This window comes from Engystomops pustulosus, chromosome 2 (genome assembly GCF_040894005.1).
Source record: "Engystomops pustulosus chromosome 2, aEngPut4.maternal, whole genome shotgun sequence".
Lineage (NCBI taxonomy): Eukaryota > Metazoa > Chordata > Amphibia > Anura > Leptodactylidae > Engystomops > Engystomops pustulosus.
Window position 1 is genome coordinate 162,205,782 of NC_092412.1, and position 72,089 is coordinate 162,277,870.

Sequence of the window (72,089 nt, forward strand, 5' to 3'; positions counted from 1 at the left end):
TCAACAATTTTTAAGCCAGCAGATAAAGGGGGGAATTTGGTTATTCTCAATAGAGACACATATGTTGAAATGTGTTATAAATTACTAAAAAACAAACAATGCTACAGAATTCTTAAGGAGAATCCAACAACAAGAGCCTATGAGGACCTGCAAAGAATTTTGGTAAAAGGGATGAAAAACAAGCTATTCAGTAAAGAAGAGTATGATGATATGCTATCATCATGTCCAGAAATAGCAACTTTCTATGCCACACCAAAGGTCCACACGGGCATGGAGAATCTGAGGGGGAGACCAATAGTGTCTGGCATTGACAGTTTGTCGTAGAACACAAGTCAAAAAATTGGTAGGATTCTCAGCCCCTTTGTGATATCCCTATCATCATATATAAGAGATACTATGGACGTCTTAAAGAGACTAGATCAACTTGTAGTTCCAGAAGGGATATTCTTTGCAAGTCTTAATGTTGAAGCCTTGTACACCTGGGCTGGTGGGAGAATAAGATTGTATTTCAGGAAAGCATGGAGAAATGGACCTCGGCCATATTGTTATGGCTAAGGTTCATAGATGATGTCCTGATACTTTGGAGTGACACCAGGGAGGCTTTCAAGCTGTTTGTCGAAGAGCTAAATAGTAATGCTAAATACAGGCGGTCCCCTACTTAAGGACACCCGACTTACAGACAACCCATAGTTACAGACAGACCCCTCTGACTTCTGATGAAGCTTTCTGAATGCTTTACTATAGTCCCAGACTGCAATGATCAGCTGTAAGGTGTCTGTAATGCAGCTTTATTGATAATCCTTGGTCCCATTACAGCAAAAAATGTTTAAACTCCAATTGTCACAGGGGCCAAAAATTTTTTTGTCTGGATCTACAATTATAAAATATACAGTTTCGACTTACATACAAATTCAACTTAAGAACAAACCTCCAGACCCTATCTTGTACGTAACCCGGGGACTGCCTGTAGTAATACCTTCGTTTACAACCCTTATTCATGACCTATGACTGTCCTAGAAAGAATAGGAAATTAAGTCCATCCACCCATTTCCATGCCAAGAGGTCTACAAACTAAGCAGTAGAGGTCTATGAAAGTGCATGAGTCTGGAATATTGGAGTAAAAAGTCTCAACTTCAATGTTGTTGTAAAAAGTGAAAAAAAGAAGAGAAAAAAAGTACAAAGGATGCACTGTAGAAATTTGGGAAGTAGTTTTGGATCAATGAGATACAAGTCAACAGACTTTGCGTTGATGGTTTCAAACAGATCTGTAGCAATCAAGGAAAAGAGGGCTAATGGATTCAGAAATTGAACCAACTGTTAAATTTACTGGAGGAAGTAATAAGTTGTTCCTTAATAGGTAATGAAATAACCCAATTCTAATCTGCTGCCTTCATTTTTTATTATGATTAAGCTTAATGTAATAACTTTGAACATTTGTTGAATTAATGATATATAAAATTTTTAACTGAAAGGCAAGCTTGAGAAATACCTTTGACCAAAACTCAACACAACACATATACACGCATACATGTATAAGCAAACACTTTACTTGGTTTATTGAATCTTTAGATTTTCAAGCTAGACCTAAATTTTGCACAGCAGATTTCATGTAGTAGGCATATTGAAGAACACCACGGGGTGTTCCTTGGCATCTCAAATAGCTAATACAGAATGGAGAACAATAATTTGTACTGAGCTATGTAAGAATTTGAAAAGAAAAATCCCAAGTCATCTCTAGGTATGGGAACACTGCAGGTTTTTTTCTTAAGTAGCCAGAGTAGCTCACAGCAGAGAAGGATTCTTACTGCTTAGTCTGATTAAATATGAAAGCAAAACGTACTGTAAGTATACAGATAAAAATCAATAATATAATAACAAATTTTGGTCCAAAAAGCTAATACTAAAGAGAAAAAGAGCTATGACTTGGTTAAACCTGTGACATAACATATTCTGGCTGTAGGTGAATAAACTTTAAAAGGCAGGGGTTTGCAAACAGTAAGAAATATTGGGGCACATTTACGCTTTCCCTGATCCGGAGTGTTTGACGAGAAGGAACTAAGCCGGGATTCACTTACATTGTGCGCCTAATATTGTGTCGCTCCCCACTCAGGTCCGCCGGAGTTCACCATCTTCCTCCCGGCGTATATAAGTGCATGGATTTCTGTTGCATGAAAGCCAGCACCGATGCGCCAAAATATGACCGCGTGTGACACAATCCCCTTCTAGATCCATGTCTCGGCAGCGCAATCCCCAAAAGTCGGAAAACCCGACGGAAATGCGGCCATTGGTCCCTCAGTAAATAAGCCCCATTGTATGTGTATGTATTATACTCAAATTTCACACCAATCAACAATAGAAGTGAGTGACTAATGAGGCCACTAATTGGATATTTCAAGTTATTTCCTGAAATGTAAAGTGACAAGGACACAGGCAATATTGCAGAGGATCAGGGAAGATTAGAACAAAATATGTTTATTTTGTTGTTTTCTATTTTTAATCTTAGGACCGCTGTCCTAATTTTATTTATAACTACCTTCCTTTGGCTGCCATGTACATAAAGTATCTATATTGTAAAGTAACAACCCCCTGCGTCCAAGATCATTACGTCCCTGATACATGAAGTGGAAGGGGCGCCTGTCGCTGTTACTGTTCTGGATAACAACATATGCCCCATTCGCTGTGTTGATAACTGAAGAGCAGTGCATGGGGCACGGTGGCTCGTGGGCACCGCTATCTTGGTTGCCAAGGCTTTCTGGTTTCTGCAGATTCCTTACTATGAGCCAATGGCTCATTGTAATGAATACTGTGCAAAAATGGCATATACTGCAATACAGTAGTATTGCAGTATATGGTAGGAACAATCAGACCATCTAGGGTTCATGTACCCTAGAGGGTCTAAGAAATAGCAAAAAAAAAAGTTTTAAAAAATAATTAAAAAAAACAAATTTAAATTTAAAATTTTTTAAAAAAACCTAAGAAGAAAGAACCTAAGTTCAAATCACCTTACTTTTCCTAGAACTGATATAAAGCGTAATAAACAGTAAGAATCACGGACACATTCAGTTCTAGTAATTTTCTTTTCCTAGAACTGATATAAAACGTAATAATCAGTAAGAATCACGGACACGTTCGGTATCGCCATGTCTCAAAATGCCTGATCTATCAAAATATCAAAAAAACTGTTATTGGCGGTAGTGAACCCCATCGTGGAAAATAGCACCCAAATATCTAAAACGCTACTTTCATACCATTTTACATAAAAGATGTAATAAAAATTGATTAATGTCACACAGTCCTCAAAATGGTAGCAATGAAAATGTCAGCTCATTTCGAAAATTTCACCATAGGATTGGTTTTTTTTCCAGCTTCATAAACATAATCTAATATATAAAGCTGAGTGTATGTGTGTGTATATGTATGTATGTATGTCCACTAAAGGAATCTGTACTGTCGCATTAACAATCACCACATTTTGCACAGCCACTCTCTGTGACTTATGGGAACGTCAAAGACTTGTTTTTGAGCCGAAATTTTCACCCCACGCTTTCCAAAATCCACTTATTAACCACCATATACAGGAGCCATTTTGTGGCAGTTGGGAGCTGAGCCTTTATTGGTTGCTGTTCTGCCACAGGTCATTACTATGAGCTTTGAGCTGTGATTGGTTACTATAGGCAATGAATAGAAGATGCTCATGTGTAAGGTAAGATGGAGAAGGGATACAAAGATAGGGGGAGACTTTTCAGAAATGTCTGAGGTGAAAATCAGCTATAATTTTATAAACAGCTGTGCAAAAAGGAAACAAGCTTAGATTGGTTTCCATGGGCAACTAGAGAAGTTCTGCTCTCAGACACCTCTGGTAAATCCCCCCACAGACAGGCGCTGAAAAGAGACTGCCAGCAACAGTCTCTGGAATGAGACTGGTGGCGACAGTCACTGGAATTATACTGGCGGCGACAGTCACTGATATGAGATTGGTGACGACAGACAGTCACTGAAATGAGGCTGCCATCAGCAGTCAGTCATTGGAATGAGACTGCCGTCAGCAGTCAGTCACTGGAATGAAACTGACAGCAACAGACAGTCACTGAAAGGGACTGCCGGTGACAGACAGTCACTGAAAGTGATTGTCGGCAACAGACAGTCACTGAAATTAGACTGCCGGCGACAGACAGTCACTAAAAAAAGAGACTGCCGGTGACAGACAGTCACTAAAAGAGACTGCTGGCGACAGACAGTCACTGAAAGAGACAGTCTGAGACAGTCTATAGATACATATAAAATATTTTTTGTTAACCCATTCTATTTTGTTGTAGCTAACAGCAGTTATTTACTATCCCGGGCAACACTGGGAGCTACAGCTAGTCTAATATATAAAGCTAAGTGTATGTAATAATAATAATAATTCTTTTATTTGTATCGCGCACACAGATTACGCAGCGCTGCACAAAGCATGTCAAATCGTTCCCTGTCCCCAATGGGGCTCACAATCTAAACAAACTAACAGTATGTTTTGGATTGTGGGTGGAAACTGGAGTACCTGGAGGAAACCTACGCAAACACGGAGAGAACATACAAACTCTTTGCAGATGTTGACCTGGGTGGGATTCGAACCCAGGAATCCAGTGCTGCAAGGCAGAAGTGCTACTCACTCAGCCACCGTGCCGCCCTCACTCAGCCACCGTGCCGCCCTCACTCAGCCACCGTGCCGCCGTACGTATGTCCACGAAAGAAATCTGCACTGTTGCATTTACAATCACCAAATTTTCACTGACGCTCTTTGTGACCCAAGGAACGTCATAAACTAGGGTTTGAGACGAAATTTTAATCCCACGATTTCCAAAATACACTTATTAATCAATGTATAAGGAAGTCATTGTCTGCTGCTGCCTGCTGTGGCATGTAGAAGCTGAGTCGTGATTTGTTGCTATTCTGCCATAGCTCATTAATTTGAGCTCTCAGCTGTGATTGGTAACTATACGCTATTAGTATAAGACAGCTTACGTGTGAGGTAAGATGGATAGAGATAGAGAGATAGGGGAGATTTATCGGTTTTAGGAGGAGATTTATATATTTAGTTTGCTGAGGTAAAACTGTTCCAGTTGCCCATGGAAAACAATCAGAGATCAGCTGTAATTTTATAAACCGCTGTGGGAAAATGAAAATTGAGCATTGATTGGTTGCCATGGGCAACTAGAATAGTTCTGCTCTAAGACACTGCTGATAAACTTCAGAGAAACTCGGACACAGAGACACTCAGAGACAGTGACAGAAATGTTTCAGTAGGTCAGAGAGAGAAAGAGAGAGAGATAGAAATAAAATATTTTTTGTTAACCCATTCTATTTTGTTATAGCTAAGAGCTAAAGTTTTTATTTCACACCATCCTCCATTATTTGCACCTATGTTATAATGTTCTCACGGAGGGTTCTGTTATTGTGTGGCTAATACATTGGCACACATCTAAAAGTGACTTTGTTTGGTGTCCCCTGTGAATTTAATGTTCCCTTTGCTGAATATTTTGGTGAATATACACATGTGGGATATGTATGAACTCCGCACATCTTGCTCTTTTAGGAAAGTATGTTTTCTTTATATAAGTATTCTGGATTTGTATATATTTTAGAGGAATTTTTGAATTTTCATGTAATTTTGGATTTTATTGCTGTTTGCTGCAAAGTTGCATGAAGGTGGTGTTGTGTATGAATTTAAAAGTTATTCTTGTTTACATAGTGATTTCTGGAAAAAAAAATGATTTTGACAGAATAGGAGCTTTATATTTTGTGTGTTATATATTTTTAAACACTTTTGTGGATAGCAAACAAGTATGTCTCAGTTTTTGTTTTAGCAGTTTTGGAAGTGTAAACTCTTGCTGTTGTGTATTGTGGTATATATGAATTTGCATACGTACGTTATCAAGGCATTTTCAATACACTTTTTGTGTATTGGTGCCTTTACTTTTTAATATGCTTTATTGATATATTTTGCAGGTTGTGACTGTCTTATAATTTGTAGCTGAAAAGCAGATGTTAAGTTATTTCAGTTTTAGTGATATTATGATGATTTATTTGTGTGAACATTTCAATATGAGGCATTTGTGAACTCTACACATGTCCATCTATTACATTTAGGATATGTTGAGGTAAATATTTACTGTTTGGAACACATCAAAGTCAAATTTTAAGGATTTTTTAAATAAAATGTTTGAATCAAAATTGCATGAAGGTGCCTATGTCTAGAAACTGTTTAATGCAATTCTGAAAATGGGGCATGTGTCTGCTTTCGGAAAATATGTGGTTAGCTGCAGTTTACTTTAATAATTTTTCAAAATTGTAAAAATTGTTTTGGCCAATAACTTGACAAAATATACAGAAATGCCTGGCAGTGTATCGAGCGCACAATCTTAGTGAATTGCGTCGTAGTCCATGATCGTCGGACAACGCACAGCGGGGATGGCGACAAGACCGGGTAGGTAAATGTGCCCCATTACGCATTGCATATGCTATGATGATTTACATGCATAAAATCTATATACGAAAAAGTAATTGCATATTTATACCCCTGACGAAGCAAGGTGGTGTCCACCTTTGGTCTGTATAGACCTGTGTATGTGTCCATTGTCCTCTGTTATTCCTCTGGGTAATGTTCAATACTAATTGTAAGCAAATTCCTTGACTAGTTCTGAGGACTATACCTTCTATACAAGCTTATTGTGATTTATTTTTTTAGATCTTATAAAGTGTTATTTTATGCATTCTACTTTTTGTTTCCCCTTTTTTGTGGTGTTAATTGCATATTTTGAAATAAAACAGCACCTGGTTTTGCATCAGCTGGATCTGAGTAGCAGTCCAGCACCAGATTGTGAGGAGAAAGGTGCGCTCCCAGCCACCGAGATTCAGGACCACAACTAGGAAGTTGACTGGCAAATGTGCACAGTGTGGACCCCTTTTGTGCACAGTGAGTTCCCTGGCCCTGGGAAGGTAGCGGATTAGTTCCACCTTCTCCATTGCCTGCATGGGGTTGTCAGCTCCTGTTTGCCTATGGGAATCCGGGCCCACAGTTTGTACCGGAGACAGGTGTGTTGGGATGGGGTGGCTCTTCAGCTTTCTTCCACGATCCAGTAGATGGTCAGGTTAGTGCTCCTGGATCTGTGAGAGGGGCAAAACAGATTGGGGGTAAGCTGTCATTGGGCAACAGTCGGTTCCTTCAGACGTCAGTGATAGTGATGGGGTAAAGGTCGAGGAGGTACATCCAGTATAATTAGATGAAGTTGGAAAAGGGGAGGTGTTTTGAAGGGCCACATGGGATGTGCCTAAACCAGAGGTTAGAGAAAAGGGGTACTTGTGGAGTTTTTCTCCCTCCTTCCCTTGGAAAAGTTCAATCTGAATTGTGTAAAGGTCACAGAATTCAATAAAAGGGATGTAGGCAGCTGTTAAGGTAAGGTTTTGAGAGAGCTTCAAAATTCCCAGTGGAAATGTTCATTCAGAGGCAAGGGTTTGTAGAAGGAACTTAACCCCTTAAGGACGCAGGGTTTTTCGGCCGATTTCTCGCTCTCCAACTTCAAAAATCCATAACTTTTTCATTTTTCCGTGTAGAGACCTGTGTGAGGGCTTATTTTGTGCGTAACAAATTTTACTTTCCCGTGATGTTATTTATTTTAACATGCCGTGTACTGCGTAGCTGAAAAAAAATTCCAAATGTGGAAAAATTGAAAAAAAACGTCACGTGCGTCACGTTCTTGTGGGCTCAGTTTTTACGACTTTCACTCTTCGCTCCAAATAACACGCCTACTTTATTCTTTGGTTCGGTGCGATCGCGGTGATACCAAATTTATATAGGTTTTATTGTGTTTTAATACATTTTCAAAAATTAAACGAATGTGTACAAAAAAGAAAAAAAATTTTTTGCCATCTTCTGACGCTAATAACTTTTTCATACTTTGGCGCACAGAGATGTGTGAGGTGTCATTTTTTGCGAAATGAGGCAACGTTTTCATTGCTTCCATTTTGAGGTCTGTGCGATATTTTGATCATTTTTTATTTCATTTTTTATGTTATGTAAAAAGGTGTAAAAGTCGCATTTCGGACATTTGGGCGCCATTTCCCGTCTCGGAGGTCACCGCCGGCCGTAACCGTTTTTATATTTTGATAGATCGGGCATTTTGGGACGCGGCGATACCTAATATGTTTGTGATTTTTACTGTTTATTATGTTTTATATCCGTTCTAGGGAAAGGGGGGTGATTTGAACTTTTAATATTTTATTAATTTTTTTTATTTTTTAAACTTTTTTTTTTATTTTTTTTTTCACTATCTTTTAGACCATCTAGGGTACATTAACCCTAGATGGTCAGATCGCTGCTACCATATACTGCAATACTTCTGTATTGCAATATATGGCATTTTTGCAGCACATTCATTACAATGAGCCACTGGCTCATTGTAACGAATCTGCAGCTGCCAGATAGCCTCGTGTCAAAAGAAGACACGAGGCTACCATGGCAACCGATCGCCGCCCCCCGATAACGTTCGGGGGCGTGGCGATCGAAAAAAAGATGGCGGCGCCCGCGCGCCGCCGTCTTTTAAATGCCGCCGGCGACTTTGCCGGCGGCAACGGGGGGGTTAATAGCCGCGATCGGTGCTAGCACCGACCGCGGTTATTAGCGGTGGGGGTTTTATGCATTTTGCAAAAACCCCCACCTTTGTATGAAGAGGACTCAGCCCGTGAGCCCTCTTCATACATCCCTTATACCTCTGCGCCGTAGAGCTACGGCGCAGAGCGTTAAGGGGTTAAAATAGTTTGATAGTTATGCTTAGGTTTTCTTTGGAGGAATTGGTAAAAGAATTGAGTTTCGGTGGATTAGCAGGGCATCTCCTTACTCCTCCAGTGCCTAATTTTTGTGTGTTGCCTTTTGACATTGTCCGCAAGAAGGAATCCAACAAGCTCAGGTGATTCATCACCTGTCTTATCCAAAGGGTTCATCTGTCAATGATGGAATAGACCCTGATTGCTCAGTGGTTTATACTTATTTTACGATGCACTGGGGTGAGTAAGTACAGGAGGGTGTCACTGTTCGCCAAAACAGATGTGTAAGGTGTAGCGGTTTTAAATCCCGCTGGCTAGTGATAAGACTGTGGGCTCCTTTACAGTCATGGCATTTCTGGGTATTGAACTCTATACGCTGAAAATGGAATGCAGATTGCAACATTTTATGTTGGAGAGGTTGAAACATCTAAAGAAAGTCTCTTTGAAGGAGACTGCAGACCCTATTGGGCAAATTGAACTTTGTATTTTGCATTATTTCTATAGATATTATTTTTTTGCTGGAAATTAGCAGGTACAAAGCTCTCTCATATAAGTGGAAGCACTACGTACTGGCTGAGTCAGAAGTCGGAGGACCCCTATCAAGTGGATCTCTGGAATCGGATAGCAAACGGATCAGTACAGCCCAGGGTACTTGGGCTGCCTATTCAGAGGCATGTAAGAGCTGTGAAGCACAAAGTTTGCAGTATGGTGGTATTTTGTAGGATCAGGAGGGATTGCTGGTTTTGTGGGAGAGGAGAGGGGTCAGAGAGAGCAGGGTTGATCAGTGTCAAAGCTTAACAGGATGTTGGCTGGGTTGGCTTTTGATTTTAAGGCTACAAGCTTACCTGATATTACTAAATCATTTTGATTAGGCAGGCCATAAAAATTTGGAGGAGGGAGGGCCTGTGTTTGGATAGCAGCATCCAGTTTTTTTCAGATTTGGGGGATCACCTTCAGTCTGTTTGTAGGTCTGATTATAAACAATGGGGGATATTTATCAGGGCTTCACAGGACCTTGTCTCGGGTCGCTGACGCAACTGTGCACCTCCGTGTGGGCCACTGTGTTTACCGCGCTACTCACCGCGCCATAATCCAACGGCATCTACGTGGATCCTAGTGCGCTTTCCCGTTAGATTTAAAGGGCCAGCGCAACGATAATTGGTGCTGGCCAGCTGCCCTTCATGATAGATTCCCAGCCCCTTCCTGTGTTCCCTGTCGGATCTTTGTGCCTCACAGCCTTAGAAAAAGCTTTACTCCTATGTCCCATGCAGGGCCGGTTCTAGACAAAGTGGGGCCCTGGGCAAAACTAAATGTGGGTCCCCAAAATAAAACTATTTTATGACCAGTCACAGTCAGTAAGAGGCACCCTTTAGTATGGTAGAACAAACTGTAATATGGGTGAATTTTATAGTAGATAGATGATAGGGAGAATGATGGGCAGCACGGTGGCTCCTTGTTTAGTCCTACAGGCTTGCAGCGCTGGTAAACATCTGCAAAGCGTTTGCATGTTCTCTCAGTGTTTGCGTGGGTTTCCTCTGGGTCCTCTGGTTTCCTCCCACACTCCAAAACCATACTGGTAGGTTGATTAGATTGTGAGCCCCATGGGGTTAGTGACTGATCTGGCAAGCACAGTGCAGCGCTGCGTAATCTGCAGCAAAGAGAACGTTAAATCCATGGGGGACACCAAACAATTTTTGCAGAAAATTGCACTGAGCATCACACAGATTCTCACTATCATTATACGCTCCCTTATACAATGGTAACCCAAATAAATAACTATATATCCATAAACCAAGCTAATGAGATAACAAAAGTCACTTTTAGATGTGTGCCAATGTATTATCCGCACAATAACAGAACCCTCTGCGCTTCATAAGAATTTGAGTGAAAACGTCATAACATAGGTGTAAATGATGGAGGACGGTGTGTAATAAAAACTTTATTCCAGAACATGTGTGTGTTTTTAGTGTTACATATAACTTTATGGACATGTTCTGGGTTGCAGTGTTAATATGTAGCCACATTAGGCCAAGAGGATTGAATGTTCATCGGATCAATTGTGTCAATTTTCGCTAAAAAAATGATGACGAAATAAAAGGCAATAGAGAGAAAGTGTGTTCTTAGATAGTTTTGGATAGGAGAGGGTTAAAAACATGAATATTAGTTGATATTATTCCTTATAAAAATGTAGTAACATATAAAGTAAATATTTCCATTATCTGTGAGGTGTAGCAGCTCCTGTGTGCAGCAAACTCTCCCTGTAGCCTAAGAATCTTAAGGGGGGTTTACATTTCAGAGGGCTGTATCTCTGGCTCTGTGACACATAGAACATCACTTCCTATGACAGAGGAGAGTCTCCTCTTTTAAATGAATCTAAATTTGTGTTTCTAGGTGTCAGGAAAACTGAGATATTAACTGTTAAACTGCCGTTGGGAGTGATTTTTATATATATAAAAATGGCACCTGATATTCTCACTTTAAACCTGAATATCTCTGGATCCATGGCACCTAGAAACAAAATTCAAGATTCATTTGAAACAAGAGATTCTCCACTTTCATGGGGCCATGGGCAATTGCCCACTTTGCCTACCCATAGCGCCGGCCCTGGTCCTATGCGTTTATAGTGATTTCCCATTGTGACCTTAATTACATCCTGACTCTGCTGCCTGCCTTGACCTGTTGCTACGTCCCCGACTCTGATCCCGTGCTGCCCGTCCTGACCTCCTGCCTGTCCCCTGCCTAACGTCTGTGTACCTCGCCTTGGCTGCACCTGTGAAACGACCTGGTGGTACCATGCCGCAGCAAGTACAACCCACTTTGCGGCGGGCTCTGGTGAAAACCGGGTGCCACTTAGACTCCGGTCCCAAGTGTCGGATTAGATCATCGTCCGCAGTGGTCCAGTGAGTTCACTACCCCTGGAGCCTGAGACATAGCCACTGAAAAATGCATATCATCGCACAAATAATAAGCCCTTGCATGGCAACATTAACGGAAAAATGTAATATTTTATATCTCAAAAAAGTACTGCATGAACCAAACTATGAAGATCTTAACTGTTAACACTCTACCTAAAATCTGTTTCTGATAGTTTGCAGATTTGCAAATGGGGGTTTCTAATATAATATATATTTAAAATTTCACTATAACCAATAATGATTCCCAAAAAAGTTAATTCTGAAATCTCCTTGAAAATACGGATTTGTAAGCCTCATGACATAAATTATCTAGACATTTTAAAAATTTCTAAAACATAAAGCAGACATATGGAAAATATTATTTAGCAATTCAGTATCTAATATCTGTCATCTAGTAATTTAGGTGGTAAAACTACCTGCCTGACAACAAGATAATTTTGAAAATGGCAAATATTTTATTTATAAAAAAAATAATCAGCCAAAATTTATCATTAAAATGAAGTAAAATGAAGTACAACATGTGATGAAAAAACAATCTCAAAATCGCCTTTATATTGCTTTGAATCGCTTTGATAAGTAAAAGTGTTCAAACCACATAAAGCAACATATGTCAGAATACAAAAAATGGGGCTGAGCCTTAAGCTATAAACTGGCTACGTGCTGAAGGGGTTAACGCTAGTGTCTTGGTCCTTATTTCCATTGCTATGGAGAGGGGAAGGTTGAGCAGCTTTCACCCTTCCCCTTTACTCCAGGCTTGCAGTTGCTGTACATCTTTTTTGCAGTGCTATTTTTAAATTAGCTGCAACTGTATGAATTTGCATAAAGCACCATTGATACTCCCTAGAATTGTGGACTAAGTACTTGAAGTGCAGAAGATGTGTTGGAGCTGCTGTAGCTACTATTCTATAGCAACTACTAGTCACTGGGGCTTATTTACTAAGGGTCCCACTGACGCATTTTCGTCAGGTTTCGCACGCAAACGGATCTTGCCGCATCGGCGTGGGCTTTCATGCGACAGAAATCGGGGGACAGACCATCAGACGATCCAATGGATTCGGACTAAGCGCAGGATTTAACATTCACATTTGTGTCGCACTCAATGCACTAGAATACATGGGGAGGAATATGGTGAACTCTGGCGGACCTGATCGGGGAAGCAACACAAGCAGGAAATTGGGTGCACAATCTTCTTAAATCACAAAAGATGTGCATTCTGGCAGACATTCCGGATTGGGGATCACCCAGGACCAGATAAGTAAATGTGCCCCAGTATGTCTCATTGTCATTAAAGAGCATCTACCACCAGGATAAAGGACTGCATGCAAATGACCTATAAGACTCATTTGCATACTGTCTTTCCTCCTGGTGGTAGAGACAAGAAAACATGAAAACTTATACCTCTATTTAAAATCTTGAGGCAGAAAACACATGATCTTACAGGGAAATGACAGGGAACGCTCTTGCATAATTTCTCCCTTTGTTGAACAGGAACTCTTCTTTAGAAGTCACTGTTGCAGTTTTATCATTATTCATCATCTTATGCCATGCATTTTGCACATCAGATTTATAATAGGTTTCACGAGGTATTAATGGCCAGAGCACGGGCGTCGCTAGGTCAAAAGATCTGGGGCTCGTGCCCCTGATCTTTTGGCCAGTGCCCTGAATCTCCTCGGGTCAGCAGATCATCTGCCCCGCTGCCCGGACACAGATCTTGATGAGAACGAGTGCGCTGCTTTTCCCTGCAAGGACCTAGCCTCCGGGAGTTCCAGAGGCTGAAGGACCTGTGATGATGTCATGATCACATGACCTGCAGGGGAAAGCAGCGCACAGAAAGAGAGAGAGCTGCATCTGTGAGGTGAGGAACATCATAGGGACTAGGGAAGGGGGAGAACATTATGGGCAATGTGGGCAGATTATTTACTGGGGGGACTGTGTGGGGCACATCATTTACTGGGGGGACTGTGTGGGCACATTATTTACTGGGGGGACTGTGTGGGCACATTATTTACTGGGGGGGCTGTGTGGGGCACATTATTTACTGGGGGGACTGTGTGGGGCACATTATTTACTGGGGGGACTGTGTGGGCACATTATTTACTGGGGGGACTGTGTGGGGCACATTAATTACTGGGGGGGGGAATGTGTGGGGCACATTATTTACTGGGGGGCTGTGTGAGGCACATTATTTACTGGGGGTCTGGGTGGGGCACATTACTTACTGGGGGACTGTGTGGGGCACATTACTTACTGGGGGGACTGTGTGGGGCACATTACTTACTGGGGGGACTGTGTGAGGCACATTACTTACTGGGGGGACTGTGTGAGGCACATTACTTACTGGGGGGACTGTGTGGGACACATTACTTACTGGGGGGACTGTGTGGGGCACATTACTTACTGGGGGGGCTGTGTGGGGCACATTGTTTACTGGGAGGACTGTGTGGGGCACATTATTTACTGGGGGAACTGTTTGAGGCACATTACTTACTGGGGGGACTGTGTGAGGCACATTACTTACTGGGGGGACTGTGTGAGGCACATTACTTACTGGGGGGACTGTGTCGGGCACATTACTTACTGGGGGGACTGTGTCGGGCACATTACTTACTGGGGGGACTGTGTAGGGCACATTATTTACTGGGGGGACTGTGTGAGGCACATTATTTACTGGGGGTCTGTGTGGGGCACATTACTTACTGGTGGGCTGTGTGAGGTACATTATTTACTGGTGGGCTGTGTGAGGTACATTATTTACTGGGGGGGCTGTGTGTGGGTCACATTAGTTACTGGGCGCTGTGTGAGGACATTACTTACTGGGGGCTGTGTGGGTACATTACTTAGTGGGAGTCTGTGTGGGGCACATTATTTACTGGGGGGCAGTGTGAGGACACTACTTACTGGGGGGCTGTGTGGGCACATTACTTACTTGGGGGCTGTGTGGGTACATTACTTACTGGGGGGCTGTGTGGTCACATTACTTACTGGAGGGCTGTGTGGTCACATTACTTACTGGGGGGGCTGTGTGAAGACATTACTTACTGGGGGGGCGGTGTGTGGGCACATTACTTACTGGGGGGCTGTGTGGGGGACATTACTGGGGGGCTGTGTGTGGGCACATTACTTTCTGGGGGGATGTGTGGGGCACATTATTTACTGGGTGGCTGTGTGAGGAAACTACTTACTGGGGGGCTGTGTGGTCACATTACTTACTGGGGGGGGGCTGTGTGGGGGACATTTCTTGGAGCATGTTCACACATGTCACTAGGACAGGCCTCGGTTTGATCTCATTTGCGTTTCTAGTAATACAGTGATGGGTAACACGCACCTGGTTTTGTTTAAATGCAAGACAAACGTGTTTAACGCAGCCTTACAGTATTTGGGGAGATTGTTAGGGGCAGCAGCAGGATAACACTGCCAGGGAACAAAGATGTAGGAACAATGAGGAACATAAGAGGTGATGATGGGGATTTCTCCTTTCTTCTCTGTAGCTGTATATACCAGAAGTAACCTTGTTATTGGCACAACCACCTGTGAGGGGGTTATGTACAGACGGGGCATTACTGAAAGTGCAATACACATGCATTGGGGCCTGTTCCCCGAATCTTTTACCACCCTAGGAACGCCCCTGGGCCAGAGTGAATGTACCATGGGGGACTTGAATTTATTTGCTTTTGAGAAGTTGTACTTCATATATATGTCTACCACTAGAGATGGACGAATCGATTCTAATGATTCTAACCTCGGTTAGAATCTCAGGAAAAATTTGATTCGTCACGAAGCCAAAGTTTATGCTGATTCGTGGGAACGAAGATGTTTTTTCCCCTCATGCAGGGGCAGACTGGCCATATTACCCACCGGGATTTTTCTCAGTGGGCCGCTCAGTCTGGGGCCGCTCCGTCCCGCGGTAACATCTCCGTGTGTGCCGGCGTCGCACAGACCATGACGCCGCGCTGACGTCACAGTCTGTGAGCCGCCAGCGCTCACAGAGCTGTCACCGCGGGATGGAGTGGATGAAGCACCGGAGCTTCGGGGGAACGCCAGGAAAGATGAGTTCATGGTTTGTTTTTTTCCAACTGGCAGGCTGTATACACGGGGGCTGGCTAGGCTGTATACACGGGGGCTGGGCAGGCTGTATACACGGGGGCTGGGCAGGCTGTATACACAGGGGCTGGCTAGGCTGTATACACGGGGGCAGGCTGTATATATGGGGGCTGGGCAGGCTGTATACACGGGGGCTGGCTAGGCTGGCTAGGCTGTATACACGGGGGCTGGGCAGGCTGTATACACGGGGCTGGCTAGGCTGTATACACGGGGGCTGGGCAGGCTGTATACACAGGGGCTGGGCAGGCTGTATACACGGGGGCTGGGCTGGCTGTATACACGGGGGCTGGCTAGGCTGTATACACGGGGGCTGGGCAGGCTGTATACACGGAGGCTGGGCAGGCTGTATACACAGGGGCTGGCTAGGCTGTATACACGGGGGCAGGCTGTATATATGGGGGCTGGGCAGGCTGTATACACGGGGGCTGGCTAGGCTGGCTAGGCTGTATACACGGGGGCTGGGCAGGCTGTATACACGGGGCTGGCTAGGCTGTATACACGGGGGCTGGGCAGGCTGTATACACAGGGGCTGGGCAGGCTGTATACACGGGGGCTGGGCTGGCTGTATACACGGGGGCTGGCTAGGCTGTATACACGGGGGATGGCTAGACTGTAAACACGGGGGCAGGCTAGGCTGTATACACGGGGGCTGGGCAGGCTGTATATATGGGGGCTGGCTAGGCTGTATACACGGGGGCTGGGCAGGCTGTATACACGGGGGCTGGGCAGGCTGTATACACGGGGGCTGGGCAGGCTGTATACACGGGGGCTGGCTAGGCTCTATACTACATGGGGGTTGGCTGTATACTGGGGGGGGCTGGCTGGCTGGCTATACACGGGGAGGGCTGGCTGGTTAAACACAGGGAGGCTGGCTGTATACTGGGGGACTGGTTGACTATAGACTGGGGGGGCTGGCTGGGTGGCCATATACTGCAGGGGGGAGGAGTGTATATATATATATATATATATATATATATATAAACATGGAAAATTCAAGTCCGCACAGTGGAAACAACTCCTTGAAAGGAGGGGTGCAGAGCCCCCCAAGGATCTTGGCCAGGTCCTTACTTGTATATGAAATGGAAATGGCAGGCAGCACTCCAGGATTCAAGTCAAATGAAGGTGATTTTTATTGGAACAAGTGGCGACATTTCGGTGTCATACACCTTTCTCAAGCAATTTTACAATTTTACAATTTTACACTTGGGGTATAAATAGGAAACACAATGTGCAAATATGCATAGAGCGTGTGTCATTAAAGTGCCAGTGCATTCTATAAAAAAATTGTAAATATACTCATCTTAATATAAAACATGTTATACAATAAAATGTGCATATGCTCTGAATACATAAATAGATACATATGATATGAACAAGCATAAATATGTTGAGTGTCGTTACATAAGTGAAAATAAAGTGCAATATTTGGCTAAGGAAAGGTTAAAATTATCCAGCAAGCTATGCAGTTACTCCTCTGGCGTGGAAGCCTCACTATTGGTATATTGGCCCATCGGCATCTGAGGAATGACACTGCGCGTGCGCCAAAATTCGGCGCAATGAAATATGCAAAGGAACAGAAATGCACGAAAAATGGCTAATAGGTAAGTATAGTACAAAAAGACGTCAAAGTTTATTAAAGTTTTCAAACAAGACAAACCAATCTAAAGACATTTAAAATCATTTAAAAGACATAATGTACAAATACAACATAACGGTGACCCTGGTATGTGTCAACCGTACCGCCGAAGTCCAATCACTAATAGTGATATCCAAACACTCAAGGTTAGCAGGTATGCAATAAAGCCTATCTTCAGTAACCAACAGGACCAGTAATCACCATATAACAAAGAAGTATCAAAGATATTAAGCCCCGAAACAGCCAAAAATGACGAAGTACAAGTGAAAACCTGATAATGGTACAATGCTAGTTGTGAAAAAGCTGGCACTCGGGGCTAAGCCCAATGAAAAAATGATGTATAAGTGACACTAAGTGTCGTATACAAATCCTGTTGTGATGGCATACAGGTGGGAGGGTGGACAACGGCGGAAGGCTACCCACGCGTATCGTCGTACGAGACGACTTCCTCAGGGGTGAATAGCCAGGAGTGTGCTCAGCTCACCTTAAATATGATCCCCGGCAGTGTGCAGGTGATGCGCGTTAGGCTAAATTGTCGGCGCGGGTACGGAAATACACCAAGTGGCCACCGAGTATTGACGGTCTATTGCGCATGCGCACACAAAAAAATTTGGCGCATGCGCAGTACATCTCAGTGACGGCCAGGCGGCCATATTGGATTAGGGCCGCGAAACTAAGAAAAAATCATGCTTATGGATATGTGTGTGACAACGAATGGGTAAGTATGACTGGTAGTAGTGTGGAAAAAGGTGCCCAGCGTATGACAGGCGCAACTTTGAAATTATATATGCCCCGTCTGCGGTAACGCTGGTGCATTGGTGTGCAATGCGATAACGCTGGTGCATTGATTGGTGATTTCAGCCACTGAAATGGCCTTAAAGGAGACACTTCCAGCAGATGACCAAACTCATTTGTTTGACACATGCAAAAAATCTACAGCACAATTGAGAAACGAATTGGAACAGATAAAAAGACAGAAATGGCTCCGTGACGAGGAAGATTACCGGTCTGGTCATGTCTACAACTGGCAAGGACTTTCAGGACGAGGGAACGAGATGCCCATCAAAGACCTGGGAAATAAGAAAAGACACAAATCCCCCAAAAAACCCACTAAAGCAACACAACGAACATCCAAGGATCCGGATGGCGCGACAACATCTACTGATACCCCTGTTTTTTTAGACTCCACACAGACCCCAATAAGGGAAAACGCACAAGGCGGGGAGGCAGACGACATTTCAAATGGCGAAAACACCCGAACCCTACGACACAAGGGGACTATCCAGAGGTCGACGACAACCACGAAAAAGAGAGCATTGTGGTAAATATTTCCAGTAAAACTCTTTCCCCTATAGAATTGTCAGTGTTATCTAAAGGCTTGTCATTTAGCCCATGTTCACAGCCAGATTGGTTCCAGATAGAATTGGACTTATGTCGACTGTATCGTACCTTAAAGCTTAAATATATGTTTGCTAAGAGTGTGGAAAGAACGCCTGATTCCACCAGGGCGCTCGATCCTAAACAATGTGCCTTGTACAAAAAAAGCACATACATGCCACAGGTAGAAAATGTTGTGATTGAGACATTCAAAAATGCCGTTCATAGGGACATTACTGAGTTAAACAATAATTATACGGGGCGGTTAGGACACCCTAATATGACTGCTGATGAAATCTCTGCCCTGTTTCGGCTTGCCCATGACGGTGACATCACAATTAAACCCGCTGATAAGGGTGGTGCTGTCGTCGTCATGGACTTGCCGAGATACTTGGCTGAGATCCAGTGACTCCTATATCCGAGATACTTCGGATTTTTTGACCAAACTGAACACCACTGACACAGGGACATATAATTCACCGTGGTTGGTCTCATTTGATGTAGTATCCCTCTACAGATCCATAGATCACCATAGGGGATTACAAGCCATCGAGAGGAAACTTGAGGGATCAGAGTATCATCCAAAAGAGCGACATTTAGCGCTGGAACTGTTAAAACTTATACTCTTTAACAACTATTTCCTATTTGGTAGTGACTTTTATGTGCAGTTGAGAGGAGTGGCGATGGGGGCCAATGTGGCCCCCACCTACGCCAGCATTGTGATGGCTGACCGGGAGGAGAGGTTCATCTATGTGTCCCACCACTTCCAACATGTACGGAGGTGGTGGCGATACATAGATGATACCTTCCTCATTTGGACAGGCTCAGAGAAACAACTGGATGACTTCCACAGGTACCTAAATACAATAGACCAGGACATTAAGTTCACGTTGGTTAAATCCAAAGAGAACATACAATTTCTAGATGTGACAGTAGAAATGACAGATGAAGGATTAACCCCTTAAGGACGCAGGGTTTTTCCGCTCATTTCTCGCTCGCCAACTTCAAAAATCCATAACTTTTTCATTTTTACGTGTACAGACCTGTGTGAGGGCTTATTTTGTGCGTAACAAATTTTACTTTCCCGTAATGTTATTTATTTTAACATGCCTTGTACTGCGAAGCTGAAAAAAAATTCCAAATGTGGAAAAATTGAAAAAAAAAAACACGTTCTTGTGGGCTCAGTTTTTTCGACTTTGGCTGTGCACTCAAAATAACACCTCAGCTTTATTCTTTGGTCCAAATTTATATAGGTTTTATTGTGTTTAATTTTCAAAAATTAAACGAATGTGTACAAAAAAGAAAAAAAAAATGTTGCCATCTTCTGACGCTAATAACTTTTTCATACTTTGGCGCACGGAGATGTGTGAGTTGTCATTTGAGGTCTGTGCGACATTTTGATCATTTTTTATTTCATTTTTTATGTGATGTAAAAAGGTGTAAAAGTCGCATTTTGGACATTTGGACGCCTCGGAGGTCACCGCCGGCCGTAACCGGTTTTATATTTTGATAGATCAGGCATTTTGGGACACGGCGATACCTAATATGTTTGTGATTTTTACTGTTTATTATGTTTTATATCAGTTCCAGGGAAAGGGGGGTGATTTGAATTTTTAATATTTTATTAATTTTTTTTATTTTTTTCCCACTATTTCTTAGTACATTAACCCTAGATGGTCAGATCGCTCCTACCATATACTGCAATACGTCTGTATTGCAATATATGGCATTTTTGCAGGTCATTCATTACAATGAGCCACTGGCACATTGTAACGAATCTCCAGAAGCCATGTAGCCTCGTGTCAAAAGAAGACCCGAGGCTACCATGGCAACTGATCGCCGCCATGGAACAATCTAATGTACATATATTAATTGTGTTTTACATATGGCACATTCATTTGCCGGCGGCAATGACAGTGTTAATAGCCGCGATCGGTGCAAGCACCGACCGCGGTTATTAGCGGTGGGGGTTTTCTGCAAAATGTAAAAACTCCCACCTTTGTATGAAGAAGACTCAGCCCGTGAACCCACTTCATACACTCCTTATACCTCTGCGCCGTAGAGCTACGGCGCAGAGCGTTAAGGGGTTAAGGACCTCACTATGTACCAAACCCACAGACAAAAACAACATTCTAAGATATGAAAGCTGTCATCCAAGACCCATGTTTCGCTCATTACCCCTCAGTCAATTGTTACGCGTAAAAAGAATTTCCAGTGATACACAAAAACTCAATAGAGATCTTAATTACATGGAGAAAAAATTTGAAAAAGGGGGATATCCCAAGAAAATCATTCATAAAAATAGAGTTCAGGTAGACAACATGAACAGACAAGATTTATTGTGTACTAAAAAACGGAAGGACATGGACAGACGAATCCCATTTGTCACGACTTTCAATGATTTGAGTCAAGAAATAAACAATGTAGTAAAAAAACACTGGTCCATCTTGCGGAATATAGATATTCACCTCCCAGAATTAGAACCCCCCCACCTTATCTCCTATAGATGAGCCAGAAATATTAAATATGTATTGGTGAAAGCAGATGTAGGTCCTCTCAAAACACGCACCTAGTCAGGACTATGGGGTAAAACACGCACAGGGTGCTTTCCCTGTAGATCCTGCATGAACTGTCCCCATATGATCAAAGGCGAGACATTTACGTATAAAAACACAGAATATAAGATTAAACATTACCTTGACTGCAACACCAGTTATGTTATTTATATGCTTACATGCCCATGTGGCCTAGCGTACATTGGGGAGACGACATGGAAGTTTAAAACTCGCTTTACACAACATAGGTATACGATTAGGAAGAAGAAATTAGATCTCCCAGTCTCAAGGCACTTCACGGAGAAAGAACACACTGAAAGCCAGCTGAAATTTGTGTTGATAGACCATGTACCTCCCCTCAGACGTGGAGGGAACAGAGAGAAGATCTTGAGAAAAATGGAATTAAAATGGATATCTAGATTAAACACTTTAAAACTCAACGGGTCAAACGTTGAGTTCAACCTAGGTAATGTTTTGTGAGGGTCAGGCCACAATTCTTGCTCTTGGTGTCTGGAACTATCATATTGATCCCCAACTGTTTCTAGATAGGAGATTTTTTGCATGACTGTTGATATTCGTCTCTTTTTTCTAGATCTAACATCGTCTTTCAATATCTGAAACCGAATAGAGAATATTCAGCAAGCCGAATGACAACCCTCCAAGTGGAAGAAAAACCTTTTTTTCCTCACTATCTGGCCTCTATTCTTGTTATTCTGTGTTTATCTAGATATTAAAACTCAATTTTTTCTAATATTTGGGATAAGTGTGGTGACAACAACTTCAAGATTATACATTAGAGTGATAATTATGTCTCCTTATGTCTCCTTATACTGTCCTGTGTTCACACTATTTATGGCCAGAAGGGTGGCGTCATTGTTCACCATGAGAGGATGTGACCATAATATATGTTCCATCCCCAGTAGTGTGAACATTGCCACTATTAGGGATGTGATTGTATCGCAGCTTTATCCCCCTGGCACTTTCACTCCAGTGCTATATGCACATGTTTCTGGACGCAGGTCTTACCGCTATACGGGTGACAGGCTAAAGCCGAGTCCACAGTGACCACCTGCATCGGTATAGAGCCCTCTGATAGGCTCTTTGGTTGCCATGGAGACAGCATGTGGCATTATCCACACCAATGTACCAGCGTTACCGCAGATGGGGCATATGTAATTTCAAAGTTGCGCCTGTCATACGCTGGGCACCTTTTTCCACACTACTACCACTCATACTTACCCATTCGTTGTCACACACATATCCATAAGCATGATTTTTTCTTAGTTTCGCGGCCCTAATCCAATATGGCCGCCCGGCAGTCACTGAGATGTACTGCGCATGCGCCGAATTTTGGCGCACGCGCGGTGTCATTCCTCAGATGCCGATGGGCCAACTGCATAGCTTGCTGGGTAATTTTAACCTTTCCTTAGCCAAATATTGCACTTTATTTTCACTTATGTAATGACACTCAACATGATATTTATGCTTGTTCATATCATATGTATCTATTTATGTATTCAGAGCATATGCACATTTTATTGTATAACATGTTTTAAATTAAAGGGAACCTACCACCACAAATCTACCTATAAAGGTAGATCGGGTGGTAGGTGGATCAATGGGAAGTGAGGATAGCCCTTTTAAGGGCTAATCCTCACGTCCCCGCACTTCTTTAGTAACTTTTATGGTAATTTTATTATGTGGCTACTGGGGCGTGGAGTAGCCGCAGCTGAGGTTACACGAGGCGGCTACTCCACGCCCCGGTAGCCACTTTACCCCTCCTACTCACCAACTTCGGCGCGCAGCTGCTTGTGGAGGGCGCGCATCCACAAGCAGCTGCGCGCCGAAGTTGGTGAGTAGGAGGGGTAAAGTGGCTACCGGGGCGTGGAGTAGCCGCCTCGTGTAACCTCAGATGCGGCTATATATATATGCATCATGTCGCAGTATTTTAGTCCACCTTTTGCCAATATATGAAAAAAAAGAATGTGGGTTTCCCCTTATTAATAAGGGGGATCCCACGTCCTTATTTGCCCCATTTTTGGCCAAAATATGAAAAAAGTGTGGGTGTCCCCCTATTAAGGGGAACCCCACGTAATTTTTTCCCCTTTTTTTGGACAAAAATTAAGAAAAAGAGGATGTGTGGTCCCCATTAATTAATTAGGGGAAACCCAGATGATTTTTTTAAATTTCTGGCCAAAAAAACGTGGGGCCCCTCCAATTGTCCAAATCAGCCTGATACAAAAAAAACAGCTGTAGCCTGCCATTACTGAGCAGGGATAGCCCACTGTTAGGGGATTATTCCAGCGCAACAATAACAGCCTGCAGCCGCCCCACTACCTGACCAGGTCAGGTACTGGTTTGTACCCGGCACCCCTGGTGGTGGTGGGTACCAAGTTAATAGTATTGGTGTTAGTGTAAATTTTCCCAAAAAGGGCAAACACTTAGGCCAGCGCTTAGTAATGAGCACCGTCAATTAGCACCGCTGCTATGGCAAATTATACAAAGTGACACCGAAAAAACCCACACTTTTAATAACAAATAACTGCTGGGCACCGGTCCATAAAAAGGATGCCCTGGAGCTGGAGAGGGTTCAACGTAGAGCCACAAAAATGATAAGGGGTATGGAGGGTCTTAGTTATGAGGAAAGATTAAAACAACTAGATTTATTTAGTCTGGAAAAGAGACGACTAAGAAGGGACATGATTAATTCATATAAATATATGAATGGTCCATACAAAAAATATGGTGGTAAGTTGTTTCAGATTAAATCAAATCAAAAGACGAGAAGGCACTGTCTCCGTCTGGAGAAAACAAGGTTTAATCACCGGAGGCGACAGGGCTTTTTTTACTATGAGAACTGTCAATCTGTGGAATAGCCTGCCTCAGGCACTGGTCACTGCAGGGACAGCGGGGAGCTTCAAGAAGGGTCTAGATGCCTTTTACACCTATATAACATTGATTGTTATGTTATATAGAATTGTTTCCCCTAAATACCTTCCTCATCCAATCCCTACCCTTCCTTGGTTGAACTTGATGGATAAGTGTCTTTTTTCAACCGTATAAACTATGAAACTATGAAAAAGAAAGCTTTATTGAAAAAAAAAAATTTTGTTAATTTACACATTTCCACAGTCTCAGGAACAGTAATCTGTATCTAGAAATTAAATAATTAAAACATTTTGAATATGGAAGAGTAAGAATGTGATCTATACATTATTTTGCATAGGCGCATTTGACCGTGTGAATAACAAGAGACAACAGTTCCCATGCAGGGGAGCTGACATCTGGCTTACTCAGGCATTTAAATAGTGATTACGCTATAAAACTACTATGTCAAACAGTGTGGTGAAAGTGAACACCTGACAACAATTTACAGTTGTTTTTATGGATTTATGGATATCATTGTGCCACTCTGGAGGCTCCCGCTGCTTCTGATGCCACCTTCACACTATATCATTGTGCCACTCTGTAGCTTTCCTTGTTGCCGCCACCATGTTGCTGTCACCTGTGGACTCCTGCTGCTTCTTCTGTCGCCACCTCCCCACTCTTATCATTGTGCCACATTGTGGCCTCCTGTTGCTGCTGCTGCTGATGCCAACTCCACACTATATAATTGTGCCACTCTGTGGCTTTCCCTGTTACTGCCAACATGTTGCTGCCACCTGTGGGATCCTGCTGCTGATGCCACCTCCACACTAAATCATTGTGCCACTCTGTGGCTATCCCTGTTGCTGCCACCATGTTGCTACCACCTGTTGGCTCCTGCTGCTGCTTCTGCTGCCGCCACCTCCAAACTCTTATCATGGTGCCACTTTGTGGCCTACCATGTTTCCGCCACCTCCATAATTTGTTATTGTGCCACTATGCAGCCTACTCATGCTGCTGCCAACTGACCGCTGTCTCCATGGAACACCCTGTGATTTCCATAATGCTGTTTTCACCCTCCATCACTCTATGACGTTGCCACTATGTTTGGTTTTCCCCTTCGTTTCATCTGTCAGAAGGATGAAAAGCTTCAGGATTGATAGCCAAAAGCAGGAGTGGATACAGAACACAGAGGACATGCAAGTATCCCATTTGCTGCTCATCTCTATTCTGGATCAACTCCTGTTTGTTTTTGGCTTTAGCAATACTGATGGATTATTGACCGTTGGAAAGAGGACAATGACACGTGAAAAGAAGGGCAAAATGATCAGTGACGTCAATGCAAAATTACTGCCGACATCCTCTGAACTCTTTTGGGGGGCTTTCCACATGTATCCGCGTTTAACAGTACAGGTTCTGTAGTAATCTATGGAATCATCTGATGTCAGTGTAAAAAGAGTGCACTCTTTGATGTTATAGTGGGATCTTGGCCCTCAGCTCGGTCCTTTCGAGCTGGCACAGACGTATCCTTGTCAGGCTGCGTTCCCGCTTCGCTTATTTGGGGAAGTTGGCCTATGTAAGTGCACATGGAAGTGAAGAGTGAAGCGATTCTAAGAGCTGCGGCTGTCATGTGCTTGTCATACTAAAACACAGCATTGTTTGAAGACCAAACCACGCTCCCTATGCATATTTAAGCATGGCACAACGTTCTACAACACTCCAGCTTGCGCTATAGGGGTAGGAGGAAATAGCAGGACACAGACTTTCCCGGGGAACTGGTCCTGCAAACACAGTCACTAAAAAAAGCAATCCAAAGCTGGGTGGGGATTCTGGGAATCACATTTCCCTACTTCAGTGGCTCCATGTACATGACTGTCCATTTTTTTCCCAGACAAACTTGAAAGCGGCTCTGGTGGTGTCTGTGCACACCTTGGCCATGGGTGGTGACACCTGTGCAATGTGTTGCAGAACAAGCAGAACTTCATTATGCAGAACCACAGCTTTCTCCTCCAAGGACAATCCAAAGGCTACATAGTCCATTCTGAGTTTTTACTGTGGTCAAGTGTCCTTACCAAGACTTTAGGATGAGTAAGGGGATGAAGCAGGATGCCAGTCTCCGTATAGCATCGTCTCCAACTTCTTGCATATGGTTTTTGTCACTAAAGCTTGTCCAAATTCCTAGCAGGTCTGGAAAAATGCACTGAACTGAAAACTAATCTGTGGAGAAGACGGTCAATGATCACATAATCTATCCAGAAAACCAAGAGATCAGAGGGAACACCTCTATAACACAAACTAAAAGAAGTGGTTAAAGAGGGCACACTTGTCTGACTCCTGAGAGGACAGGGAAGGGATCAGTCTTCCAGGCATTCACCAACACCTACCTGTGGATCTCACCCAGACCAAACGTATACAAGGCCTTGCTCGTGAAGTTAAGTGGGACCTAGTCAATTGCCTTCTGCTGATCTGGGCTCTGAAGCTCAATCACCAGGTTTGTGGCATGTTGAGGTAGGATATCAGTCCATGGAAGTTGCCTAACATGAATGACAGGGGCAGGTGCTCTACTCCATCTTCTGCCAGAATATTTTTCTTCAATCAAACTGTGAAAGTACACTTCCCCATCCAGAAGCCTTAGGAGTTGAGAATCTTGGTAGTTTTCTTAAGAACTGTAGAAATGTCCTTACTGGGGGTATGCAGATTCCACATCAAAAGAAAATTTTTCTTCTCTTCTCTCTGCAGCAAGAATTTGCTGAGATAGTTGCTGAGACTCTTTTTTTGCTGCTTTTATTGCCTCCCAATATTTACTAAAGACATACTTGGAGATGAATATTGCATAAAACAGTCAGTCACCTGGCTGTTGATGTTGGCCTGTTGTGGTTGCTGTTGCTGTGAGGAAGCAACTTTGGGTCTTGAAGCTGTTGACAGAGCTCTCACCATCTTCTTGATCTACTTGTTCTTCCTCTTTCTGGAAACAATTGTAGCAGGGACCTTGGCTTCCTGCATTGGGGCTTCCCTCTCTCTTGGGGTTTGAACAAAGTCTTGCAAGGCTTCTTCACGATTGAGCAGAAGTAATCTACCCCAGGGGCAGAACTTTTTCCCTCTTCTTCAGTGAAGATCCTTGAATTCCCTCTGGGAGTTCTTTTGATTATTTTTACTAGAGATCTTGAGGTTTCATGCTTGGTCACTGGAGAAGGCTTCCCTCTTTAAGTGAAACTTTGTGATCTATCAGTTACCAGCTTGCTGTTCTTAAAAGAACAAATACCATTACCTGCAATCAGGTAATACATGTAAGCATGGCAAACAACAAGATTTAAAGAACATGTAGAAATGCAACCACTTTGAAACAGTGTGGTCTACAGTCTTGAATCTAATAATTTTAAAATAGATATACTGCTGTGACTTTTATACTGCATCATGTCATTAGGTTTCCTGAAAGTCATGCTTGTTGTTAATGTGGCTGCCATACAAGATAGCATTCCCATTCGGGAAAACATATTTGCATATTTCCCATATCCAACAGTCCAGCCTCCATAAGGAGAACTTTTAATTACATACCACATATTGATTCACGTGCTATATCTTCAGTAAGTTGTCACAAGTGAAAAGTAAAGAATATAGAATATATGAAACTGATGTAACTGCAGTTATGCATTTCCCTCAATGAGTCATCTCTATAAACAAGATTTCTCATGCAGCTGAACTGCTGTTACTGGAACAGAGAAGCAGTTTGCCAAACATTTCTCCCCAGTTGTTTACCTCCACAACACAACACCTGTTTTCATACCCCTACCATTGTCTACTGTCATATTTTATGGCCCCCTCCCTCCATCATCATCTCAATGGAATTCTCTGGAACATTCCTCCCAAATGCCTGGAACAGTGGAGTAACTACCACCATGAGGATCAGTGGTATGGGGATGCACTGCTGGGTGCCTGTCGTATCATGCCCCCAGGCCCCTCCCGCTAACGCCCACATCTCTCCTGGCCCGTCCCCCTCTATCCTGAAGCAAGAAAGTGGAGACGTAAGAGACGTCGGGGAGACTGTGCGCCTGCGACATGGGTTGTGGGTCGCAGGAGCAACCGTGACAGTACCCCCACCCCCCTTCAACCTCCCTCCTGTTCTTGGTCTGGAGAAACTATTGCAAGAGGCTATGGTCCAGAATGTTTTTCTCAGCCTCCCAGGATCTCTCCTCAGGCCCGAACCTCCAGTCAACAAGGAAGAACGGCTTAACTCTCACGGTCTTCATGTCTAGTACCTCTTTAACCTCGTAGACGTCAGTGGAGTTAGCCTCTAAAGCAGGAGGAGGTTGCTGGAGTGAGACATGGAAGGAGTTCGGGATGCGCGTACTGGGAGGAAGACAGAGTTTATACCATACAGGATTTATGCACTTTGACTCCTCGAAAGGCCCCAGAAAACGTGGTCCAACTTGTAGCTAAGGATTTTCAGCCAGATGTGCCGGGATGATAGCCACAACTTGTCACCTGGAGAGAGAAGACTGTAGGAGACCTATGTTTTTTTATCAGCCTGAAACTTGGTGCGAGCAGCAGCCCACACTAGAGACTGATGAGTCTGCTCCCAGATCGATTTGAGGTACTGCACCAACTCTTCTACCGCAGGGACATCCAATGGAGCAGAGAGAGGAAGAGGTGGGCGTGGAATTTGTCTGTAGACAACAAAGAAGCTGCCCAAGTAGAATCAGAGTCCAAGGAGTTATAGGAGAACTCAGATTGGACAAGTAATCCTGACGGCAGAGACAAAATGGCGGACATAACAGCCCAAAGTTTGGTACAGCATTTCCACTTGACCATTCGACTGAGGGTGATAAGAGGAAGAAAAGTCCTGATGCACTTGCAGCTGGTTACAGTAGGATCACCAGAACTTAGATACAAACTGAACTCCACGATCAGAAACGATGTGTTGAGAAAGACCACAAAGCCGGAAGATGTGATGAAAGAACAAACTGGCAAGACGTGGAGCAGACAGAAGACCTGGAAGGGGAACAAAATGGGACATCTTGGAAAACCGGTCAGACACCACCCAGATGATGGTATTGTCAAAGGAAGGCGGAAGGTCCGTGACAAAGTCCATTGCCATGTGCAACCACTTGGGACTGAGTATCAGCAACGGCAGCAGCAGCTTATTACGAGCATAGGAAGTGCAGGAACCCACAAAAACCCAAACGTGATTGACCTGGCCAGGCCACCAGTGGAAACTGGAGATGAGGGTCATAGAGTGCTGCACCCCTAGGGTTGAGATATTGGGCCGTCTGGAGATACAGGAGATTTTTCTGATCTGTATGCACAAACTGGACAGTGAGCTCCCTCCAGAAGATATCGCCATTCTTCCAGGGCAATTTTGATGGCCAGTAGTTCTCTATCTCCTATGGAGTAATTCCTCTCTGTGTGGGAAAAAATCTTAGTGACCACCACGATGGGGGATACAAGAGTGGAGAAATGCGGCATAGAGACAGCTCGGCAAGATCCATCCGGAGGCATATGTCGGAGATAAGTCTCTGCTTGTTTCTCAGTGAAAACATAAGTAAAGTCCTGGTAACACGTTGGTAGGCCCTCCAGCGGCTTAGGAGTTACGGAGAAGATCGAGACAGGTACTGGTAGAGGCAGCACCATGCTGAAAGACTGACACACTTACCCTCAATGAAGAATCTCCCCATCTTGCAGCTAAGGACAGGTGCCTGGAGCTGCAGCCACCGAAGAAACAGCAGGAGAGATGAGGTGGAAAATGGCAGCACATAAAAAAGACAGTCTCTCTTTATGAAGAGCTGCGACTTGCAGGGAGATAGGCTCAGTACTTTACCAGACCAGATCGGAGAGAATTTGTCCACTGACTGAGGAGAGGACTAGAGGCTTCTTGAGGAGGACCACAGGGATGTGATGCTGGGAGACCAGGACAGCATCCACAAAGTTCTCCGCAGACCCAGAGTCCAAGAAAGCGGTAACCTGAATCTTCCTACGGGTGCCGAAGTTGAGGAGCATGGGAATATTTAGGCATGGAGAAGCTTTGCTCTCACCTAAGGACACTTCTCCCAAGAACTCTAGGTGCTAGCGTTTCCCAGACGCTGAGGACGAACAGGACAAGCCCCAATGAAATGTTCCCGACTGGCACAATACAGACAGAGGGAGAGTCGGGTTCTGTCCACCTGCATCAGTTCCTCTGCAGACGGCATGGCCAGAGTTGAAGTGGCCTTTGAAAGACAGGTGCTAAGCAGGGCAAACGTTAAACGCAGGCTTGCGATGCTTAAGACGTAACTTTGCAGCGTGCTCCTTAAACCGGACATCAATCTGAGTGGCCAGAGTGATGATCCACTCAGAGTTGCTGGAAGGTCACGGGCAGCCAATGCGTCTTTGACTTGATCCGAAAGTCCCTTTTTAAAGGTTGCAGTCAGAGCTGCATTGTTCCAGGTAATCTCAGAGGCCAGGGTACGGAACCGAACTGCATATTCACCTACGGATGAGTCTCCTTGGTGCAGGTTCAGCAGCGCAGTCTCAGCAGAGGAGGCCTGAGCAGGTACCTCAAAAGTAGACCGGAAATAAGTCAGGAATGCTGGGAGAGTAGCTGTGACCGGATTGTCTCTGTCCCAGAGCAGGGCAGCCCAGGCCGGGGCCTTCACGGAGAGGAGGCTGATGAAGAATGCCACCTTGGACTATTTTGTGAAAAATAAACCTCCTTAAATTTGACAAAGGAGCTGGCCCAATATCTGACAACAACATCTTGGTGTCAGTAATTTTCAAGGCTGATTTGCTAGAGCTTCCTACCTGATTACACACAATTGTTTTCAATCTCAGCTCCTCACATTCCTTTTGCCATATGTCCCTTTCTTTAGCCGTCTAAAGACATCCTTCTTGGCATGTCTTACCCATCTCTATATTCCATCTAAATACTGTTTTTTGCCCGAATCCCCCGCATCTGATTTAACTGGTTTTACAGGGGGGTCTTGTAGGGGACATAGAGGAGTTACTGTAGATGCAGATGGATTGTGTGGTGGTAGTATATGTGGATATAATCTCTCATGTCATACAGGTTCTATAGGTGCAGTAGGATATGTGTCAATTGAAAAATCTCTTTCTATTACACTTTTGTTCAGCTCATAATTTTTGCCATTTTTATGCAAAAATCCCAAATCTGACATTTGCAAAGTGGCAATTTGTATCCATTTGCTGGAGACCCTTAGTGTGGTGTTACAAATACTCCATTACCACATTTTGTTCCTCCCAATTTAATACAAGGTTGAGAAGTATGAGTAGAAGGAGTCTGCACCAATAATCATGTATCTTCATTACAACTTTCTGCATTCCCTAACTCTTCTCTCAATGCAGCAATATCCTGAGACAACTTATCAACTTCCTTTATCAACACTTTTCCAACCTGAAACAACAATTGAATAACTCTTCCCAACTTTGATTTCTTCTGCTTCACTAAGGGAGTCTCACTCATAGAAACTTTTAAATCATTCAAAGTGCTTTCATACACATCTTTCCAGGAAAATGGACCCCCACAGCTAGCAACCAACTCATGTACCAAATGAGCAAAAGCATTAGGACACCACCCCTCAACTACAATCTCATCAGCAATTTCTCTAGTTTTAAATTGCCGTATTTACCTTATTCAGAGTTTCTCCAATCCGCACGCCACTATGCGAAGCATGGCAGGCAGAGTGCGTGAACGTCACATGTAAATTTGGAAAACTGTTGGAGACAATAGCAACAGACTTTGCCAGTTCCGATTTAGTCTAAAGATCAGAACTCGCAGTTTGCACCCATTTTGACTGGAGCCTCTTAGTGAATATGGGCACAGGACATCCCACAGAGGTGAATTTTAAGGCCCCTTTCACACTTGCGTTTTTTGCGCATGCTTTTGACGCGCAGAACCTGCATTTAGACTTGCATTTTTTTTCACGCCCCCCCCCCCCTTTTTTTTAACGCGCGTTTAAATCTCAGCATGCTCTACTTTTGCATGTCACGCATGTGAAAAACGCACCATACAAGTCTATGGAGACGCATCAAAAATGCATTGCACTCTGAGACACTTGCAAGTGCAATGCGTTTTTCACGCAGCGATTGCCATAGAAAAGATAGACCTCAGTCCTGAGTCCTTTCACGCGCATTACCTACGCGTGAAAAACGCATTGAAATTGCATTGAAATTGCATTGAAAACGTGCGTGAAAAACTGAGACACTTAACAAACTCTGACTGAAAACTGATTGCACTCTGATGCAAAATGTGCGTTTTTCACTGACCAAACACTGATCGCACCCTGATCAAACAAGTGTGGAAGGGGCATTAGACTTCTATTTTAAACACCAGTCCTAATGAGTTCCTCCCATTATGTTTGATGACAAACTGGGAAAAAAATTAAACCAAAGTGTATAAAGAAGTCAGTGAAAGGTGGTGAAGGAAGTGTCATGGTTTAGAAAGTTAAGTGTTTTTCTCCAGCAGGAGTTGAACCTCTCCTTCAGCAAGCAAGTGTGCACCAGAACCTTCTTCAACAACACGTTCTTCAGTCAATCAGCCAGCAATTTTCATGCAGGACAATGCCCCTGTCACACAGCAAAACAGGTAAACAATGAAATGGCCATAACAGAGTCTTGATCCAAATCTAATAGAAAATCCTTGGTGAAGAGATAATTGCCAAGAAACCCACAACAGTCACAGATTTGTGGAAGAGAATGGAAGAAGAGTAGATAGATAACACCAGAGCAGTATGAGAGGCTAGTGATGTCCTGTGCCCGAGATTTCATTCAAAGCAAGGGCCTGTACATTTCCTACTGATTGATGACATTTGTAACCTTCAGAAAATGTAATTATAATCCTTCTCTGTGCTACAGTTGTTTCTGTTTCCTAATTATGATGATCATATTTTTTTGCAATATACAGGCTGCGGGGGTTATTTATCAAATGCTGGCACTCATGCCTGCTGTAGAAATAAACACACCCGGCAAATTTTCACATGTGAAAATTGACCGGCTGCAGTGAGTGCGCAGGCACTCCACTGGCATGAAGGTGGTGGATTGGGTATAAAAAAACGCAAGTGCTAGCAATAAGGTAGCATTTGCGATTATATCAGGGCTTCTACGCCACTGACGTGACGCCCTGATATATATCCTACTTTAAGTTGATATACTTTGTTCATTTTGTAAAACACTGTTCTAGTGACATGGTGTACTCCTTACAAAAAACATCAAAATGTTGATCAAAAGAAATTACATTATTTCTGAAAAAAATTAAGTGATCATACATTGATCTCTAATTTCACCTCCAGTGAATGTATGTTGCAGAGACTTGGGTTTATTACCAACAGGAAATTTTTAAATGTTTGCTTTTTTTGATAATTTAATCTGGGATGCATCAGATTAAAACAAACATCAAGATTACATCTCAGCAGGGAAGGGCTTTAATTTTTTTATTTTTACTCTTGCTTAAAGGACATCTGTCGTCAGAATTTCTGATGGTAGATGTGCAAACTTATTTGTCCATTGCATTTTATTGTATAAGAAAAAAGTTTTCATAACTTCAGGAATTGCAGGATTTGCTTAAAAATAATGTATAAAAAATATGCTAATTAGTCAGAGGCACTCCAGCCTATGTCACCTAAGTGCCTCTACGCTCCGAGGACTAACTAAATATGCATGTCCCCACTCTCTGAAGTCTAGCATGATCCGGCTCAATGATCAGTTGCATATTCTATTAACCCATAAAGAGAGAGAGAGAAAAAAAAGAAATGCATGAAAACGGCTGATAGATATATATGGCAAACAATAATCAATTTTTATTTATTCCAAGACAGACAAAGCCAAAGACACACATTTAAAATACATAATATACATAAGATACAAACGGTGACCCTGGTATGTGTCAAACGTACACCCAAAAATTACACCCAATTTAAGTTTACTTCAGATTTTTTTCAATAGTGTGGTTTTGGACATTGAAAAACTACATGATGATTCACAAAGTGGTGAAAACCTTTCGAGAGGGGAGAGAACAGCCATAAAAAAATTAAAATACAACAAAAGCTTCCTTATTAAGGAGGCCAATAAGGGGGGAACATTGTGTTGTGGCCAATTGAGGTATATATAGAAGAGGCCAACAGACAACTAAATAATAGGATGTACTATTCTATTCTTCCATCTGATCCCACTCAGGTCTTTGCCAACAAATTAAGCAATGAACAAATGCAGCAATGAACTATGGTGTCATTGTGAAAAAGGAACACAAATTTCTCCTTGTAATTCACCCTGTAATTCCAACATTTTACATGTTGCCGAAGGTCCACAAATCCCTGACCTGTCCCCCTGGAAGACCAATAGTGTCAGGGATTGGTGGACTATGTGAAAAGGTATGCATTTCTCCAACTCCCTAGTCCTGGGACTGCTGTCTTATATTAGGGACTCAACAAAATTGTGCTTACCCTTCAAACGAGATTTGGTTGGTCACATTGGACGTTGAGTCCCTATATTCCAATATCGCTCATAGTGATGGAATATGGGTTACAGCATACTTTGTGGACAAAAAATTGACAGGGGATAGAAGATTTGATTCTTTTTTACTGGACCTACTGGAATTCATTCTTAAACACAATTACTTTATTTTCGATTGCAAATTTTACAGACAAATTTTGGGTACAGTGATGGGTGCATGCTGTGCACCCTCTTCCGTCAACCTATTTTTAGGCTGGCTGGAGGATGCACACGTGTACCCGTCGACACAAACAACATGTGAAGAGGTGGCATCATTTTATAGACAACATGGTGTTTGTATAGGAGGGTTCACTTGATCTATGCCAACAATTCATAGCTGACTTGAATAACAACTCATTGAATATTATACTGACATGTAATTTCTCACAAACAGCTGTCGAATTCTTGGACTTGAAAATCTTCCTTTGTAACAATATCTTGTGCATACACAGAAAAACAGCTACAAACAGCTTATTGCATCACAATAGCTTTCACCCCCAGCACCTGAAAACAAGAATTCCAGACGGAACTGCACTTTACAGGCAGACTTCAGAAGAAATGCTTTGGATTTGACAAAAAGATTCAGGGGCAGGAACTATCCGAGGAAAACAATTTCAAAGGCCTATTGTAGGGCACATGACACACCGGGATTGGATCTTTTAACCCCAAAACCATCAAGGCCTAATTCTCAGTTGGCTGTATGTACGAGGTATAATAATCAGTGGAACAAGATTCATAACATTTTGGCTAGAAATTGGAACATATTAAACTCGGAACCTCGTTTGAAACCCTTTGTGAACAATAAACCCAAATTGGTAGCCAGACAGGCCTGCAATTTAAAAGACCATTTTGTCCAACCAACTTTAACCTTAGGGAGAGGTTCTAGAATAAAGGGTGCATACCCCTGTGGGGATTGTTCTGTGTGCCCTATGATTTGTGCCAGTAGTGACTTTGTTAACCCTGTTGACCAGCAAAAATTCTCCCCATCCAACTACATTAATTGCCATTCAAGGAACATTATCTATGCGTTAATTTGTCTGTGCCAAAAAGTATACATTGGGAAGACCACACAGGAACTCAGAAAAAGAATCCAGTAACATATATCCATTATTAACAACGCACATTCACATTTTTTACAAGGGAAGACAATGGGGGTCATTTACTAAGGGCCCGAATCTTTTTTTTACGGCGGGTTACCCAAATTTTTCAGTTTTGTGCCGATTTTCCCTGAATTGCCCCAGGTTTTTGGTGCACGCGATGGAAATTGGGGGCGTGGGCAAACAAAAACCCAAAGGATTCGGAAAAACTGCCGCATTTAAAAAAAAAGTGTCGCTGGACAAGCGCTTACCGGCACCCAGCAACGGATCGTGAACTCCGGCGGACTTCAGCGCAGGAGCGACACCTGGTGGACTTAGTGAATCGCCGGAAGACCCGAATCCACTGCAGAGAAGGCACCGCTGGATCGCGAATGGACCGGGTAAGTAAATCTGCCCCATTGTCTTCAGTAGCTACACATTTCTGGATAAAATTTGCCCAATATTAGTGGGGAAAATGTCACAACTGAGCTACATGAAGCTCAATGGATTTTCAAATTTAAATGCCTTCAGGGTCTCAATGAAGAACTTATTTACAGGCTTTTATAAGCAAAGATGATATTGAGGTTCGGTGGATTGATCTCTTAGTGCTGTTGGACATCATAGGAAGGAACATTGATGGTACCAGATGTGAGGGTTCAAATGTAAGTATTTCCCACCAATCCATAGAGAACAGAAACAAAGGGGCAAGGTCGGGAAGCCTTCGTTAAGATATTAAATGCCTTTTACATAACGTTCAGAGATGACATTAGTTATACATAGAAGCATATAGGTGGTGCTCTGCGTTTTAGCACAAGTCCAATAAATAGTAGAAAGAACAGGGAAACGCGGCCACTCGCCGTTTAAAAAGTCTTCTTTATTTCATCATCCGTAAAAAAATCACATGGCACAGACTGGTCAGGATAGAGATGGGAGAAGGGGGTTTGGACAAGGTGACAGCCGTTTTGCGCTGTTCAGCGCTTTCTCTAGCCTCTATGGATTGGCGTCCACATCTGGTATTTAATTTAGCAGGCGGGACGTCACTTCCCTGTAACCTGGCAACCAAGATGCTCCTGAGCGGGAGCGGAAGTAAATTGTGTTCTTGGAAAGCACAATATAAAACAACATGAATAGGTACGTTAAAAGAGGAACAAGATGTGTGAATACAAATATGAAGTACAGAATTTTTTTTAAAAAAAAAAGAAAAACAGACTTGTCATAATTACATTCTGGCTGTAGAGTATGTAAAGAGGTGCACTCGAAAGAGTATGCATCGATGGGGAAGTGACTGAGAGCGATACATTAGTATGGGGCTAGTTGGGCCTATAGCATAGTATTGTTCATAGCTGGCATACTTGAGGTACATTCAAAATTGGTTTGACAAAACTACAAAAATACTCCCCTGTCGTTTGTGTCATTGAGCCCTAAAGGACCCATTGCGTTTGTCCTCATAATTCAGGGTGCCTCTTTTCTAAGGAGGTCCCTGTGACGTTGCGCTTCTTCAAGAAGATATGCAGCTTCTCTTCAAGAAGCTCGACGGCGAAACACGTGTCGGGGTCTTACGTGTGAGGTCCTACTCATTGGTATGGTATTGGTCTTTGGTTTGCTCACTTTGCATTTTTGTACAGCTGCATTTAGCTGCATATCTGACGTTTACATTGTCTGCACCTTGTTTGACCATACAAACCTGCCTTAAGCCCATATGGGCGTTACCTGGTGACCTACATGTTTTTTTATTCCTTTGTGTGGTCTATACATTTCACCAATTGTTAAATATCTTTGTCTTCACATTGTTTTATTCATCTTTTAATGTTGTATTGAAATAAAGATTGATATTTTGCGATAGCCACGCATCATCTTTTTTGGTCTTTTCAAATATTTTGTGTCATTTACTCTGACGGATGGCGAGCTAGCCCACGCTTATCTGTCATATTTACTCTTTTGGTAATGTGTAAACTTAGCAAAGCGATTTTTTTCTGAAAAAATATATTTATCCTCGAAAACGGCTAAGAATATGTTAGCATATGTACACGCCATGGGCGTACCCATGGCTGTGCCATCTAAACTGCTTATACCATTGATTTTCAAATTGAAAGGTATTGTTGGTAAGAATAAACCGAATGGCATCGCATACAAAATCCACAAGGCTGATGTCTTGATTGGAGTTTAGGAGTACTATTTTTATTGCCTCTATCCCTGTTTCGTAGGGGATACGGATATGAAGGCTTTCTATATCTATCGTAGCTAATTTGAATCCTTCTTGCCATGGGACGTTTTTGAGGCTACGGAGAAAGTCATTTGTATCTTTTAGATACGTGGGGATTTCTTGAAGAACAGGTCTTAAAATACCACCACTTATAAATACATTTGTATTGTTTCAGTGTATATTTCCAAAGAACAAATTTCCCATCACCTTTTTTTTTCTCTCCCACTGTTTTTTAATTCGTTTTGGGCCCGTATGGCCCACTTCTCACATCACACACACATAGGTAGGGCCACTGGTTTGGGCTCTCACCCCTTTTAGTTTTTGGCCTTTAAGGACTCTTGTAGCACGGGCCCTTATGGCCTTAAGCACAGTACACAACCCCTATCTCGGGTTACGCATTAATTTTATATACGCATTTTTCGTAATGCTGGGCCCAGCACACATTTGCAGGTTGGGGCAGGCATTACAATCAGTACATCTTTTCACACAGCCTTGATCAAGGCCAGGGCTCACAAACTACATGTGGTCATTTATTAATAAGCACAATACCTACTCAAATCGTTCACATTTATATCCATTGGCACATAGAAGGTAATTATACACATGCCACCAGAGGTAAATTGATGGGATACATTGTTTTATTTAACAAACATCCAACTTTATATAACTGTAGATGGGTCACATTGTTTCATTTAATACGATCTAACACTAATTAATTTTTTTTAGCAAGTCATAAATATTTCTGTCTTGATGTATTACTTACCTCACTTAAGCATCTTTGGTTGACATCAGAAATTCTGCAAAAAAATCTTTGATTTAGCATATATTGATTCTCTGTGGTTTACATGAAGGTGTTGGAAAATATATCATCAAATACTGCATTCAGGAGGAATGGAGAGAAGTCAATATAATATATCCATGAATATTTACTCGGAATAGAAACTACTCCTCCTGAATGGAGAATATACGGATGATCCCATGATTTGCCTCGAACCAGCTTTTGAATGGACGTCAATTTTGGCGACATTTTTGTTCCTCGGAAGGATGAACGGTTTATGATCTTTTGAACTGCCCCCGAATGGACTTGAACCTTGGAGAATACTTGGATTTCTTTTTATCCATTTTTTGCTTCCAAATGACTACCTTGTAATACTTATTGACTAATGTCTTTTGTGGCATCTGACTTTTTGACATAAATATTAGTTTTGGTTAATCTTAACCTTTTTTGATTGGTATGCTATGACCATATGATAGTATACTTTCAACAAATACACTTACAAGCGGATCGAGACAGCCATTTGTATTACCTGTGGTTATAAGGAGTACATGTTGATAATAAGGAGTATGTGTAGACTCATCTTGAATCCCCCTATTAACAGATTATTTGCGTCTTAGGCTGTCGGTGATGTGAACAAAGCACTTTGCTTATTTTTCCAGGCTTAGTAGTCAAATACTTGCCTCCATTATGGGTTGGCGTCTGGTGTGGGGTATGGGTTTGCTGTTCTAGTATGACATTATGTATCTTGGTCCATGTCTTTATACAGATCAAACGGAGCTCGGCTATGCACTCATTACAGGTTTGCTGTTCTTATAATGAACGTGCAACTATTAGAGTCACTCGTACCATTTAATGACAGGGTTTGATATCAGTTGATCAGTTGTCTAAACGTGTTGCATGTGTTCATGTACTTGTCGTTTCTTTATGATAGCGGCTACTCAGATTCTTTTCATTTTATGGCCTGTGTCGTGATTGTCTATTTTATCTATTACAGGATCTCCATTCCCATAAGAACTATGAAAATAAGTTTTACCATTTTTCTTAGGCTGGGCATCACATCCAGTCCTTCGCCATTTATAATATCTAACAGCTAATGTGAACTGCCCTGTGTCTTTAACAAGTGAGGGACGCTACCCTGTTGCCTAGTTACCTTTCAACACTCAACCCCAGCCGGGGTGTCGCATGCGCAGTAGTACGTCTAAATTCGCCATGAACCAGCTTGACTTGCGCCGCTTATTGAACCAGACACTGATCTCCTGTAGCCATTTGGGGATTGTATTTAAGGTGAGTGGGACATACTTTTGGCTACATACCCCTGAGGAAGTCGTCTTGTACCACGATACGGTACGGTGGGGAGCCTTCCGCCGGTGTCCTCTCTCCTTCCTGTATGCCACCCCAACAGGATCTTTATATGCAACCCTACCTGGTATCTCTATTGGTGTGATGTATACTGGGTGATACTTCTTGATCTATTTCTCATTATTTTTCCTATATAGGCACTTTGTTGTTATTTCCATTTGGAGTATACATTTGATTGGTCTTCGTTGGGCTTAGTGCAATCAGGAGTTCTTTTTCTAACAAGTTTCCTATTGGGCTGTGTGTACAGGTATTTTTCTTAGGATTTATACAATACTTTTCTTTCCAGACTTGTATCATAGGGAGGTTGGAAATCATTACTAACTGATTGGACATTGGTGGTGTACGGTTGACACATACCAGGGTCACTGTTTTGTATCTTATGTATGTATTTTAAATGTTTTCAAATGTGTGTCTTTGGCTTGGCTTGTCTTGGAATAAATAAAAATTGATTATTGTTTGCCATATGTATCTATCAGCCGTTTTCGTGCATTTCTTTATTTTCCCCTCTTTATGGATTTGTATGTGTTTCAATACACAGGCTCTTTTGCATTGGGCTGTTCTAACCAACTTTGTTTCATTTGCATATTCTATTAGTCGTCAGCATAAATGTAACTACATTTCAGTTTACACTGCAAAAAGACAAATTTGAAATATATGTATATAAATATACCTCAAGGCATGCGTAACGTCCGTGCCTGAACGTCGCTCTCTCTTCAGTTGGCGGAATACATGGCATTTATTTGTGTGTGAACTGTGGCTTAATTCTTGTGTTTGGATTAACTGAGCCACACCCTGCTCCTTGCATTTCTGTACTGCCCAGCAAGGGTTACTAGCATGATGGACAGTTCCCCCAGTGTGCTTCTCGAGGCATGTCCTGGTACGGCCTTATATACCTGCCCATTCCCATATTACCTTGCTGGTTATTTTGAGTCTTGTCTTCCCTGTGTTTCTAGTTCAGTTTTACTCTCTTTCTCCGTTTGTCTGCCTGTATCTGTTCCTGACCTTTATATTACCCGCTTGATCCTGACCTGTATAAAACCCGTTTGATCTTGACCTGACCTGTGTATATCCTGCCTGTACCTGTATCTGGATCTGACCTGTGATTATCTGCTTGAAGACCTGTCTATATCTGCTGTTTTGTCCCTGTCTCAGTCCTGTGTTTGTATTCTGTGCACCAGTGTGAGCACTGGTCTATTCCTGTATTCCGGTTACCTGTCCGCTCCACCATCCAGAAGCTGTCAGACTAGGTAAGTGGTGGCGAACTCACCCCGTGATGGCCCTGCCTAAAGCAGATAAACTGCCTTGATAAGGGCAAACCCACTACCAGGAACCTAACTGACAGTCCCTGAGTGACCCTACAACATGTCAGGGGACACTCACTTAGTCTGGAAGCTGCTGGATGGTGGAGCGGACAGGTAACGGAAATACAGGTATAGACCAGTGTTCACACTGGCGCACAGAAACCAACACAAGACTGAACAGGTAACCGGAATACAGGAATAGACCAGTGATCACACTGGTGCACAGAATACAAACACAGGACTGAGACAGGGACAAAACAACAGATATTTACAGGTCTTCAAGCAGATAATCACAGGTCAGATCCAGATAAAGGTACAGGCGGGATATACACAGGTCAGGTCAAGATCAAGTGGGTAATATACAGATCAGGAACAGATACAGGCAGATAAACGGAGACAGGTAAAACTGAACTAGAAACACAGGGAAGACAAGACTCAAAATAACCAGCAAGGTAAGATGGGAATGGGCAGGTATTTAAGGCCGTACCAGGACATGCCTCCTGGGGGAACTGTCCATCAGGCTAGTAACCCTTGCTGGGCAGGACAGAAATGCAAGGAGCAGGGTGTGGCTCAGTTAATCCAAACACAAGAATTAAGCCACAGTTCACAGACAAACAAACGCCAAGTATTCCGCCAACTGCGTTGAGAGCAACGTTCAGGCACGGACGTTACAGGATGTTAATATACTAGTCATGTAAATCCAGATTTTTCAATTCCACAGGTTTTTTCCCATTGAAGTCAGTAGGTCAAAGCTGCTGCTGCTCTAACCTCTGCTTCTGACAATAAAGGGATTCTTCCCTTTCAGCAAATAATTGATATGCTTTGTGTAAGGAAAAGTTATACAATTATATACTTTCTGTATCAATTCCTCATAGTCTTCTACAGAAAGTTTCTATGCTTACTTTCAGTGAAAAGAAACTTATGATGGACACACAGGTGCACAAGCCGTTATTATCAGGAGTAATCGGAACCTTGTGATATAATGGCTTATGCGACTGCATGTCCATCACAAGACCTTATTTTTTTTCTTGCACAAATGACTTATTTATTATGACGAATCTATCAAAAGATTTTCTGTCTAAAAGAGCCCACATTAAAAACCTTACATTTTATAAAATATGAACAGCTCAGCTCATAATTTCCTGCTTTTTATTGTGTCAGCATTCTTAAAATAGAGATTTCTCTTTTAATAAGCAAGTGCCTGCGGCATTATGAAAAAAACAAGCTCATAGTCTTTCAATATATAAGATATTTATAGGATTCCCATTGGACTATTTCTTTTGAAAGGACAAGATGCTTAAGAGAACAGGAAAGGTTTTCATTTACAGCCTCAAATCTAAAAGTGCAAAGTGCTGCATATTTATGAAATCTTGCATCCTTTCCTATAGATCGAACATATCAATAACCGAAATGTATACTTTGGAAGAATGTAGTGCAATTGGAAGAATGTAGTGCCTTACTTTACTTTTACAGCACTCACATTCATTATTCTGCTGCAACAGAGGAATGATCAAATGTAAATTTCATAATCTCAGATCTCAGAATTTATAGGAAGTATAATCTGCAATTATAAATTGCAAAATCCAAAATTTAACATTTTTACTATTTTTCAGTTTTATCATAAATAAATTCAAAATATATCACTGAATTTTTTCAACAAACATGAAGTACGAAACACGAAAAATGTCACGAAATCTGCTACAAAGTCCTTGTAGTAAAATTGTGCTAACTTTGGAGCACTTTAATTACCAAGTTGATTTCGTGACATTTTTCGTGTTTCGTACTTCATGTTAGTTGAAAGATTTGAGTGATATATTTTGAATTTATTTATGATAAAACTGAAAAATTACAAAAATGTTTAATTTTGAACTCTTATAATTTTTGAACAAATAGTCATAACACAAAAATGACTTGTGGTATTAAATAACATTCACCATATGTCTGCTTTATGTCTGGAACATTTTTTAAAATTCTTTTCTATCTGTAGGATGGTAGAAGACATTTATGTTTACTAGCTATTTTCAGGAAAATTTCCAAATTCATTTTATTAAGGGCAATTTAAATTCTCAAGAGATTTTAATGGACCTAAACAACAGAACACATAAATTACCCCATTTAAGAAACTGCATCCCTTATGTTATTCAAAAAGGCTTTTAGGAGGTGTGTGTGTGTGTGTGTATGCTGTGATGATGTCATGATCACTTGACCTGCAGGGGAAAGCAGTGCACAGGGCTGCACCAGTGAGGTGAGGGGGAAACATGATAGGCAGTAAGAGAAGGGATAGAACATGGGGGTTAACTGAGTGGGGGGCATTACTGGGGGGATGTGTGGGGGACATTACTGGGGGACTGTGTGAGGGCATTACTTGGGGGCTATGTGAGAACATTACCAGGGGCTGTGAGATTTCTTAGGGTGTGTTCATACGTGGCACTATGATGGGCCTCAGTTTGATCTCATATACATTTACAGAGAAACACATGTGGTTGAACAAGCACTTGGTGTCTTGTATTGTTAAATGCAAGGCACAAGTGTGAATGCAGCCCTACAGTATTTTGGGGAGAGTGTTAGGGGTAGCAGCAGGATAACACTGTCAGAGAACCAAGATTCGTACGAATTTTGTGACAAAGTTTGGTTCGGGACCCAGACTTCTAACTGAGCCGCACACGTACCCCATTGTAGTCCGAATGGGACCCAGATTTAAACACCAAAAAATGGAAGTTGGGGCTAATAAGGACAAAATACTTGAATTATTAACATAATCGAAAAAATAAACAAAGCGTTTGTCACAGTGATTAAAGGCTCTCTGGGTGTTCAAACCCAGTTAGCCATTTTGATATCGGTAAAAGAAAGAGTATCTTTCTCTGTTAGGGAAATCTCCCCATATCTCGATATGATTTTGGTCCAAATCAATGTATAGTACGAGCTGCTCTGTGAATCACTCAGACCTTCACATGTTTGAGATAATTCCAATTTATTTAGGTTGCAGACAGTTTTTATAGGTTCTTGAGACAAAGGAACCTACTGACCATACCCACATTCCAATAGCCTCTGAAAGATGATCTGTGTACTTGGGGGGGGGGGGGGGATGGTAGAAGAACAGATTCAAACTGGGATTCTATTTCCTCACAATTCGTCCCTTTTGTGAATAATTTCAGGTACTGCTCAGGTGGTACATTGACATATGCTAATCACACATCCAGGACTTATCTGACCACTTCACCTGCTTCCCTACTGAGCACCCTGAACATTACATCACAACAAAATTCATGTAAATCCATTGTAAAGGGCAGAATCTCTACATCCTATTGGTCTATATCCTTATACATGTCACCCTACCAACCCCTGAGTACTATTAGACATGGTATACGGCGCACACAGTGTAGTAGGAGTGGTAGGAGTAATAATGTCCATAGCAGCATCGAGCTACACAGATTCATGTTCAACAATCTCTGGGTCCAGCACCATTCTTCTTCAGCTGTCGCTGTCTCATTGTAGTTTCTACACGTTGATGAGTCAGAGGTACTTGTGATGACCTTCAAAAGATGACCCTTCAGGTTAGTCACATCAGGACCATCTCATCACCTGGGTGCAGGTCTTCTGCTCTAGCTACTTTAGGTTCTGGAACTGAAACAGATACTTGGTTATGCACCTAAGAAAAAATGTATCTGCAGGTTTTGGACATCCCACCAATTCTCTAGGACACCTCTGGACAACCTTAGGGAAGTATATGTTCATCCATGGGGCAATTCTAAAAACAACCTCAGTAGGTGAAAAGTCTTTTTAATCCCTAGAGCTGTCATCAACTACATTACTACCCCAATAGGGATTATTACTTCAGTCTCTAGAATAAGTGGAATAACATATTCCTCAATCCCTGGCTGTGGTCTTTACAGTTGCTTTAGTTACAGGATAGGGTTCAGATTACCCAGAAAAGAGGTCCACACACACAAGCACATGTTCATAGCTACTTACCTTTGGTTGCTGTACTTAGCCAATCTGCAACCGCTGGAAAGGGTAAAGCGGCTTCGGAGTGTATATATGAGGGATTTCACTACTCTCCCTACATTGTACTAAGCATATATAAACATACTTATGTAAATGGACAGTCGCAAAAGTGAATCTAAGTGATACTCAATACTTATCCACCACAGAGCATATAGAGTCTTAGACTGGTGTCTCACCCTGTGGGTGCACTGAACCATCATAGGGTGAACGGCCCTTGGCAGACATTGCTTGTCACCTTTTTGCCATAGTCCACCCTCCATCCATGGGGTCCCAGTTTTACTCCAGTCTTGCTTCCTCATCTGTGAAGCCTGTTTCTATAAAGATAGGAGTATAGATAACCCTACTGGGCCAGCGAGGGTCACGGACTGTACTGATCCAGGCTCCTTTCCCCTAGGCTTTCCGGTAACCAGTATGGTCACTTCATGTGTTATAGCTTTAAAGGTTCTTTCTTCTAGTATGGACCTTTATTGTAACACCAAGGCCTCCATCAGCTATTTCAAAGTCTCATAGTTGTTGATAAACTTACTATATGAAGTTAGAAATCATAAGGAATCCCAAAAGACTCACATTCTTCCCCTCTGCCACTTTACACCCCTCCATCAGTGCCTTCACCTCCGCCTCCTGTACAGACAGGTAGGTTAGGAGTGGTTCTGCTTTTGTTACCTCATGTTGTGTGACCGCTGCACATCTGATGTAGAATTAACCTCATTCCTGGTTTCTAAAGCCATCTACAAAAAACTCAAAATGCAGATTAATGATAGATTCAGTTTTGACATTACAAAAAGGTAACTGGTTCATTAATCATTCAGATAATAGAAAATTTTAAATACAACCCGTCTACCTCATGTCTCCCCCCTTTGAATCTAGCGAAAGTAGTGGAGCTGGATTCAATGTAATACATCATAAAGAGGGCACATTGTAACCAAGGTTTCTAGTCATGAAGAGGTGAAATAGTAACAGGATAGTCCAAAACTACTACAGAAGCTTTTTATGCGTAGGCAGCAGTAGGATACAAAACCAAGAAGGATCCAGGTTGTCATGTGACACACGATCAGCAGCTTCTGGCCTGTTTCCTCTCCTCTGTAAGGTGCTTGGCTTAAACTTAAATGAGAACAATAGAAAGTGAACAATATACTCCAGAAAAAAAAACACAGTTTTGGGACCAATGCCGATGTATCAATGCTGTATTATTTATTTTGGGTACTATATCTTAGTTGTCTTCTAAAGTTACAACAATACAGCTAAATACAGCTAAATACATCTGAGTGGACTGTGGGTGCAAATCCAAAGTTCTTTAGGCAATACATCATTACCCATACCACTGCTCTATTAAAGTATATCCCTACAGGAGAAACATCTGAAGACTACGTCTTTGTTCTGTGCAGAGCCCGCATTTTTTCTAATCTAGTCTTGACCGGATATATTCCATTGTGGGGGTTGGGTCTAGGTGCCACATTGCATGCACATGTCTCCCGCCAGTCTGTTTCTTTGTTTCCATGCATCAATTCATCCACCATTTTAGGGTGGAGGCAGAACCTTTCCTGAATGTTGTCTTTGTCTTTTGTCTGTCCAACGTTTTTGTCCGTCATCGTCATAACACTCATACAAAACACAATTTCCTATGGCTGTTTCTTTATAACCTCCTCTGGTCACTTCCTCTGTAACCTTCTTCTATCCACTTGCAATTTCCATCATATCATTATCATGCAACCAGCCTTTGTTCTTTTAAGAACCTTTCCATTTACCAACATACAAACAACCATCTTTTGATATACTTGTCCTTTTCCAACATTCTCTGACATCCTTTAACAGCCTCTTTCTCTTTCAAGATCCATAGTACTGGTTTCCCTCTGAATTGCCTCTCACCTACCTAGCAAATTTTTCTATATATCTCTAGTGCCGACACACACTCGCAGTCACTCTTCCATAGGGCAGTTTTAACCACTTTTATTTAATTTAGTAATTTTTTTCCTAAACCGTTTGCCCGTCAAGAAATGACTGCAGTCCCCTTCCTTGAAGCAGCTTTGGATCCTATCACACAAAATAAATTTATAAAGTCCGACTGTCCAAACTCAGTCTACTTTGTCTCAAGCGAATTACAATCCACCAACTGCTCTTCTAGGTGACTCTTTAGGTAGCGGCGATTCCAGAATGTAATCTTTCTTAAAACCAGTACAGTACAGTATCACAATAGCGCTATCAAACACACATGTTCAAACTCACACAATACCCATATACACTATCACACATCACATGGAGTTTTCAAATAAACTAACAAGATTCTTTGGACTGGGCAATATAGGCATGCAACTCACCGGACGTGGGGCCATCCAAACAAGGAGAGACAGAGCAAATTGTAAAAAAAAGCTTCTTACCTTTTTGTGCAGCTGCATGGTCTGTCTGTCCTAAAAGGATGATCCCTAAATTCTCCGGAAGGCGTCATGCAAACCCATGTCGCTGTTCGAGCGCCAAGTTTTGTCAGGGAAATATCCCCATATCTCGATGTGATGTGTTTCCGGATCATTGTATAGTACGAGCTGCTTGGTGAATCACTCAGACCTTCACATGTTTGAGAGAATTCCAATTTATTTAGGTTGCAGATAGTTTTTATAGGTTCTTGAGACAAAGGAACCTACTGACCATACCCACACTCCAATAGCCTCTGAAAGATGATCTGTGTACTTGGGGGGGGAGGGGGGAATATGGTAGAAGAACAGATTCAAACTGGGATTCTATTCCCTCACATTCTCACTGTGATTAAAGGCGTTCTGGGTGTTAAGACTCAGTTATTCGAATGTGGAATTGAAAATTTCTTGAATATGAAGTACCATTACTGCGAATTTGAAAAAAAATTTAATTTAAAGTTCCATAAATATTATTACCATATTGCCATAATATAAATTTAAAGTTCCATCCTGGTACCACTTGCCCTGTCCGATAGTGGAGGAGATTTAGGAGGATTGACTCTTAAATATACTTAGTTAACCGCAGAAAGATATCACCTGATTTCTTTAATCTTATTTTGCTCTTTATGGTTAACACTGTACAACAGTATTGGAAACAGTGCAGCACTGAGCAAATGTCCCTCGTGGAGGCTCGGTTATCATTGTTGAGTTGCTGTTGGTCACTACTTCAACTTACCTGGGTGTTCTTATATAAAGTGGTGGGAAAACCAAGTTTCTCAGCAGTGCAGTTGGGCAAGCATTGACATGGTGTGGATGCCAAAAATGCAAACACACGGCACACACCTCAGGCAAAAGATCCGGGAGGTCTGTATAGTTGGACAGCACCATCACGTTGAGCAAATGCACTATACATGGGACTTGTATCAACTTGGCTGGGCCCAAAGCTGCTACAAGATTCTGCCTGTTGTTGCACACCACCTTGCCGGGTCTGAGGTACAGCGGCAGTAACCACTCATCTGTACGCTCCTGGATCCCAGTCCAACACTCTTGGATGGTATGTGGTTTTTCTCCCAGACAAATGAGTTTTAACACAGACTGTCAGTTTTCCCCATGGCTTTGCTTAAAGTGGTGCTGTGCTGATTGGAAAAGGAAGCAGGAGTGGAGGAAGCGAGTCAGGGGAGGAGGCAACTGGAGACAAGGAGTAATGTACAGAAATCCTAGGTGGGGGCAGGATTAGAGCCAGAGTGCCTCCTGGCTCAGGACCAGCCGCCACTACATTAACCTACTGAGCAGTTAGGGAGATCCATACTTATTGGTCCATATGTAAGTTGTGAGGTGCACCATGGGACTGATAGCATTGCACAGTGCACAGTTAATCTTATTCTCAACCTCAATCTCAATCAGTTGCCCCCTGTGCCTTGTTCTGCCAGCTGTCCGTGGCTTCCTGCCCACCAAGTCTTTGTCTGTAGTAACACTGCCTTCTACACATGTGGAGTCTAGGACCTCATCATCACCCCTCACTTCTTCAACACCAATCTCTCACCACTGCCCTCCTTCTCCGTCTGCACATCACATAAAGCAAGTTGGCAGTTGTATTTTATCATTATAATAGGTCTCTGTTGACTGTCCACCACCCTCACCCCCATCGTCCAATGAACGTTCTTGGAAATTTTGCACTTCTATGTCTGGAGCAGATGGAGGGGCAATACATTTCTAGCTAGGAGAATCATTGTACAGCATGACTGTTCCATGATTTGTAGCTAGAACAGCTTTGTTATTTTGAAGGGGGGTGAGGGGGAGGGATCTGCATTTCCAACTGAGGATAAGTGAAGATCATCTCATAGAAGTTGATGCACTGTATGCATGTAATTGACCAATGTCTCACCTTTGTGTGACTTATTGGCACCTACCAGTTTATGCCGACACACCCTGGCACCTACTTGCACCAGAAAACTTGGAGAAGGCTGAGATAGAATATGTCCTCTCCCTGCAGCAGCAGCTCCATTCCCACCACCAGCAGAATTTCCACACCCACATACAGGGGCGTAACTAGGAGAGGCAGAGCCCCATAGCAGATTTCTTAATGGGCCTTTCTGCTTAAAAATATACATATTACACACACACATAAAGTACCATACACTGACGTATAGCATATTTACACACATACAATATATACACATCACACACCATAGACAGATACAGTATATACAGTATATACAGTTATATAAAAATCATACTGTACAACTTGCAGCATAATATGTATATAATGGTGAACATCCTCCATTCTTTAGTGTCAGGTCAGCTGACGGGGCCCCCCGATACTGCTACCACTGTAGTTACGCCCCTGCCCACATATCTATTTTAAAAGAACGGCAATACCAAACTGTGACAGCACATTTACAATCAAGATATTACTGGATGCTATTTACAGACAACAGAAGTTTTATAATCTACGTGTCAATGTGCGCTATTCTGTGAAAAAATAACTTTTCTGATTCACAGATCAGTGTACGTTACTCTATGACAACCAAGCTTTTCTGATGCACATATTCGTGTGTGTTATTCTGTGACAAAGCAACTTTTCTGATTTACATATCCATGTGCGCTATTCTGTGACAAAACTTTTCTTATGCTCGTATTCATGTGCGCTATTCTGTGACAACAAAACTTTTCTGATGCTCGTATTCATGTGCGCTATTCTGTGACAAAACTACTTTTCTGATTCATGTATCAGTTTGCGAAGTATCAGTTTTACAAATTAAATATTGCAAAAAGTTCGACCTCCGGAAAAAGAACAGGGACAAAAAAGAAAAAACAGAGGAGCTACTGAACCGGCACTCTCCCACTATAGTAACCAATTCACACAGATAAAAAAGGTCAGTGCTCAACTCTTCTAAGTCACAATTCACATTCAGTAGGTAATCTCACCACCTTCCCTTCAGTTAGAAATTGAGGATCTCCTAGGTTTCTCCTGCCTTTTCTTCGTTCTCCTGAACACTGGATTCCAATGCACCCCTGAACCACTCCAGTGTCCGTGGTGCACTCTTAGTCCTGTGCCAGAAGATAAACGAACAAATAGTGCAGAATCCCAAGGTTCAAGAAGGATATTTTATTGTATATACTCACAAAGTGGAGTTAAAAAGCGTGCATGTAACAGTGTAAAAAACGCCAAACACCTCGCCCGACCCAGGTTTCGCCTCTGTAGGCTTCTTCTGGAGCATGGGTGTTCAGCGCTATCACAGGTGTTTTAAATCCAAAAATTTGCATAAGTACAACACATGCTGTTTAGAACAAACTTCATAAAAACATTAAAAGCATTAAGAACATTAAAAAACAATCCCCCCTGTTTGTACATACGTATATTCGCACAAAAACATTCCTTTTTTAGGATTTGTAGATAAACAGTCTGTGCATAATGCCGATGTGTCCACAATTAGCAATTGCACTGCTATGCAAAAAGGACATATACAAAGAAGGCAGACAGTTTCCCTCAAGGGTTAAATTATCCCAAAAGGAAAAAACAGATATTCATTTAGAAGGAGAAGTTCAAAATATGCTGCATGTAGTTGCAACCAATCAGATGCCCTAAAACAGCGGACCTATCAGTGGTCAGGTTTTTTTCTTTTTTTTTTTTATTAAATTTTATTAAATAACAAAATGAACGATTAGTACATATCCGATTGACTAATGGAGAAAACTCATCAAATCAAAATCTATGTTCAGACCCCGCTGCTGGAGAGACCCCAGATGGTAAATCCAGAAGCCTTCTCTGATATTCAGCTTTTTGTCCACATCCTCCCCCCTCCAGTTACCTTTACCATTTCAAGTCCAAAAAAGCGCAGTCCCTTAGTGTTCTGGTTATGCTTTTCACGGAAGTGAGCTGATAGACAATGCGTTTTTAGACCTTTCTTGATGTTTCTCACATGTTCCCCAATTCTAATTTTTAATTTCGTGCCCGTCCTCCCCATATATTTTAACCCACAGGGACAAATGATTAAGTATATAACTCCACATGACTCACAATTTATGAAGTTTTTTATTTTATATGGGTGAGGATCATCACTATTACCATACTCCTTCACTATTCCCCTATCTGACCAATCCTGATATTTACAGCCCTGGCATTTTTTGCAGCAGAAAAAACCTTGCATGCCCTTCCCTCTAATGCTAACATCTTTTAAATAGCTAGAGGTGAGTATGTCTTTCATGTTGTTAGCTCTCTTAAAGACTATTGTTGGTTTGTTCGTGACAATCTTGTTTAGGACTGGATCATTGTTGATAAGATACCAATGCCTCTCTATACTTTTTTTACAGTAATTTGTCACAAAAACTGGATTCCTCAAGGTTTCTTCTTTCTTTCCTATGTACTTCTTCCCCTTCATGTCGCCTGTGACTTCTTTAAAAGCCTTGTTTAAAATCTCTTCTGTATAGTTTCTTTCCTTGAACCTATCCATAATAGTTTTTGCTTGTGCTACAAAGTCCTCATTCTTACTGCAATTTCTTTGAATTCTCCTGAGTTGCCCTTTTGGTATATTCTCTATCCACGGGCGGTGGTGACAGCTGTGGAAATCTATATAACTATTAGCATCCGTGGTTTTAAAATGTGTCCTAGTCAGGATCTTATCTTTTTCAATATAAATTTCCAAATCTAGAAAATTTATCCTACTGGAATCACTCTCATGGGTAAATGCTAGATTATATCTATTTTGGTTTAAATAATTCATGAATCCCTTCAACTCATCAGTGCCACCCAACCACAATAGGATACAATCATCTATGTACCTCTTATAGGCATAAATATGGTTCTTATATGGGTTCTCGGGGGAGTAAATGTACTCCTCTTCGAAGGCCTCCATATACAAATTCACAAAACTGGGTGCGAATTTCGCACCCATTGCTGTTCCAGTTGTCTGATTGAAGACATTTCCTCCATACCAGAAGTAATTTTTCTCCAGACAGAATTTGATAGATTTAAGTAGAAATTCCTTGTGTTCGGAAGTTATGTCAGTGTCATTTTCTAATCGTTTTTTGATTACCTCCACCCCCATTTCTTGTGGGATGGAAGTATAAAGCGAAGAAACATCGCAACTGCATAAGAGAGGAACTTTGTCTTCAAATTTCAGTTCTTTTAGAAACTCAATAACCTGCTGAGAGTCCCTCAAATAAGAATTCATATTAACCACACGTCTCTGTAGAAAAAAATCAATATACTCTGATAGTCGACTAGTAAGAGAACAGATCCCCGAGACTATGGGTCGTCCCGGGGGTTTGTTCAAACTCTTGTGTATTTTTGGGAGGTAATATATAACGGGTATCCTCGGGTATTTTATGGAAAGATAGCTGTATTCTTTCTAATTGATAATATTTGATTCCCTAGCATTTAGTAATAGTATCTGTAGCTCCTTTTTGTAGTCGTCAGTAGGGTTAGTTTTAAGCTTTGAATATGTGTCCCCATCAGACAAAAGTCTGCTCATTTCATTGTCATAATCTTCCCTATTCAGAATAACGACCCCCCCCCCTTATCCGCAGGTTTTAAGACTATATTTTTATTCTCTTTAAGTTCATTTAAAGCTACCCTTTCTTCTTTTGATAAATTATCGCTCACCCTAAACTTCTTCATCCTATCAAGATCACTTAGGACTACTCTTTTAAAAGCCTCAACACATTAATTCGCATGATTTTTCGGAAGGAAGGAGGATTTTTCTTTCAAGTTGGACTGTAAAGTACCCCCTATCTGGAGATCCTGCATCCGAGGTTCCAGGGGTCTCGTGGCAAAATATATATTTTTTTAAATGGTAAAGGCTAACTGGAGGGGGGAGGATGTGGACAAAAAGCTGAATATCAGAGAAGGCTTCTGGATTTACCATCTGGAGTCTCTCCAGCCACGGGGTCTGAACATATATTTTGAGTTGAAGAGTTTTATCCATTAGGCAATCGGATATGTACTAATCGTTCATTTTGTTATTTAATAAAATTTAATAAATAAAAAAAAAAAAAAACCTGACCGCTGATAGGTCCGCTGTTTTAGGGCATCTGATTGGTTGCAACTACATGCAGCATATTTTGAACTTCTCCTTCTAAATGAATATCTGTTTTTTCCTTTTGGGATAATTTAACCCTTGAGGGAAACTGTCTGCATTCTATGTATAGGTCCTTTTTGCTAATTGTGGACACATCGGCATTATGCACAGACTGTTTATCTACAAATCCTAAAAAAGGAATGTTTTTGTGCGAATATACGTATGTACAAACAGGGGGAATTGCTTTTTAATGTTCTTAATGCTTTTAATGTTTTTATGAAGTTTGTTCTAAACAGCATGTGTTGTACTTATGCAAATTTTTGGATTTAAAACACCTTTGATAGCGCTGAACACCCATGCTCCAGAAGAAGCCTGAAGAGGCGAAACCTGGGTCGGGCGAGGTGTTTGGCGTTTTTTACACTGTTACATGCGCGCTTTTTAACTCCACTTTGTGAGTATATACAATAAAATATCCTTCTTGAACCTTGGGATTCTGCACTATTTGTTCGTTTATCTTCTGGCACAGGACTAAGAGTGCACCACGGACACTGGAGTGGTTCAGGGGTGCATTGGAATCCAGTGTTCAGGAGAACGAAGAAAAGGCAGGAGAAACCTAGGAGATCCTCAAATTCTAACTGAAGGGAAGGTGGTGAGATTACCTACTGAATGTGAATTGTGACTTAGAAGAGTTGAGCACTGACCTTTTTTATCTGTGTGAATCAGTTTTACAAAGTCCGTGCCTGACTGACACCATGACATGCAGCAAACTCTCCCGAGTTATCTTGTGCTCTTACACTGCAGAGTCACATGTCCAGCTATGCCAATCACAGCCATGCTTACAGAAGACATTCCTGTGGCTTGCCAGTCAATCACGCAACTTCAAGCTTTTTCCAAACAGCATTGCATCACTAACCAAAACTACAAATTATATGGACATATGTAAGAAGTGATCACAACAAAAGAGATGTTAGCCCTAGTAATACTTCCTGTATACATTGTGGGCCTGAGAAGTGACTACTAAACATACACCACCATTTTGTGACAGATAAATAATAATTCCCTTTGCTTTGCGTTATACTGAATGTTTGGTTTGTTATCAGTGGCCAAATGATTTTTGCAGTAGGACTGGCAAAATCCTTGACACTGGCCTCCCTACTCTGCAAGCATTCCCAGGTTCAAAGACATATGTTTCCTTTTTTAGTGTGCCACAGCGGAGTTACTCAGTATTCCCTGCTTGTAACTAGAATTCAGCATGTGTAGCTTTAGGATGTCTCCGGCCTTACATTTACTCTCTCCATCCCTGAACTCTGCACACCATTTTCTCTCTATTGCACTTATTTTGCATCCATCTGTATCTTTCTTTGTATTACTGCTAAACATCCATCTCTCCATCCCCTCCTATCCACTTTCTCCTTCGCCCTCTCCCCTTCACTTTGTTCTTCAGCTGTGTAATTTGTGTCATTCTGAATAGTGTTAATTGCGACAGCAACATCTCTCTGTGCCTTAGGATAGAAGAAGGAAATGTGAAGGGGGAGTTGCAGCTGAGTCAACAATCCCTCCCCCACCAGACACACACTGAAATTATGCATTTAATTTACATAATCATGCTGTGCCTGGTCATTCCCTACTTTTGAGTCCTACATCCCTCAAAAAACTTTTTCACTGAATTTATGACAGTCTTCTAAAGCTAAAACACTTACAAAATGTACAACTATGCTACTCACTTTGCTTTCATTCCAGTGTTTGTACAGGTAGTACTGCCATCAGGTGCCCAGTGCTAAGAAAAGGGGGTCAAAAATGGCAATATATACATTGCATAATGCTTGAACAAAATAAGGTGGAGGAAATGGGCACCAAAGATAGACAGTGAAGATGTTCAGACCATTTTAGTCAGAAAGAGTTATAATATAAAAATCTATTTCATTCACTTATTTAGATTCGATTAAAAGATTGCCAGTACAACTATAATTGCAGCACAGCAGGGGGATTTCCCAACACATGCAGCAGATGGGGAAATTATGTCATCGTACCACAGGCATCGTATTTTGTGAAGGATGGGGGAGCATCTGAAGATAGGTAATATATTTTATTTTGGGACCAAAATATGTATGTATATTTTATGCACCATATTATTTATTGTGATTGAATTTATTATGGGTAGTAATATGCTGTTCTCCATTATAAAAGTCCCAATTTATAAATATATTATTTATTAAATAATCTAATCTATAAAGCTAAGTGTATGTGTGTGTGTATGGATGTATATTTGCTAAAGGAATCTGCATCATTGCTTTTATAATCACCAAAATTTGCACTGCCTCTCTCTGTGGCTCAGGGAACATCATAGACTAGGTTTTGAACCAAATTATTTACCCCACATTTTCCAAAAGACACTTATTATCCACCATATATAGTAGCCATTGTCTGTTTCTGCTGCTGTGGCAGTTGAAAGCTGAGCCATGATTGGTTTCCATTCTGCTATTAATATGAGCTCTGAGCTTGCATTGGTTATTATAGGCAATGAGTGTAAAGTAACATGAGTGTGAGGTAACATGGATAGGGATACAGAGATAGGGGGAGATTTTTCAGAAATGTTGCCCATGGAAACCAATCAGAGCTCATCGTTTTATAAACAGGTGTGAGCAAATTAAACTTGAGCTCTGATTGGTTGCCATGGGCAACTAGGGCAGTTCTGCTCTCGGGCACTTCTGATAAATCTCCCCATAGACAGTGACTCAAAGAGATGGTCAGAGACAGTCACTGAAAGAGACAGAAGCGCTCAGTGAGAGAGACACAGAGACAGAGACAAATATTTATTGTTAACCCATTCTATTTTGTTATAGCTAAGAGCAGTTATTTCCTAACCTGGGCAGCGCCGGGATCTACAGCTAATAATATAATCAATAATATATCATTAAAATTCTCTGTTACTGTACATATAATTCATTATATAAATATAATGCACTATAATTTAATTACTATCGACAATCACGTTGATGAAAATTAAACTTGAGGGGTATGACCTCCCATCATTATATCAATGTAAACTCCATAACAATATCCTATCACAAAGAACTAAAGTTGTAAATAACACCTGTATTTAGTAAAATAATACTTTTATCAATAATACATAAAATACATAACTAATTATTTACAAGAAATATTCCAATACAAATGTATAGCCAAAATAACAGTGTTTACCTATCAGAAGGCAAGGATTTATATATATATATATATATATATATATATATATATATATATATATATGCACCAGCAATGTAGATTTTATCATGGATAAGGCATCTATTAGTTGAGGTGTTTGTACAATATAAAAGTTTCCATGTAAAAGTGTGCTATTATGCATATATTGTGAATTTGTCTCTCATGTGCCTGATTAAGTGTGGGTACTCTACATGATTTATTATATTGACGCACTATAATTTTATATTCTAACTCACTCTACACAGGAAAGTAGCTTGCTAAGAAATATACTGACAAACACTCCACCAAATCACAGAATCGATCTCAGCATATACAACACTGCTTTTAAAACTCATCTACCATTTACTATCACAAAGTGAGCAAGCATTATAAAAGTACTATGAATATTAAAATTCATTATGAGGGTACAAGATATATATATATTATAATATACCATGGGCGTCACTATTCATTATAATTTATTACGGTGGGCTCATAATTGTATTCATTGTGAGCAACATACAAAATATGAATGATCAAAAAATGATGTATAAAATGTATTCTGGCCTCTATATAAATCGCCGAAAATCAAAATGGGTTAAAAAATTTTCAAAACTGGAGATATTTTGAGAAACACATATTGGTTTGAAATATTTATTAAACATCATTCCAATTATACTAAAGATTACCCTGTTTGTTCACCCTCAGGGGGTGAGGTGGGGGGAATCCAATTTTTTTGCATAACCCAAGAATGAAGATGTGGACATAGTAAATTTCTGTTCTCTTTGTTCCCTTGCCTCTCACACATTGGAGTACTTGAATAACTCTAAGTCTCCTTACCTCTGCAGATGGGGATTTACCCATTGCCTACCAGTTTTGAACCTGTCAGATCAACCCCCTTTTTTCAACAGGTGTTCCAAGAACCCATAACATGACAATTGCACACAGTAGCCAATATAAAATACAAAAAAATGGATTGGTGGAGTGGTCCACTCAAATTCTGATTACTTCACAAAAAATATACAGTATCAAATTGGTGAATCCAGTGGTATATAAAGTAACCTTTATTATGTCTATTAAATGTATTTGACATTTAACAATAGTAAGAGTATTAACGATGATATGTTTGAGAAAGAGTCACTGAGGCAGTTTAAACTTTATTAAATATACCAGACAACAATTATTATTGTATAAATGTTTAAAAACGCAAGGTCACATCTTGCATAATATCCAATACAGGATCTACGCGTTTCGGACTAGTGTGCTTTTGTCCTTATTCATGATCTGGATAACATTGTGATCTGCCATCTTAAAAAGGAAATGACCAGGTGAATTAGCATATAGTTAATTAACTCAGGTATAATACAGGTATTATCCTACAGCATGAATACTCTAACAACTTTCAATATAAATTTATATATATTTATATTGAAAGTTGTTAGAGTATTTATGCTGTAGGATAATACCTGTATTATTCATTTAAATGTTGTGGAGCAATCCTCCGGTCATGTGATTTACAACGTAACTTGCAGTCATGTATCTAAATGCACTCATTTTTCTCGATATAATAGGATTTTGTTTCTACATAGCATATACACTCAGCGGCCACTTTATTAGGTACACCATGCTAGTAACGGGTTGGACCCCCTTTTGCCTTCAGAACTGCCTCAATTCTTCATGGCATAGATTCAACAAGGTGCTTGAAGCATTACTCAGAGATTTTGGTCCATATAGACATGATGGCATCACACAGTTGCCGCAGATTTGTCGGCTGCACATCCATGATGCGAATCTCCCGTTCCACCACATCCCAAAGATGCTCTATTGGATTGAGATCTGGTGACTGTGGAGGCCATTTGAGTACAGTGAACTCACTGTCATGTTCAAGAAACCAGTCTGAGATGATTCCAGCTTTATGACATGGCGCATTATCCTGCTGAAAGTAGCCATCAGATGTTGGGTACATTGTGGTCATAAAGGGATGGACATGGTCAGCAACAATACTCAGGTAGGCTGTGACATTGGTACCAAGGGGCCCAAAGAGTGCCAAGAAAATATTCCCCACACCATGACACCACCACCACCACCAGCCTGAACCGTTGATACAAGGCAGGATGGATCCATGCTTTTATGTTGTTGACGCCAAATTCTGACCCTACCATCCGAATGTCGCAGCAGAAATCGAGACTCATCAGACCAGGCAACGTTTTTCCAATCTTCTACTGTCCAATTTCGATGAGCTTGTGCAAATTGTAGCCTCAGTTTCCTGTTCTTAGCTGAAAGGAGTGGCACCCAGTGTGGTATTCTGCTGCTGTAGCCCATCTGCCTCAAAGTTGGATGTACTGTGCATTCAGAGATGCTCTTCTGCCTACCTTGGTTGTAACGGGTGGCGATTTGAGTCACTGTTGCCTTTCTATCAGCTCGTACCAGTCTGCCCATTCTCCTCTGACCTCTGGCATCAACAAGGCATTTCCGCCCACAGAACTGCCGCTCACTGGATGTTTTTTCTTTTTTGGACCATTCTCTGTAAACCCTAGAGATGGTTGTGGGTGAAAATCCCAGTAGATCAGCAGTTTCTGAAATACAGGCAGTCCCCGGGTTACATACAAGATAGGGTCTGGAGGTTTGTTCTTAAGTTGAATTTGTATGTAAGTCGAAACTGTATATTTTATAATGGAAGTTCTAGACAATTTTTTTTCTTTTGCCCCTGTGACATTTGGAGTTTCAAAATTTTTGGTGTAATTGGACCAAGAATTATCAATAAAGCTTCATTACAGACATCTTACAGCTGATCATTGCAGTCTGGGACTATAGTAAAGCATCCAGAGAGCTTCACCAGAGGTCACATGGGGCAGAGGGGTCCGTCTGTAACTATGGGTTGTCTGTAAGTCGGGTGTCCTTAAGTAGGGGACCGCCTGTACTCAGACCAGCCCTTCTGGCACCAACAACCATGGCATTCAAATCACCTTTCTTCCCCATACTGATGCTCGGTTTGAACTGCAGGAGATTGTCTTGAGTTGCCGCCATGTGATTGGCTGATTAGAAATTAAGTGTTAACGAGCAGTTGGACAGGTGTACCTAATAAAGTGGCCGGTGAGTGTATATATGTGTGTATATATATATATATATATATATATATGTATATATATATATATATTTATATATGATGAATTTACTCTAATGTGTAATTGTATGCTTTTGATTAATAGTGCCTGGATTGTAGTATTTCCGCTGCTGGTATGCAAGAGTTAATTAACTATATGCTAATTCACCCGGTCATTTCCTTTTTAAGATGGCAGATCACAATGTTATTCAGATCATGAATAAGGACAAAAGCACATTAGTCCGAAACACGTAGATCCTGTATTGGATGTTATGCAAGATGTGACCTTGCGTTTTAAAAAGTGTATACAATAAAAATCGTTTATTTTTAAAGAAGAAATCGAGTGCTGGAATACCTTCGTTTTTTTAACAATAAAAGGTGCAAACCAGTAAACCAGTGCAAGCCGCGCTCAATGCGGGCGGAGTCTAGTCTGCGATGGTGTCATGTGTTCATGATGTCACATGCAAGCAGGAAGCGCTGCTTTTAAATTGAATCATGTTCCTATTGTTAGTAGACCATGACTAAGCTTTCATAAGCGAAATGTGTAGGCCGATCTTCTGGGATACCGTGTCTTGTATACCTATGATATGCTTTTACTGGAATACAATAAAGAAGGAATTTTGCTGCACCGTATTCTCCTGAAGCGCCAATGTTTTTTCTAAAGGATTGATATAATATATCAAGAAAAAATGTGCAATACTATGCAGTTTAGCATTTACCCTATATGGGTAAGGTGGGGAAATTGGAGTATGCACTTAATTCGTGGTGCGAGGATAGCAGTGATGCAGCACAGTGGACGTTGTGACCACTCAGTGGCCAGTGTGTCAGAAAACAGCTGTACATGTGCTGTATTATAAAGAAAAGAGGATGTCACGCCATTCAGGTACTACTAAAATGTCCCATGTGTAATGGTTCAAGCCCCTCAACGTTCCTTGTAGTGGGTTTACACAGTCAAGTTTCAATATTTGTAGATGATACTAAGCTGTGTAAAGTAATAAACACTGAGGTCGATAGTTTAGCATTACAAAGGGATTTGTGGAAGTTTGAGGAGTGGGCAGAGAAATGGTTGATGAGGTTTAATGTAGATAAATGTGTCACGGGTGGTCCCCCGAGCCTCGCAGGCGCGGTGCCGGCGCGACTCACCTCTCCCCGCTCCGGAATCGCTGCCAGGTTCCGGCCGCGCGCGGTATCTTCAGGAAATTTAAAGGGCCAGTGCACCGCTAATTGGTGCACTGGCTGATCACTTCCCCTTTGAAAATCCCGGCACCTTCCTCACACTCTTGCCGGATCATTGTGCCTCACAGCCTTAGAGAAAGCTCTGTTTCAATTTGCCTGCGTTCCAGTGTCTCCTGCGTTCCTGTGTCTCCTGCGTGCCTGACTCCCTCCGTGTTCCTGTGTTGCCTGACTACCTCCATGTTCCCGCGTACCAGTGTCCCTCCGTATTACTGTCGTGAGTTCGGTGTTCCCGTACCCTTCTGCTTGGACCTCCTGTTGCTGACCCCGGTTTGGATTCTGACGTTGCATCTCTGCCGCCTGCCCTGACCCTGTGCCTGGACTTTGACCACGAGATTGATTGCCGTTCTTTTACCTCAACCTTGGCCGCCACTGCAGACAAGTCATGCCTGAGGAACGAACTGGTGGTACCACGCCGCAGCTTGTCTAACCCGCTTTGCGGCGGGCTCTGGTGAAAACCGGGTACCACTTAGACTCCGGTCCCAGGTAGTGGCATCGTCTGCAGTGGTCCAGTGGATCCACTACCCGCAAGCCTGACAGTAAGAATCGGCCATGGATCCCGCCGAGGTTCCGTCTCCCAGCAAACCAGATCTTGCCACTATTGTGATCCACCAGTCTCGGCAGATTTCTGCTCAGCGAGATCAACTGGAGCAAGTCACCGCCATGCTTCAGCAACTGTTAGCTAACCAGCAACAGCAACAGGTACCTAAAGCTGCTCTTGCGACCCCTACTGCTCCGACTAGTCTGCCTGCTCTTGAACCTAGAATGCAGTTGTCTATGCCTAGCAAGTACGACGGCGATCCCAAGATGTGCCGGAGTTTTATTACCCAGTGCTCCCTGCACATAGAACTTATGCCAACCCAATTCATCACGGAGCGATCTAAGGTGGCATTTATAGTCAGCCTTCTCTCGGGGAAAGCCTTGGCCTGGGCTACTCCCCTTTGGTATAGGAATGACCCAGTTACGGCTTCTCTTGCAGCCTTTTTGTCTGAATTCAGGTCCGTATTTGAAGAACTGGCTCGGGCCTCCTCCGCAGAGTCAGCTTTATTGAATTTACGGGGAATTGCTCCGTGGGAGAGTATGCGGTCCAGTTCCGTACTTTAGCGTCGGAACTTTCCTGGAACGACGCGGCCTTGTCTGCAGCTTTTAAGAAAGGTCTGTCCTCACAGGTTAAGGACGCTCTGGCTGCTCGTGACCTACCATCTTCTCTGAGTGGGCTCATCTCCCTAGCCACCCGGATTGATGTGCGCTTCAGGGAGCGTGCCGAAGAGTCACGTTTCAAGCAGACTCCGGTCCGACCACGACGCCTTCCTCGACTAGCTCCTGTCTTCCAAAGACCGTTCCAGTCTCCAGTCGTACCACCTGCAGAGGAGTCTGTGGAGGTGGATAGAGCCAAATTGTCTCCTCAGGAGCGTATCAGAAGACGCCAAGGAAACCTTTGCCTCTATTGCGGTAGTCCTGAGCATTTCCTTGCATCTTGTCCTATCCGACCCCAACGCCCGGGTAACGCCAACACCTAGGGTTATTGGGAGAAGCGTCCCTAGGTGTGAACAGTGCGTTTCCACGCCTGTTGATTCCGGTGCTGCTCAGCGTTGGTTCCGGCATTCAAACCCAAGTATCTTTCTTCCTGGACTCCGGCTCCGCTGGGAACTTCATGGATGCTTCATGGTTTCCCGGTACCACATTCCAGTGATTCTTCTTGACAAACCACTTGTAATTTCTTCGGTCAGTGGACAAATTCTCTCGGACCCAGTACGGTACCGCATGGAGCCGATAATCATGCAAGTTGGTGCTCTGCATAAGGAGACTCTGTCCTTCCTGGTTCTGCCGCGCTCAACCTCGCCCCTCCTGCTAGGTCTTCCGTGGTTGCAGTTCCATTCGCCAGTCCTTGATTGGAGGACTGGGGAGGTTCTACGTTGGGGTCCTGACTGCCATTCTCGTAGCTTGGATGCTCTTCACCCTGTGCCTCTCAAGCTAACTTCCATGGTTGCCAAGTCTTTGAAGGACCTTCCGGTTTGCTACCGAGACTTCGCCGACGTTTTCTCTGAGAAGCAAGCAGAGGTTCTGCCTCCACATCGCCCCTATGACTGTCCCATTGATTTGCTGCCGGGTACGTCTCCTCCACGAGGTCGGGTTTATCCGTTATCCGTGCCCGAGACTGAAGCCATGTCCGCTTACATGAAGGAAAATTTGCAAAAGGGGTTCATCCGCAAGTCTTCCTCCCCCGCTGGAGCTGGATTTTTCTTTGTCTCTAAAAAGGATGGTTCCCTCCGACCCTGCATAGACTGCATCGCGGACTCAACAAGGTTACAGTGAAGAACCGCTATCCTTTGCCTCTCATCACCGAACTCTTTGACCATCTACGAGGTGCCAAAGTGTTTACCAAGCTGGATCTGCGAGGAGCATATAATCTCATCCAAATTCGGGAGGGCGATGAGTGGAAGACAGCTTTTAATACTCGTGACGGGCATTTTGAGTATTTGGTAATGCCCTTCGGTCTCTGCAATGCTCCAGCGGTATTCCAGGAGTTTGTTAATGATACTTTTAGAGACCTGCTCTACTCCTGTGTTATAGTCTACTTGGACGACATTTTGGTGTATTCTTCAGATCTTCCCTCTCACCAAAACCACGTCCGGCAGGTTCTCAGATGCTTAAGGACTAATCATTTATACGCCAAACTCGAGAAGTGTCAATTCCACCAGAGCAGTCTTCCATTTTTGGGATACGTCATTTCTGGCCAGGGACTCCAGATGGATTCTTCTAAATTGGCAGCTGTACTTCAGTGGCCTCGCCCAGTGGGACTGTGTGCTGTTCAGAGATTTCTGGGCTTCGCCAATTACTTTAGACAGTTTATTCCAAACTTCTCTTCACTTGTGGCTCCTATTGTGGCATTGACTAAGAAGAATGCCAATCCTAGACAATGGTCTCCAGCTGCTGAGGAAGCCATTACTAAGTTAAAATCTGCCTTTGCCTCTGCGCCAGTACTTACAAAACCAGATACGGAGAAACCTTTTCAGTTGGAGGTTGATGCTTCATCCGTTGGTGCTGGTGCAGTTCTTACCCAGAAGGGGCCCAAGGGTCGTACCTTCACCTGTGGGTTCTTCTCGAAAACATTCTTTCCTGCTGAGAAGAATTATTCCATTGGAGATCGGGAACTGTTGGCCATAAAGCTGGCTTTGGAGGAGTGGCGCTATCTCCTGGAGGGGGCTCGTCACCCGGTTCACATTTATACCGACCACAAGAACCTCCTGTACCTCCAGACCGCTCAGCGACTGAATCCTCGTCAAGCCCGTTGGTCTCTTTTCTTCTCGCGATTTGATTTCTTAATCCATTTCTGTCCTGCGGAAAAGAACGTTAAGGCTGATGCTCTCTCCCGTGCTTCGGATGTGGTTGGAGAAGATCCTGTGCCCAGTCATATTGTGCCTCCAGAACGTCTGGTCCTTGCAGCTCCAGTGGACTTTAGGCAGCTTCCACCAGGCAAGACGTACGTCAGACCTGCCCTTTGTAAGAGGATCCTGCCCTTTGTAAGAGCGTTCCATAGCCCTTATTTCCCGTTATTATTGGTGGCCAGACCTGGCCAAAGATGTGCGGGATTTTGTGGGTTCCTGCATCTCCTGTGCCCGAAACAAGTCATCACGCCTCAAACCTGCCGGTCTCCTGATGCCGTTGCCGATACCCAGCCACCCGTGGACTCATGTTGCCATGGACTTAGTCACTGACCTGCCATCATCCTCGGGGAATACTGTCATCTGGGTGGTAACCGACCAGTTCTCGAAAATGTCCCATTTTGTCTCCTTGCCAGGTTTGCCATCTGCTCCGCATCTTGCCAGCCTGTTCTTCTCCCACATCTTTCGGCTGCATGGACTCCCATTGCGCATTGTTTCGGACCGTGGGGTCCAGTTTGTCTCCCGTTTCTGGCGATCCCTGTATAACCATCTCCAGGTGAAATTGGACTTCTCATCAGCATATCATCCTCAGTCGAATGGACAGGTAGAGAGAGTCAATCAATCCATTGGCTGCTACCTTCGGCATTTCGTCTCGGACCGCCAAGATGACTGGTCTTCCTTGTTGCCATGGTCGGAGTTCTGTTACAACTCCCTGGACTCTGAAACTCCTGGTTTTACTACCTTCTTCATTGTTTATGGACAACATCCACGTCCTCCTCTCCCTCTGCATGTGTCCACGGAGGTTCCTGCTGTCGACGAGTTGGTACGAGACCTTAAGACCATTTGGGAACAAACTCGCCTTTCATTGAAGCAGGCTTCCGCCCGTACCAAGCTTCAAGCGGATAAGAGACGCAGGCCATCTCCTGTTTTTTCTCCTGGGGACAAGGTCTGGTTGTCAGCTAGATACATCTGGTTAAAGATTCCTGGATACAAGCTGGGTCCACGGTTCTTAGGTCCTTTCGAGGTTATATCCCGCATAAATCCGGTGTCTTACAAGCTGCGCCTTCCTTCCACCATGCGCATCCCGAACTCCTTCCATGTCTCTCTACTCAAGCCTGTTATTCTGAACCGCTTCTCCCGGCAAGTACCTCCTCCTGCTCCAGTGGCTGACTCCTCAGATATTTCTGAGGTAAAGGAGATCCTCGACATGAAGACCGTAAAGGGTAAGCGGTTCTTCTTGGTTGACTGGAAGGGGTTCAGGCCTGAGGATAGATCTTGGGAGCCTGAAGACAACATCCTGGACCATGATTTACTACAGAGATTTTTACAACCCAAGAAGAGGGGGAGGCCGTAGGGGGGGGTACTGTCACGGGTGGTCCCGCGACCCATATCGTGGGTCGCGGGCTCACCCGTGCTCCCAGAGCCTCGCAGTCGCGGTGCCAGTGCGACTCACCTCTCCCCGCTCCGGAATCGCTGCTGTCTTCAGGAAATTTAAAGGGCCAGTGCACCGCTAATTGGTGCACTAGCTGATTACTTCTCCTTTAAAAACCCTGCACCTTCCTCACACTCTTGCCGGATCTTTGTGCCTCACAGCCTTCGAGAAAGCTCTGTTGCGATTTGCCTGCGTTCCAGTGTCTCCTGCGTTCCAGTGTCTCCTGCGTTCCTGTGTCTCCTGCGTGCCTGACTCCCTCCGTGTTCCTGTGTTGCCTGACTACCTCCGTGTTCCCGTGTACCAGTGTCCCTCCATATTACTGTTGTGAGTTCGGTGTTCCCGTACCCTTCTGCTTGGACCTCCTGTTGCTGACCCCGGTTTGGATTCTGACGTTGCATCTCTGCCGCCTGCCCTGACCCTGTGCCTGGAATTTGACCACGAGATTGATTGCCGTTCTTGTACCTCAACCTTGGCCGCCACTGCAGACAAGTCACGCCTGAGGAACGACCTGGTGGTACCACGCCGCAGCTTGTCTAACCCGCTTTGCGGCGGTACCTGGTGAAAACTGGGTACCACTTAGACTCCGGTCCCAGGTAGTGGCTTGAGTCATCGTCTGCAGTGGTCCAGTGGATCCACTACCCGCAAGCCTGACAAAATGTAAAGTTATGCACTTGGGCTATGGAAAGTATAGAACAGTCAATTACTTGGTAAAACTGGAGCTGAAAAGAACTTGGGGGTATTGGTGGATGGTAAACTTAATTTTAGTGACCAGAGCCAGGCGGCTGCTTCTAAAGCAAATAAAATTATGGGATGTATCAAGAGAGGAATAGATAGATTCTCATGATAAAGACATAGTTTTGCCCTTATACAAATTCCTGGTCAGACCACACATGGAATATTGTGTACAGTTTTGGGCACCATTTTTTAAAAAGGACATAGTAGAGATGGAACGGGTGCAGAGGAGAGCAACAAAGATTATTAGGGGAATGGGGGGACTAGAATACAATGACAGACTACAAAAATTGGGATTATTCAGTTTAGAAAAAAGACGACTAAGGGGAGACCTCATTACAATGTACAAATACCTGAACGCACAGTACAAGGATCTCTAAAGATATTTTTATACCTAGGCCTGTGACCAGGACAAGGAGGCAACCTCTACGTTAAGAGGAGAGGCGATTCTAACATCAACATAGACAGGGATTCTTTACTCTAAGAGCAGTGAGACTATGGAACTCCCTGCCACAGGAGGTTGTTATGGCGGACTCTATGTTCATGTTCAAGAGAGGGCTCAATGCCTTTCTGGAGAAAAAAAATATCATGGGTTATTTAATTTATAAAGGTTGGACTTGATGGACTTGCGGCCTTTTTTGGATCACCCAGTAATGGCAACATTCTGTTACCAAAGGTGCACAAAGGCATCAGCTCTCCCAAAGGACAACTGATTTTCTAAACGGTGGGTTCTTTGTGCCAATGCCTGGGTATTTACATAGATAAAATACTGGCCCCCTTCGTACTGTATGTGCACTTCCTTTGTCTACGAAGGATACAAAGGACCTACTGAAACGTCTTGACAGCCTCACACTAGCACCAAGCAGCTTTTTAGCCAGTATAGATTTTGAGACACTCTATACCTCCATTCATCACAATTGAAGCCTAAGAGTGACTGAATTCGTTTTGGGGATAAGAGGCACACACAAGTCACAAGCAAACAATTCTGAAAAATTCTGGTGTGGTTCTGGCTCCAATTCCCACATTGAATGGTTGTTGTCATTTTCTCTAGAAGTTTCATTGCATCTATAAAATTAAATTGTCTCTTTACTTCTGTCTTTTTTCAGGAGAAGGTCATCCAAATACGGAATAACCAGGTGATTTTGTGTTTTTTTTCTCAGAGAACCCATTATATCCATCATCAGTGAATTTTTGAGGTAATAATGAAATGCCAAAGGGAAGGACTTGGAACTAGTAATGTAGAATTTCCCCTTTAGGAGAGGCTATGGCTTAGGCTTAGGAATTTGAAAAAATGAGCCCTAAAGATTGAGGGACCACATTAAATAGTCCTGCCCTATGTCTGTGAAAGTTGATCTTATGCTCTCCATTTTAAACTTCTTGAAACAATTGTGTAAGAACTTTAAATTTATTATTACTTTGTATGTACAGTTTGGTTTCTTTATTAGAAATGGAGGTGAATAATGCCCTCTCTGTTGTTGAGATCTGAGCAACTGACTGACTACTCCTAACTGAACTGAGTTCTTGTACTTTCGTCCACATTTGATGAGTTGGAGTTGAAGAATTCTTGTGGGTTATTGTTTTGACTCTCCTCTATATTTTCCTCCCTTGGAATAACTCCGTTGTCAAGTTTTACCTTTCCCTCTGTAGATTACGTTTGCTTGAAAGGAACATTTTGCCTGTTTATCTTTAATTTCAGGAAAACATTTTTTGTCTGCACCAAGTTCAAGTATGGAATCTAAATCAGGTCCAAATATGTATTTTCCTGAAAAGGAAACATTACAGAGTTTAGACTTAGAGTCTAAAGACTTAACATCTCCCTTCCACTGCTTCCGCTATAATACTCTCCTGGTGGCATTTGAAAGAGTACTGGAAAGAAGAAAGAAACAAGCACTTCCTGGTGCAATAAATTTTAGATAGTCAACTGATGTCCTTACTGGTAAAGTAACACGCTCACCTTCAATAGTTGTGCATGCATGCACAACTCTGTTGGGATGCACATCGGATGCTGCCATTCTATAGAATGGGACTATATCAACGGCGCTCTCTGATCCAAGTAGTCGATATAAAGTATACAATTTTATTATAAATAGAAAAAAACAGATATAAAAATTAGATAAAATAAAGACAACACGTTTTATGCTTCAACGCGTTGTCTATGTTTTATTTTATCTAATTTTTATATCTGGTTTCACCATTCATAATAAAATGCCATTTGAAAGAGCCCCCTCTATGGCAGCAAACCTGAAACATTCTGCAGATGCACCAGCCAAAAAACCTGTGGCAGATTTAAAAAGAGAGAAGGATTCTAAAATCACCTCAAAAGGAGTTCCTTATTGTTTTTAGGTTAAGTACTTTTTAGGTCAATCATAGCTCTTTCTGAACAATTTTTTAATAACCCATCACACTTCTGAGCAGAAAAAAGTCTTTAGATGGAATGTCAGCCTTTCTAACCACTTTGGCTACCTGCACATCTATCTTTGTAAAGATATCCCACATTTGAGAACCTTCATCAAAAAGCAGTCTATTGCTAAATTCACTAGAATCAGTAATATGTTTTTCACGATCTAACCATCCATCCTGAATGACTTCTTTGAGAGTCTCATTAACAGGAAAAAATATTTTCTTTTTAATTACAAAGCCCCCCTAAAGATCTCCTCTTGAATGCTACTAACAACTTATCCATTTGAGGAAAAAATTACTTTCCTTCTTTTCTAATTTCTGTGCTCCTCAGGTTCCATGAAAATATTAGACTCAGGTCTAACAGACATAGATGATCTTATTTCCTCCTTAACAATATTGTCAAAATCGCCCATAATATTAACTTCAGAATACAGTCCTTATGTGCCTGTTTCTTATAAGACTCATCGAACTTACCTTGAAAAGGCCAGTTATTTAAAGTTCTAGCTGCCCTCACTTTCACTGTAGCTGTCTCTTCCCATGAGCACTGCTGGCCAGGTTCACTCATCACTACCATACTGTCTTTTAGCACATTGATATTATCAGCATTTTATTATTATTATTTTCTTTATTTTTAATTTTTTTGTTATTATTTAAAGTACTTTCCCTAGCTCATTGTGGGCAGGGCAATGAATGAATGTCAACAAACCCGCTCATCTCTAGTCTAAAGACTCAGAATCAGCAAACTCCTAATGATCAATTAATAAAGAATATTTGATTAGCAAGACCTGGCTGTGATTTTCACTTCTTATTGGATCAGAATGAGATTACTTGGGTGTTCACATGTATTCTGCAATTTGGCCTAGTTATTCTTTTAATAAATAATTACTGTCAATTGTTACAAAAATATACCACTTTGGTAACGTATGATAAGTGTAAACTATATTTCCGAAGAGAGCAGCATAGCAAGAGATACAAGTGTTTTAGCTGGTAGCAAAGGGGTTATATTAACTAAATGGGGAGTAAAGCTAGGTGAAATATTAGGAGTAAGTTGAGGTTGAGTGCTAAGAGTTAAAAAGAGGAAGGCAAAGTAGGGAAAAGATCTCGAGAAAAAGGGCCCAAATGGTTTGAATAAAGGAAGACAAATGAACTAAGGTCAATGGGGTGCTGAATTGCCAGAAGCTTGTTCACACTTATCTCCTGCTGCACTCAGAGCTTCCCTGCTGGTAGGTTTGCTGGCACAGCTATGTGCTGCTATGGGGTAGAACCCATTCATCTGTGGAAGCTGTTATTGTACAGTTTCTCCTGGTAGTAGTTCTCCGGTTCCAGAAGTTGGAGTACAATGCACTAGGGGTATTGAGTGCCCTTGTGTCATGTACATGAGCTCACTGAAAAGAGAATAGAATAATGTGTGAAAAAAATGGTGCAGGCTTTACATGGCTCCTGAAACTCTTTCTGTAAAATGTGAAATGTTGCTTTGAGATAATTGTTACCTATAAAGATAAATAATTAAAAAAAAAATATGTGGTATGGCTCTTTAATGGTGTTTAGTTAATAATGGTGGCTGTCATGGACTTTTCAAACCATGTGAATGAGTCTTATAAAAGAGGATGATGTTGTGGGCAATAGTATGTTGGGTGACTAGGGTAAGTTGACGAGGTCTTGGAAGATTCACTATGTAACTACTGCTGTAACAAATCATAAAGTGTTCTAATTACTCTGACTTTTGTGCCCCAAAATGAGTTGTCCTACACCACAACCTAAAACCTTCTTTAACACCAAAAGAATGTTAATAATGGTAAAACAACAAGATTGGCCCACATTTATCGAAAGTAGTGCTAACTGCACATAATGCAGTTTGCCTGTACAGTGTGCAGTACGTGACAAATTCATGAAATGTGGTGCACGGTCTTCGTGAATCTAGCACCCCCTGAACTGCCACGGTAGAGTGCACCAACTTTTTTTCGTTGGACGCCACATGATAAGTGTGTCGCAAACTAAGACTACGCACTGGAATACCCCATTATGTGCATATGTGTTGCGGTGGCATGTGCAAGCAGTTTGCACGTTCTTTCCAGTGCAAAGTCCGACAGAAAACTGGCGAAACTGCTTTTATAATAGTGTTCCATAGTGCATGAACATGCCTAAACATGGTGGCAAATAGCCTGTTTAATAACAGGATGCAATTTTTTTTAAATTCATACAAAATTTTCAAAATGGTCCGAAAAATAACCCTTTATGGTGTCTGATGTCTGCCAGTGTTTACTATTTACTATTCTGAGCCAAAAAACAGGTCATCCATTTAGCCTAGATTCCATAAGAATGATAATGGATCATTTATAAACAGCTTAACATAAAAAAATCTGAACTGAAGCTATTAACTATTTTAAAGTTAATCAGTGACACTATTGTGAAATTTGTTGCTTTTACTAGTCTGCACTTAAAGGGGGATTCACATCTGGGTATTCACATCTGGACATCCACGTTTAATTTAATTCATTTGCCATATGTAAACATTTCTTCAATTGGATGTTATTTTAGAAAAAAATGTTCCTGTGTAAAGATAATTTCTCATAAATATAGCCATGTTGTCCCTTAGAAACAAGATAGCTTCCTCAGATACAGCCACCCCACACTTTGGCAGCAGTGACCAGACGTGCGCTATTGAGTATTCATGTCCAATTAAATCAATACTTTATTAAGAAAAAAGACATAAAAGTAGATATGAATA

At 42.2% G+C, this 72,089-nt stretch overlaps 1 long non-coding RNA gene across 1 annotated transcript; it reads left to right on the forward strand.

Annotated features, from left to right (window-relative positions):
* Positions 1–3,636: 3,636 nt before the first annotated feature.
* LOC140116642 (uncharacterized) lies at positions 3,637–22,090 on the forward strand. Its single transcript, XR_011852879.1, has 3 exons — positions 3,637–3,703; positions 18,637–18,775; positions 21,979–22,090. It is a non-coding gene; the product is annotated as an uncharacterized lncRNA (long non-coding RNA).
* Positions 22,091–72,089: the final 49,999 nt, after the last annotated feature.